The sequence below is a fragment of the Ricinus communis genome, chromosome 2 (genome assembly GCF_019578655.1).
Source record: "Ricinus communis isolate WT05 ecotype wild-type chromosome 2, ASM1957865v1, whole genome shotgun sequence".
Classification (NCBI taxonomy): Eukaryota; Viridiplantae; Streptophyta; class Magnoliopsida; order Malpighiales; family Euphorbiaceae; genus Ricinus; species Ricinus communis.
In genome coordinates, this window is record NC_063257.1 from 25,384,096 (window position 1) to 25,456,184 (window position 72,089).

General features: G+C 36.6%; 2 non-coding genes across 2 annotated transcripts; one reads left to right on the top strand and one right to left on the bottom strand.

Annotated features, from left to right (window-relative positions):
• Positions 1-34,559: 34,559 nt before the first annotated feature.
• On the top strand, positions 34,560-34,665 carry LOC112534533. Its single transcript, XR_007214926.1, has one exon. It is a non-coding gene; the product is annotated as a small nucleolar RNA R71 (small nucleolar RNA).
• Positions 34,666-54,589: 19,924 nt separating this feature from the next.
• LOC112534532 lies at positions 54,590-54,697 on the bottom strand. Its single transcript, XR_003078827.2, has one exon. It is a non-coding gene; the product is annotated as a small nucleolar RNA R71 (small nucleolar RNA).
• Positions 54,698-72,089: the final 17,392 nt, after the last annotated feature.

Consider the following 72,089-nt stretch of genomic DNA (forward strand, 5'->3'; position numbering starts at 1 on the left):
TGCGTAGGCACCACATCACACAACACCTCATCCTTATACCTGCCAATAGAGAAAGACACTAATACTTGCTTAGCAACTCTAATCTCACCACAATCATTCATCTATTGAAGCTTTTATGCCTAGGGTGTAACGAATCAGAACTAGATCACATGAAATATTGTTCACTTTGATCCCCACTCGCCTCACGGTTTTGTCCCTTTAGCGGATTCAAAAACTTCCCAGGAGGTCACCTATCCTGAAAATTCCCCGAACCAAGCACGTTTAACTTTGGAGTTCCTACAACTACACAGCTAAACTACCGAAAAGCACCTCATGTGATTAGTTCAAACTCTTTGTATATATGTTATTAACCATTCCCCGCTCTATTTCGACATGCAATTCGATTTATTCATGTACCTCCGTACCTTAGAGTGTTGCCATCCTAGAAGCCTACATAAAGCTGCTCCTTGTCCAAGAATCCTATCCTTACCCCGATGTCCACTTCGCCCCCTCATGAGACCTCTTCTCTAGGCCCGGCTGTAATATAAGGTGTTTAAAAGTTGGCAAATAAAATTTCTCAACAAGTCTGTACTAGCTACATTGGTACAACTATCCCCATCAATTATCATGCTACATATCTTATCTTTGTCTCAGCATCTACTATGAAAGATATTGTCTCTTTATACCTCTTTCTCTTTTGCTTGGAAACTCAATGCTCGCCTTGCCACTAATATATCACCATGTTCGGCATACTCTTGGTCACTACCATCTGCTAGGGGCGGCATCTCTTCTTCTTCTTCACTTTCGGACTACACTTCCCCATTGTCCCTCATAATCATGGCTCTTTTATTTGGACATTAAGAAGCTATGTGGCCCATTCCCAAACACCAAAAATATTTGATATCTCTAGTTTTGGATGTTTGAGGAGTGGATTTACCTTGGAATTTGTTGCTGCCCTCTACTTTAGGATCCTCTTAGAAACAGCCTTGTCCTCTTATGTGGAAATAGGATACTCTCGATTCCTCCTCCTACTTGTCACAAGTTGATCCCACCAAATAATAGTATAATCAGTAAATTCAACAGTAGCAAGTTTTACCTTTTTCTCTTCTGAATAGTTGTGGCAATTGAACACAAGCTTCACTTTCTTTTCCCACTCATAGTAAGCATCGGGATCGCTTTTTCCTTGAAAAGTTGGGATTTTCATCTTAATGTTTCCCAAGTTCCCATCTACACTGCTTGCTCCTCTTTCATCATTGTCAAATCTGCCCCAGTTTACATTAGACCCACACTCCATTTCTTCAAAGCCATCATCATCATATTATTCATGGTCCAAGTTATAGTGTACCTCGGCCTCCCATTGTGTTGGTTGAGACGCCTAGGCTGCCCCCTTCGGAAACTTGACTACATTCTTTCTAACCTCTCATCCTTGCTCTCGCACCTTAGATTGAGCCGTTCCAAAGTCTTTTATATAACCCTCATGTACAATTTTAGGTCCACATCCTTTGGCTCCTCCGCCGCAATCTCTTTATCTTTACTTTGAGACATTATCTAAATCTACAAAATAAAGAAACTTGTTATTCCTCACACATTCCCTTACGTGTTTTTACTAAAAAAAGGTCACATTCTCCTGTTTCACACAAATTGGCTTTTATCCTCTTTTAGACTTACACAATCTTGCTTTTTTCCACTATAATTCTTTCCTATAGTTCTTGTAAGAACTAAGTGTTTCTTAATCAAAATAGCCTAGAGCTTAATTGACACTAATGACTCAAAATCTTTCTAAAGCTTAAGTAATGCGTTTTTAGAAAAGGGGTTCAAAGGAAAAGGTTAAGGTAAAAGTAAAACTACAACTATAGTATGAAGGTAATGATATATGACATCAATAAATAATAAACAAGATAGCCTCAATAACTTGAATAAAATATCAATACTTACAAATGAAGAAATATAACAGACTTGGATTTTCTTTGATGACCCGAAACTTTCTTTTGCTATTCTTTTCTTTTCTTTTCTTTTCTTTCCTTTGCTTTTGTTTTCTTTTTCTTTTTTTGATATTTTTATCAATAACTGAATTGAAATAACTAAACTTGAATCAAAGAAACAAAGAACATGAAATTGAAGGCTGAAATTTTCGGACTTGGTGAATGGATGATAGATGGCAGCTAGGTTTTCAAAGGAATGGGTGAAAGGAAAAAAAATTAAGGTTGTAGGATAAAAATTTTAACACACAAATAAAGAAGATATCAAGAGATAAATGGAACCTGATTTAGAGCCTAAGCTCTGATACTAAATGATGTGATTCTCGATGGATTTTGCAAGAAACACGTTGTGGAATTGTTGTCAACAATGTCTAAAGTCAGATGCACGAACAAAGACCTTGACCCAACACTTTACTAGAAGTTTGAACCTTGGTGGTTTTGGACATCGCATTCAAGATTAGAAAGAAGGTGAATGATAAGTCTCAAAGAACGCCATAAGAACAAGTCTTGATAAGTTCACAAGTTCTTAGAAGAACCAAGAATTGAATTCCCTCAATGGAATCAATTAAAAAATATTCATTAACCTGAAACATTCGGCTATATTGTGTTTAAATAGCTAAAGATACAACATTAACTTTGATATGGAACCTCCACAAATAAGCTTGAGAACCCCTTTTGAATTGCAGACCCCCAATACAATAACATGAAAATCCTAAGAACCAATTCGGTTCAACCCCTAAAAAAGGTTAGAAGACAAACTTCTTAAAACAATGATCAAGATTTAGAACCTAAAGAAAACTAAGTCCCTTAAACCCCAATTCCAAGTACGCCACAAGGATAGATCAACACCTTGATAAATTAGATTCGTATTCAAACAAGAACACAAAGACAACGCAAACAAGCTTTAAGGTAAAAATACCAACTATCATTGAACTTCAACTTCAACTTAATTTTACATTAAAATTCATAATAGCCTCATTAGGCCTTAGAAAATCTTAAATCTTAACTAATAAGGATTTACATCTTATCTAGGATAAAGATGACCTTCCTAACTAAAAGGAATAACTTAAATATAGTCCTAATTAGGTTAAAAGACATGTGTGGCCATCGATAATAAACCATAAAACCCTAATTTATGTAAGTCATATATATGGGTCTCATAACATAAGCCAAGTTAGGCCCAAAGTCTTCATATGCTCCAATTCAGCTTATTTGGTCTTTTTAAGTCCAATTAGATTCATTCAAGCCTAATAAATTGAATTAGATTAATGAGCCTTGAACATAAATCCAATTCTTCAAGCCTTGATGTGTCGTTATCCCAAATATCTTGAATAAGCTCATTGACTTGTAATTTGAATCGAACTAAGACTCCTAGTTGAATTAGGGTTCCTTTTGTTGCTTGAACTCCTAATATCATCAGGACTTCTTGTGGGATTAGGATTCCTACTTCAATAAAAACTCCTTATTGGATTAGGATTCCTTAAGCTAGTAGGATTTGCATCATCAAGACTCCTTATTGGAGTAGGATTCATTATGCTAGTTTGGTTCGTATCAAACTTCCTTTACACATTTAGAAAGAAACTAGAATAGGAAAATAAAAATCAAAGACTAAATTAGAAGTTTCCTAAATAACAAAATAAGTAACTAGAGTGATTTAGGAAATCTTTGATACACGAAGAATGAACTAAATCAACATCTAATATTCCTAAATAACTAAAAGGGACAGTTGCGCTCGTTTCCTAAACAAAATAGGTGCATAGATCAAGCTCACAAGCATGCACCTCCTTGTTTCTTCTTTAAGCTTCTTTCCTTGCTTCCTCTTTCCCTTGTTCCCTTGAGTAAAATTTCATCCTAAACTTAAGGATTCATCACCCGCCATGCTAAATTAGGTTAATAATAAGATTGGGCTTGATTAACTCTTACTTTTCATATGGCTTCGAAGGCTTGGCCCAAATATCTTGAATAAGGAATATTCCTAAATAACTAAAAGGGGCGGCTGCCCTTGTTTCCTAAACAAAATTAGGTGCCTAGGTCAAGCTCATAAGCATGCACCTCCTTGTTTCTTCTTTAAGCTTCTTTCCTTGCTTCCTCTTTCCCTTGTTCCCTTGATTAAATTTTCGTCCAAAACTTAAGGACTCATGACCCAACATGCTAAATTAGGTTAATAATAAGATTGGGCTTGATTAACTCTTACTTTTCATATGGCTTTGAAGGCTTGGCCCAAATATCTTAAATAAGGCCATTTAAGGCCCCCTTCATTCTTTTGGCTCTAGCTCTTGTAATTGGACTTCCCTTGATGAATAATGGATCACTTGGGTTTAGAACTTGATCTCCTTGATTTAGTTGGCTACTTGGTTCTTTGGGCTTTGGGGTTGCATCAATTCGGTTGCATATAGTTTTTATAGAGCGAAAGAGCTCGTTCTATAAGAAGAAGAATATAAATAAAGAAATATGAATAAACTAAAGTCAAACTAAGAACCAAAGAGGAGTTGACTGGGAAACAATGCTCGTAGTCTTAAATTTTATGAGCCAGCTTAACAAAGATAAGGGTAAATTCACGTTAGCCGACCTAAATCACTTCATTATATGCATTTTATAGATCAAACAGCTTGAATTCCAACTTGTATTATGCTTGGATTAATTAAAAACAACATGATTTCTCCCTCACGCACATGGATTTACGCCTCGTTCTGCTTGATCAAGAAGTTAAGGCCTAATACCATCAGGTAAGCTTGTCAATTGCGTTCCTAAGATTCTTTATGTGAAACCTTGCCGGATCAGAAGTCCTCGTGCCTAGAGGAACAATGAAGGATTAAGATCCAATGGTGTGAATCCTAAATCGAATTCTTTGGGTGTGCCTTAATTCTTGTCGTTCCCTCTTTCCTCCAAAAGATTTGTTTGTGATCATTCGGAGAATGATATCAATACACGATCAACTAATTTTCTTTCTTCACATTCGTCGAAGCATTGGATCGATGCCTATGATTGCTGCTTCCATGCTCTCTCACTCAACACTCGTGTTTATGCTCCCCAAATTAAACTAAACCATCATTCTAGATAGAGATTAGAAAGAGGGACACAATAGAAACAAATAAAATGTGAATATCACAAGTTCTTTGTTCACTTCCATACATCTAGGCGTAGGATCAAATTGAATTAATTTAAAGACAAGGGTAGACAAAGAACACAAGAGAAAGGAAGGATACGAGCGATAAGTCTATGCTTTGTAGTGTGAGTGTTGATAAGTCCATAAAGTTTTTGAAAGAACCCATAACTTAATTTTTCACAAGGTGGAAAACTGAAATAATATTCTAATTGTAGTCAAGTATTTGGTTGGATGCAGTTTTTATAGTGCGAAAGCCCAAATTTAATATGAAGAAGAAATTTAGAAGCTAAATATGAATAAATAAATAAATAAAGATGACTAAACTAAAGTCAAATCAACAACTGGGGAGGAGTTGACTTGTCAACAGCTCTCACAATCCTAAATTTTATGGGCCAGCTTAACGAAAATAAGGGAGAATGTGCGAAGGCATACCTAATAGCACCTCGACTCAAATTACTTCCTTATATGTGTCCCAGACATCAAAATGCTCGATTCCCACTTGTATTACACTTGGATTAATCAAAACCAATATGATATCTCTCTAATGCATGTGGATTTATGTCTCATCCTGCTTGATCATCAAGCTAAGCCCTAATGCCACTGGTCAAGCTTGTTAATTACATTCCTATGATTCCTTACATCAATCCTAGTGTCATTAGGAGTCCTCATGCCTAAAGGAATAAGGAATGATTGAGGTCCCAAAGATGTAAATCTTGAATCAGAATATTTGGGTGTTCCTCGATTCTCGTTGTTCCCTCTTTCCACCAATAGATTCTTCCATGATCATTGGAAGAATGATATCAACACTCGACTTATTCCTTAGCTTTCCTTGCGTGCTCCCCTTCAAGCCCATTATCTTCAAGCTTTTCTTGTGCTACCACATTCGTATCATGAACCTAGACTTATTGCTCATATCCTTCCTTTCTTTTGTGTTCTTTATGTATCCTTATGTTTAAATCAATTTGATTTGATCCTTACACTTGGCCATGGAAGAGAATAAAGAACTTACGATTTCTTTCCTTATCGGATTTGAAATCCTACCTATGTTCTCATTTGTTCGTTTCTTTTGTTCGTCTCTTTCTAATAAATAACTCGTATGATGTGGTTTTATTTGGCGAGCATAAATATGAGTGTTGAGTTAAAGCACGTGGAAGTGACAATCAAGAAGAAGAAACTAGAAGTTAAAAATGAATATATGAATAAACTAAAGTCAAATCAAGAACTAAAGAGGAATTGAGTGGCCAACAAATCTCGTAGTCCTAAATTTTATGAGCTAGCTTAATGAATACAAAGGAAAATTCATGTGGGCCTACCTAATCACACTCCGACCCAAATTGCATCATTATATGTATCCTAAAGATCAAGATATTTGCATTCCCACTTTTATTAACCGACAACAATATGGTTTCTCCCTTATGCTTGTTGATTTGCATCTCATGCTGCTTGATCATCAACTCATGCTCCAATGCCACCGGTCAAGACTGTTAATTGCTTTCCTATGATTCCTTAATAAAAACAAGGGCAAAATTCATGTGCACGTACCTAATAATACTTCGGCCGAAGATACTTTATTACATACCTTCCAAACATCAAAACATGCTCATTCACACTTGGATTAATCAAAAGCAACATGATTTCTCCTTTACACGCATGGATTTATGTCTCGTCCTGCTTAATCATAGAGCTAAGCCCCAATGCCACTGGATAAGCTTATCATTTGTGTTCCAATGATCCCTTACGCCAATCCTCGTGTCATCATGGAGTTCTCGTGCCTAGAGGAATAAAGAATGATGAAGATCCCAATGATGCAAATCCCACATCAGAATATTTAAGCATGCCTCAATTCATGTTGTTCCTTCTCTTATTCAAAAGATTCATCCACGATCATTCTGATATCCATACTCTTTCAACTAATTTTATTTCTTCACATTCATCGAAGTATATGATCAATGCTTATGATTGTCGCTTCCATGGGCTTTCTCTCAACATTTATGTTTATGCTCCTGAAATAAAACCAAACCATCGTACAAGATAAAGAGGAGTTGACTGGTCAATAACTCTCATCATCCTAAATTTTTTGAGCTAGAATAATGAAAATAATGGAGAATTCATGTGGGCATACCTAATAATACTTCGGTCTAAATTACATAGTTATATGCATCCCAAACATCAAAATGCTTGCATTCTTGCTTGGATTAATAAAAAGCAACATGATTTCTCCCTTACACAAGTGGATTTTGCATTTTGTCCTGCAAGATCATTAAGTCACACCACAATGCCACCGGTCAAGCTTGTCCATTGCGTTGCCATAATTCCTTATGCCAATCCTTGTGTCATTAGGAGTCCTCATGCTAGACGAACATGGAATAATGGAGATCCTAATGGTACAAATCCTGAATCAACATATTGGGGCATGCCTCAATTCTCGTCGCTCCTTCTTTCCTCCAAAAGATTCATCCATGACCATTCTGAGAATGATATCCATACTCGATCAATTAATTTTCTTTTTTCGCATTCGTCCAAGTATAGGATCCATGCCTATGATTGCCGCTTCCAGCGCTTTTAATCAACACTCAATTTTATGCTCACTTAATAAAACCAAACAGAGATTAGAAAGAGTGGCACAAAAGAAAAAAAAATAAGATGAGAACATAAGTAGGATTTCAGATCTAAGAAGAAAAGAAATTATAAGTTCTTCATTCTCTTCGATACAGTCAAGCGAAAGGATTAAATCGAATTGTTTTAAACACAAGGGTATATAAGGAACACAAAAGAAAGGCAGGATATGAGCGATAAGTCTATGTTTGCTAGCACGAGTCTTGATAATTCCACAAATTTCTTCGAAGAAACCATAACTTGATTTCTTGCAAGGTACAAATTTGAAATAATATACTTACTAGCCTTAGGTATTCAATTGCATGCGGTTTTTATAGTGCACAAGCCCTCATTCCAGTGCCACTAGTCAAGCATGTCAATTATGTTCCCATGATTTCTTATGCCAATCCTTGTGTCATGAGGAGTCCTCGTGCCTATAAGAGAAAAGAATGATGGGGATCCTAATGCTACAAATCTTGAATTGGAATAATTGAGCATGCCTCAATTCTCGACATTTCCTCTTTTCTCCAAAAGAATAGTATGTGATCATTCAAAGATTGATATCAATACTTGGTCAACTAATTTTCTTTCTTTACATTTGTCTAAGTATTGGATCAATGCTTATGATGCTGCTTTCACGTGCTTTTTCTCAACACTCATGTTTATGCTTGCCAAATTAAACCAAACCATCGTACCAGACAGAGATTAGAAAGAGATGAATAAAAGAAAAGGTAAAAAATGATAACATAGGAAGGATTTTGGATCCGATAAGGAAAGAAATTGCAAGTTATTTGTTCTCTTCCATACAGGTAAGCGTAAGGAACAAATCCAAATGATTTAAACCTAAGGGTAGACAAAGAACGGAAAAGGAAGGAAGGGCGTGAGCGATAAGTCTATGTTCGGTAGCAGGAGTCTAGATAAATCCCTAAAGTTCTTAAAAGACCCCTTAACTTGATTTCTCACAATATAGAAAAGAAAAATAACATGCTCACTACCCCAAGTATTCAGTTGCATGCGGTACTTATAATGTGAAAGCCATCATTCTATAAGAAGAAGAAAATATAAGCTAAATATGAATAAATAAATTAAGAATGATGAATAAATAAATAAATTGGAGAGAAGTTAATAGGGCAACAAGTCTCGTAGTCCCAAATTTTATGAGCTAGCTTATCTAAATAAGGGGAAATTTGCATGGGCATACCTAATAACACTTCGACCTAAATCACTTTATTATATGCATCCCAAACATCAAAACACTCGAATTCCCGATTGTATTACCCTTAAATTAATCGAAAACTACATGATTTCTTCCTTACGCGCATGGATTTACATCTCGTCCTACTTGACCATCAAGTTAAGCCGTAATCCATCGGTCAAGCTTATCAATTGCATTCCCATGACTGCTTACACCAATCCTTGTGTCACCAGGAATCCTTGTGCCTAGAGAAACAAGGAATTATGGAGCTCCTAATGATGCAATTCTTAAATCAAAATATTTAGGCATGCCTTAATTCTCATTGTTCCCTCTTTCCTCTAGAAGATTCATTCACAATCATTTGGAGAATTGTATCAATACTAGATCAACTAATTTTCTTCCTTCGCATTTCTTCAAGCGTTAGATCCATGCCTATAATTTTCAGTTTCACTCGCTTTAACTTAGCACTCGTGTTTATGCACCCTAAATAAAACCAAACCATCAAGATAGACAGAGATTAAAAAGAGAGGCATAAAAGAAATGAACAAAATAAGAACATAGGTAGGATTTTGGATCCGGTAAGGAAAGAATTCAGAAGTTCTTTATTGTTTTCTATATGGCTAAACTTAAGGATCAAATCAAATTGATTTATACACAAGGGTGGATGAGAAACATAAAAGAAACGAAAGATATGAGAGATAAGTCTTTGGCTGGAGTGTTATTAGGTACGACCACATGAATTTCCCCTTGTTATCATTAAAGAATTATGATAAAGAAATTGACAAATTTGATCGATGGCATTGAGGCATGACTTGATGATTAAGCATCACGAGATGTAGATACACACACATAAGGGAGAAATTATGTTGCTTTTGATTAATACATGCACACGCATTTTAATGTTTAGGCGACACAAAATGAAGTTTATTAGGTACACCTAAAGGAACTTTCTCTTATTTTTGTTAAGTTGGCTCATAAAAGTTGAGGCTACAAGAGTTGTTGGCCAATCAACTCTTCTCTAGTTCTTGATTTGACTTTAGTTTATTCAACTTTATTTATTTACTTATTCATATTTAGCTTCTAGTTTCTTCCTCTTGTGGAATGATGGATTTTGCACTATGAATACCGCATGTAGCCGAATATTTTAGGCTAGTGAGCATATTATTTCAGTTTTCTACCTTGTGGAGAAATAAGTTATAGGTTCTTCCAAGACCTTTACGGACTTATGAAGACTTACACTAGTGAACCTATACTTATCATTCACGTCCTTCCTTTCTTTTGTGTTCTTTATCTACCCTTTTGTTTAAATCAATTCAATTTGACCCTTACGCTTAGCCATGAAGAGAATAAAGAACTTGGGATTTTTTTCTTATCGGATACGAAATCCTACCTATATTCTCATTTATTAGTTTCTTTTGTTTGTCTCTTTTTAATCTATGTCTAGTATGATGGTTTGGTTTTATTTGACAGTATAAATGCGAGTGTTGAGTTAAAGCACGTGGAAGCAGTAATCATACGCACTGATCCAATACTTAGACAAATGTGAAGATAGAAAATTAGTTGATCGAGTATGATAGCATTTTCTAGATGATCACAGATGAATCTTTTAGAGGAAAGAGGGAACACCGAGAATCAAGGTACGCCCGAATATTATGATTTAGGATTTGCACCATTAGGATCTCCATCATTCCTTGTTCCTCTAAGCACAAGGATACCTGATGACACAAGGATTGGTGTAAGGAATCATGGAAACGCAATTGACAAGCTTGACTTATGGCATTGGGCCTGACTTGAAGCAAGCCGAGACCCAAATCCACGAGCGTAAGGGAGAAACTATGTTGCTTTCGATTAATCCAAGCGAGAATGTAAACGTTTTGATTTTTGGGACACATATAATGAAGTAGTTTGGGCCAACATGTTATTAGTAGGCCCATGTGAATTTGTTCTTATTTTCGTTAACTTGGCTCATATAATCTAGGACTATGATGTGCGTAAAATACACACATCTAAATGGGGTGTTTAAGATTGATTTTATGGACATTTGGATGTGAATTGATCCCAACACTCACCCTATGCGTTCTGTTTGTGTGCATTAGGTTCAAAAGAAGTCAAAGAATGATAAAGGGAAGAATTGGAGCATAATTGGACGTCAAAGCTACCGAAACAAGCTAAGTATGCGCATGAGGAAGCTGAACATGGCCGTGTTGGTTTCTACACCGGCCGTGTTCCCAACACGGTCACCAACACGGCCGTGTTAAGTGCATCAAACATCAAAGAAAAAGAAGTTCATAGGGAGCACGACCATAGAGAGTTTTCTGAGCTGGAACCAAGGGAAAAGGAGACTTGGATCAAGGTTTCAATCGGATTCCCTTCAAAGATTCAAGATTGGGCGAGGTTCGTTGATTGGTTTTCAAATCGAGCAAGAGGAACAAGAATCGATTCAATTCGAGCAAGAGGAATTGGGGCTGTTTACTCTCATCCAAGGGTGTAATCGGGTTTCTCTACCTTTACTCTTTATTGTAATTGTGTTCTTGTGGATTTTGATAATGAACATGATTAGCTAGATTGATTAAATCCATTGGGATTTCTTTACTATGTTAGCTTAGTATTATATTGTTGGATTGTTTGGGTTAGTTTTGTATTCTTCTTGTTTTTAGTATTAATAAGATAATGCATTATTCATGAGACGTTGTGAATTGTGTGTTTAGATTGCTTTGTGTGATTGAGAAGTCCATTTGGCAATTGGAATTTTGAATAGCAAGAACTGGTTAATAATCACTTAGAGATAAGGATAATTAACTAGTCGGATTAAGAATTAACAAAGCTTAATAGAGGCGGATTAAAGCTTAATGCTAATTTAAGAATCAATCGTTAGGAAGAGATTCCAATTTTAGGTTATTAGGTTTAGGAATTCGGTTATCTCAAGAGAGAAACCGAATTCGGTTAAGAATTCATCCATGGGTAGCATAATTAGACTCACTAATCCTTTATCTTTTGTTTGATTTCCAACTAGTTTAGGTTCCCTTTGGGTTTGCTTTCTTGTCTTGGTTATTTTAGTTATCAATTACTCCTGCATCTCCCTTAGAACTTAGCTTGTAGCTATTAGTTAGTTTAGAAATTATCCATCACTCATTTTAGGTTAATATAACAAAGAACAAAGGAGTAACTCTAGGCTTTCACTTTCCCGAGGAATACGACCTTGATACTCGCCATTAGTGCTAGACTACATCGATAGGTACACTGCCTTAGATTGTAGCTAACACAAGTAGCACACATCAGACTACGAGAGTTATTGACTAGTTAACTCCTCTCCGGTTCTTGATTTAGCTTTGCTTTATTCATCTTTATTTATTTATTTATTCATATTTAGCTTGTAGATTCTTCTTATGGAACAATCCGACCCAATTTACTTCATTATATGCCTCCCAAACAGAAAAAAAAATGTGCTCATTCTTGCTTGGATTAATCAAAGTCAGCATGATTTCTTCCTTACGTGGGTGGATTTATGATATAAACCAAACTAGTACAACGAATCTTATTCCAACAAGGTGTCTTGATGATGCAAATCCTACTAGCTTAAGGAAGCCTAATCCAATAAGGAGTCCTAAATCAACTAGCAATCCTAATCTAGCAAGGAGTCCTAATGATATTAGGAGATCAAGCAAAGAAAGGAATCTTAATTCAACTAGGAATCCTAATTCAACTAAGAGTCTTTCTCTAATTCGAATTCCAAGTTAATGAGCTTATCCAAGACATTTAGGCTTTAGGACAAGTAATTGGATTTAAGGTCAAGGTTCATTAATCTAATTCAGTTTGTTGGGCTTGAAGAATCTAATTTGGCTTAAAAAGACCAAAGAAGCTGAATTAGAGCATATGAAGACTTTAGGTCTATCTTGGCTTATATTATGAGGCCCATCTACATGACTTACATAAATTAGGGTTTGATGGCTTATTTTGGGCGGGCACATATGTACTTTAGCCTAATTAGAACTTTCTTTTAGTTATCTCTTTTAATTAGTGATATGGGAGAGCAGCTTGATGGGAGGACATAAATAATCAAGGAGGTGTTAAAGATCCATTAGGCTTACCTTTAGGTCCAATTACAAGGAGTAGAGCTAAGAAGCTTCAAGGGGCCTTGATCACTTATGTTCAAGAGTGGGCCAACATTAATTCATCATAATTAGGCCTATTATAAGAAAACTTGTTGCCTAAGCCAAGGAGTATGTGGCTAGACAATGATCCATGTGATTGGGCTTTGTTTAATATTATGGAAGCCCAAATCTCCTTTTTTTTTTGAATTTTAAAACAACCTGAAGCTAAAGATGAAGATGTGCAATCATAAAACATAAAACTAGGCAATTCGGCTTGCAAAGGACAACAAATTCTTTTATTAAAAATATAATTTTGAATTTCAACAAGAAGAAATCAAATAAGACTTAAAAATAAAGATGTGTAACCTGATTTAAAGAGCATTGCTCTGATACCAAATGATGAGAACCTCTAACCATATGAACCCGTGTATTACTTGAGTGCAAACCCAACATCAATTAGGAATGTTATCTTTATTCTAAATGGAATGTAAATCCTTATTAGTTAAGATTTAGGGTTTTCAAGGGCCTATATAAAGCTAGTACAGATTTTAATGTGTAGAATTAAGTTGAATTTGAATGATAATTGGTTGTTAAACCTAAAAGCTGTTTTGCTTTTGTCTTTGTGTTTTTGTGTAGAATGCATGCTTTAGAAACATTCAAGTTGATTGATCATCTTCTTGTAGAGTGTGTATGTGTGATTTACGTCTCATCCTGCTTGATCATCAAGCTAAGCTCCAATGTCACCGGTCAATCCTGTCAATTGCATTTTGATGATTCGTTACGCCAATCCTTGTATCATTAGGAGTTATTTGGCCTAGATAATAAGAAATGATAGAGATCCTAATGGTGCAAATCTTGAATCAGAATATTTGGTTGTTTCTCAATTCTCATTGGTCCTTCTTTCTTCTAAAAGATTTGTCTACGATCATCAGGATAATGATACTAATACTCGATTAATTCATTTCTTTCTATGCATTTGTGCAGGCATTAGATCAGTGATTATGATTGTCGCTTCCATGCGCTTTCACTCAAAACTCATGTTCATGTTCATCGAATAAAACCAAACCATCATATTAGACAAAGATTAGATAAACACGCAAAAAAGAAATGAACAAAATGAGAACATAGTTAGGAACAAGGAATAATGGTGATCCTTATGCTAATCCTTATGTCATCAGGAGTCCTCATGCCTAGAGGAACAAGGAATGATAGAGATTCCAATCTGCAAATTCTGAATCACAATATTTGTATGTGCCTCGACTCTCACTTTCCTCCAAAATATTTATTCGCGTTCATTCTAAGAATTATATCAATACTCAATCAATTTATTTTCTTTCTTCGCATATGTCCAAGCATTGGATCGATGATGGGCTACTGATGCAACCTACGACTAAGGCAGTGAACCTATCGATGCGGCCTAGCACTAGTGAGTATCAAGGTCGTATCCTTGGAGATCGGGTGAACCTAGAGTTACTATTGTTCGCTATGTTATCTAGTCTGAAATAGGGTGTAAGAAGTCTAAATTAACTAACTAATGACTATGAATGCAAATAAATAAATGAACAGCAACTAACAATCGAAAGACAACCGCAACAAGAGAAACAAACCCAAAAGGGACCTAAGTAATGGAATTCTGAAGGTTAATTTTATAAATTACCAGTCTTGCTTACTCGTGCCTAAATCCTGAATCGAACTCGGTTCCTCTCTCGAGCTCACCGAGTCCCTAAACCTGCACTAACCTAATGGAATCTCTTCCTATCAAATTATTACAGATTAGCATTAAGCGTGATTTAGAACTATTAAGAGTTGTTAATTCTTAATCCAGCGAGTAAATTAACCTTATCTCTAAGTGTTAACTACCAGTTCTTAATATTCAAATTCCAGTTGTAACAAGCATTTCTCAATGTCAAGAAACAACCTAAAAGACAATTAATTCAACGTCTTAAATTAACTGAATCAAACTTTATTAATGAATAGCAAGGAGATTACAAGAATGGCAAATACAAATCTAACAACTAAGCACAATCCATCAACAACGGTGAACCCCAATGTGTTCAGCAGCCCTAGCTACTCATAATGAAAGAATCAAATACAAAAGGAAATAAACAACAGAAAAGGATAAGGAACATGTAACCCCTCTTCTCTCAAATCAGAGTGTAAATGTTGCAAGCACCAACTCTAGAACCAGCCTTAAGTATGGATCTCGAATGTCTCGATCAATCATTTAGAACCTTCAATCTTTGCTTGAATCTCCCAAATCAATCCTTTGAAATGATGTTGGTCTCCCAAAATGTCAAGAATAGAGGTGTAGAAGTGGATGGTCACAGGCGCCATTTATCTAGAAAGTTATAGCCCGCTACCGCAACTGCACAAACATCCAAAAATGCAAAATCTTCAAGAACATCCAAGAGAGGCCGTGCAAAGCCTCAAAATGCACTCCAATAAGGAGTCTGCCCGAAAATAGCTTGGTTTCTGCCCGAAAATCAATCAATTTCCCATTAAGGAGTCTGAAAACCTGAAAAACTCATAAACATACCAATGTGCGATCAAACAGGAATAAATATGACTCAAATACACAAATAAACGACTGATAAACCATCAATAAACATGCATAGAATCATCTATATCAAACTACCCCACACTTGAGCGTTTGCTTATCCTCAAGCAATCAATAACTCAATCCTCAAACAGATACCAAATAACTCAATCAAATACATTGCAGGAAGTTAGCTCAAAACAAATGTCAAAACTCCATAATGAATTTCTTTAAAATCCCGAAATCACTAAATCCTTGAGAAAGAGAACAAAGTTAATAAAGCTGCTAAAATTAAAATGATAAACCATCCAAACTGAGAATTTGAGAACCATGCCTCACAAGATGTCACTCAAAACACACAAGTGTATATACGTGAAAGAAGATCGCCAAGCTCTCACCGCAAAAATACATAAAAAAGTGCTTACTATAAGCTCGCTTATAGATCCAATCTCCATTATTGTGAAATAATCAATAATCATGATGAAAGGGTCTTGAGCCAGGTTGTAATGGGGTTAAGGTAGGGTATGGAGAAATATGGAAAGTAGGCTAAAAGTTGCTAGAAAATTATGCAGGTAATGCAAGAAAATATCCAAGGATCAAATGCTGTACCAAAAATGAACGCTAAGTTGCTCCACCAATAAGATGATGCTCGAAATGAACTAAAAGAACTTTTTTTTTCCAAATCAACTACTCCTACAACAACAAATAACGCAGGATGAAGTAATACAATGCTTAATCAAAAGTAGTAAAATGATTTGTACCATTTGGATTGAAGGGAGCATCTACAAAAAATCTAGCAACTTAGTGAATATATACAAAAGAATGCAAATTGATCCAAAATGAAATGCAGCATAAACTTACATAATTTCCAGCAACAATGGTAGAAAGAATGGTAAAATGAGTGTCAAAGGTGAATTACAACGAAAGAAAAGGCTGAGGCTCAAAATTGGTTCACTAAAGGAAAAACAGGGTTAGGCTTTTGGCCAAATTGTGTAAATCCTAAATGCCCAAATCATCTCATGACTATAAAAAATTCATGTAATCTCAAAAGGCATCACAAAGCAACTTCTAGAAACAAAAATTCTGTACAATGCTCACTAAAAAAAAAAACAAAAGGAGCATAAAATAAAAAAAAATAATAATGATGCTCAAATTGGCTCAAAACCTCACCATTTGAGTGGGTTAAAATTGCATGAATTCTCAAACCAAAGTTTAAACAATCAATCATAATAATAAGCAGCAATATTAATAGTGTTCTATATCCAAGATAAAGTAAAATGGAAAAATTAAGGAAAGACACTAGTTTTACCTGGCTCGATTGAAATTAAGAGATTCGTTCATTGCCTTCTTCTAACAAGAATCGATAAAAGCTATAAGGGTATCCATTCAAAAGAGAAAAATCATCAACTACTCGATTAAAACAAAACTCAAGATAAGGATAGTAAGAATGAACGGACTCAATCAATAAGGAAAATGAAAGCAAAATAAAAATAACAGAATACCATCCTTATAGAGGTTCGAGACAACAAAATTGGTACCTGCACAAAACTAAGGTACCTACCCCACACTTGAGAAAAACACTGTCCTCAGTGTGAAATAGGTATAGTACCCCACATGATCCAAAATAAAGTTCAATAACTAAAACTAAAACAGAAATAATAGCATCCATAACAAAAACAGAAAGAAAATAAACTGTCCAATAATATAAAGAACTAAATAAAGAAAAGAAACGTCCAATAATAGAAGAGGATCCTTAATCTTCAACACGATCAACCTAGCCACCCTAGTCCTGCTAAGTGAAATCCGGAGTAAACAAAGGATCATCAAGCTGAAGAGACATCGGGGCATCAGCGGCTCGTAGAAGTACTCGCGGCTGGGGTTGGAGCAGGTAGCAGTGGAAGAGAAGTAACGGACAAGTGGGGGTCACCAAAACTATCAAAGAAACCCTCAAGGTCAAAGGGTGATACCAGCACAGACGGTAGTCGAGGCGTAGGAGCATGTGGTGGCACATGAGAACTGGATGTTCGCATTCGAGCCAACTACTGAGAGATATCCTGCAAGGAAAGAGGAAAACTGTTATGGTCTTCTCTCATCTCAGTGCGCAAGGCCACAAGGTCATCCCGAAGATGTTGGGTCGTATGTGACTGTGTCTGAAGCATCTCACGCAAGGCTCTCACTGAATCCTTAGCCTCGATATGGAAGGTCGGTGTAAGATCCCACTGCTGGGTCATCCGGGCCTCCATCCTATCCAATCTAGACGCTATTGATGTGCCTGGTGTAAAAGAAGAAGAGGCACCGGCTGCTGATGAACTAAAGAATACAGATGGGTCAGGAATATCTATGGGCCTAAATAAGGGACGTGGCGGTGGTGGTACAGGTACAAACTGCTCCTCAGTGATATCAACATCATCATCATCATCACCGTCATCAGCACCGTCGCACCCGTCTAGCTAGCTGAAGTGGACCCTGTCAAGTGGTACTTGAAACTACCTAAGGTAGACTCAGTCCGAGTAACCATCCACATGTTGTACATCTGCTGTGTCCCAACAGCCAGCATAGAACCCAACTCTGTCATACTCTGAACAGCGGCTGGAGGCAATACCCCCATATTCCTAGCTAGCCTAGTCACATAGGGTCCAAAACTAATAACTACCTTCCTAGCCGATCTCTGAATCCCATCCATCTGTGTAGCTATCAGAAACCCTAAATCTAAATAGCTCCTCTGCCGAATATGCCAAAGTAAAGCAACATCAAGCTTGTTGAAAGCTCCCCAACTCTCACCCTTACCAGCCAATGTGTGCGCCAATATATTATGGAGGTATCTCAAACTGTCTGAAACACATGAAGCCTTGGTCCGGCTCGAAGAGAAAGAGCACCGGACCACCCTAATATCCTCCCAATATGAGTCTATATCCGTCCGCAAATGCCTAAGTGCCTGCTCAAACAAATTGGAGTCCACCTTCGCTCTAGTCCATATCCCTAAAGCTATGCCAAACTTAGCTAGGGACATCCTGTAAGTCCTGCTAGTCAGCTTGAAGGAAACCGTGTTTGGCGAAGTAAAATCCCTAACAACTGGCTGAAGCCAAAAGGTGCTGAAGAACTCCAAAGTCAGCTCTCTGTAAGTAGGCTCTATAATGTCAAAGAACCTATTCCATGGTACTGTCTCCAGCAAACTAGAAATCTCCTCAAACCACCCTACATCCCTCAGGGCCTGCCAATCGATGCACCTCCCAGTCAGAAGCGTCTTCATCCTCACCACTCGAAATCGATCAATATGCTCCTCGTTGGTGAAAATCATGTAAGGATGCCTACCAGCTGCAGGTGTAGGGACAGGTCGAGCTCGGGCTCTCGGGTGATCGGCTACCCGAGGGTAAACCTGTCGTCTAGGAGGTACTGGAGCAGTAGTCTGACCTGAGGTTTGGTGACTAGAAGAACCATCCTCAACTCTAGCTCGCTTCCCAGCGACTCGTTGCTGATCGTCGGTCATACTACCTAATAAAATGCAATGTCAGATGATAAAATAAATAGCAAAACACTGTAATAAATCATGCATGTTCAATTTGCATAAAATTTGATAGAAATTCAGTAGTATAAAAGGTTGGTTATTAACTTAGGAAGCTAAGGGTAAGGTACCCTAACCGCCGAAATCCTGCAAGGCTGAAAATTTAGAGTGGATGGGGAGAAGACAAAACAAATAATAACAGATATAATGCCCAATGGCATTTCAGCGCATAACATCACAATGTACCCAATGGTACAGCCAGCACATCCAAGATTCAATGCATGAAAAGGAAAATCAGTAATCAAGGGATAGACCATTACACATTGTAGTTTCAAAGCACACAGAAATGGCATAATCACATTAAATTTTGTGTCTAATGACACAGCCAGCAATGGAGAATGTAAAAATAACATAACAGAAATGGAAAACAATAAAAACACACATAAAAACTAGTGAAAGAAAAAGAGTAGAAAAAGAAGTGAAAAACAGAGTTGAAACAATTAACAGAGAATAGAAAAGCACAATAAAAACAGAATGAAGACAAAATTAATAAAAAGGAACAACAATTGAAAAAAATGGAATAAACTCAAAATATGAAAATGAAACAGGGATACGAAAATGAAGTAAAAATTGAACATACAAAAACAAAGAAGTAAAGACAAGCATAACAGAATCGAAATAAAGCAAATGAACCAAAATAAACAATAGAATAGCTACTAAAGTCGGAAATTGCAACGGAAAATAAATAAAGAGTGGAATGAGATGACATACCTGAGGTGAGGAATCAAAAGAAAATGTAATTTGCAGGAAAGTAAGCTAGAACAAGAGAGAAATAATCCAAAAATTAACAAAAGTACAAGAAGAACGGAATGAAAATCATGCAAGAATAGAACAAAAACAAGCAAAATTAAGTGAAAAACATGAAATTACTTACTTGGATTGCCTCTCACAAGAAGTAGAAGAGTAAAGAAAGAGTTAGGAAGAAGAGAAAATCGGCCAAAAGAGTGAAAAGATGTGAAAAACCTCGTTTAAATAGGGTTCGATGTGCGCTGCCCTCTTCCTGGAATGCCACGTGTCAACCCGTGCAATGGCCCATGCACGATCCCAACATGCAGATGGGCCTGAAATTGCACGGAATGCGATCTAAATCACCCGTAACACATAAAAATATTCTTCCCAACACCAAATATCCTCAAAAACTTCGAAACAGAGGAATCAAAACAAGTTAAAAGAATAACACTAAACATAAACAATCAAGCAAACTAAGATGAATAAAGTCAAAAGAAAATAATGAAGTAACAAAAACTAAGAAAAACATGAAAGCAAAACCAAAGTCAAATATACAAAAGTGCTTATTTTTGCTGAGTCCTAAGCTTGACTCATCAGGATCAAGCCTCATGTGCATACAAAGCCAGGTCAACTTGTTGCTCACCATCCAACGAGTTACCATGGTAAAGCTTCAACCGATAGCCATTCACCTTTAAATCTCCCTTCTTGGGATGATGCAACTCTACCACTCCATACGGAAAGACCTGTCTGACCTGAAATGGTCCAGACCAATGACTCTGCAGCTTTCCAGGAAACAGACGAAGGCGACAATTGTAAAGCAACACTCAGTCCTCGACCTGAAACTCCTTAGGCCCATGAATCCTTTGATCATGCCATTTCTTCGCCCTTGCTTTGTAAGTCAATGAGTTTTCATACGCCTGCTGGCACCACTCATCTAACTCACTCAGCTGCCACTATCCCTCCTTACCTGCAGAATCAATATCAAAGTTACAAGTCCAAAGGCCCCAAAGTGCCCTATGCTCTAACTCAACAAGCAAATGACACGACTTTCCATAAACAAGACGATAGGGCGTAAAACCTATAGATGTCCTAAAAGCGGGCCTAAATGCCCATAATGCATCATCCAACTTTAGAGCCCAATCCTTCCTACTGGTACTAACGGTTCTCTGTAAAATACGCTTAAAACCCCTATTAGTTACCTCAACCTGCCCACTAGTCTGGGGGTGATAGGAAGTAGAGAACCGTTGAGTAACCTCGTACCGCTTAAGTACCTTTTCTAATTAGGCATTGTAAAAATGTGTTCCTCTATCACTAATAAGCACCCTAGGTGTGCCAAACCTAGCAAACAATCGCTTAAGGAACCTGCAAACAACCCTGGCATCATCAGTGGTCACAGCCTGAGCTTCAGGCCACTTAGAAAAGTACTCAACAACAACCAGAATATACTTATTACTATATGAAGAGGGAAAGGGTCCCACGTAGTCGATGCCCCAAACATCAAAAATCTCAACAACTTGAACACTAGTTTGGAGCATCTCATCATGAGAAGAGATATTACCTGCGCGCTGACAAGCATCACAAACCTGAACGAATTTTCGTGCATCTTGGAAGAGCGTAGGCCAATAGAATTCTGCCTCTAGCACCTTCCTCGCTGTATGGTTTGCCGCTTGATGACCTCCAGTGGGTCCTTCATGGCAGCGCCTCAATATTTGGAGAGTCTATTTGCTATAGACACAATGGCGATTCACCTGATCTGCACACTCTAAATAGAAAGGGATCTTCCCAAATGTAGTATTTCAAATCAGTAAAGAATTTCTTCTTTTGCTGATAAGTCATACCCTTTGGTAGAACCCTAGCAACCAAATAGTTAGCATAATCTGAAAACCAGGGAGTATCAGTGTATACCTGAGTGACATATAAATGCTTCTCTGGAAATCGATCGTCTATGGTCGTCTCATCAAATGCATCCAAGTGAGGATTCTCTAATATCGATAAATGGTCTGCTGCCAGATTCTCCGCGGCCTTCTCCAATCTCGATAATCTCGACATCAAATTCGTGCAAAAAAAGAATCCACCGAATCAATCTCAATTTTGCATCATTTTTCAGGAATAAGTACCTCAATGCCGAGTGGTCCGTGAAGACAATGGTCTTGGAGAGAACAAGGTACGATATAAACTTGTCGAAGGCATAAACAATAGCCAACAACTCCTTCTCTATGGTGGTGTAGTGCTCCTAGGCTCCTGTCAAAGTCTTGTTAGCATAATAAATGTGTTGGAACTTCTTTTCAATCCTGTGTCCAAGCACAGCTCTAACTGCATAATCACTAGCATCGCACATCAACTCAAAAGGCAGCCCCTAATCAGGCGAAACCATAATCGGGGCTGTAGTCAAAAGTTTCTTAAGTAACTCAAAAGCAACAAAGCATGCATCATTAAAAACAAAAGGTACATCCTTAACTAACAACTGAGTAAGAGGCCTAGCAATCTTAGAGAAATCTCTAATAAATCTCCTATAAAACCCTGCATGGCCTAGAAAACTCCTAACTGCCTTAATAGAACTAGGAGTAGGTAGCTTAGATATAACCTCTATCTTAGCTCTATCCACCTCCATTCTAGCCTGAGAGATCTTATGCCCTAACAAAATCCCCTCTCTCACCATGAAATGGCATTTTTCCCAATTCAATACCAAGTTAGCCTCAATACACCTAGCTAACATGCGCTCAAGATTTTCCAAACAAAGAGAGGAAGAGTCACCAAAAACAGAGAAGTCATCCATAAATACCTCCATAGACTACTCAATCATGTCCTCGAAGATAGCCATCATGCATTGCTGAAATGTAGCTGGTGCATTGCAAGTACGAATGGCATCTGTCTGTAAGCGAACGTCCCATAGGGGCAGGTGAAAGTAGTCTTCTCTTGGTCCTCAGGTGCAATAGGAATGTGGAAATAACCAGAAAAACCATCAAGAAAACAATAGAACATGTGACCTGCAAAATGCTCAATCATTTGATCAATGAAAGGAAGAGGGAAATGATCCTTCCAAGTTGCATCATTAAGCCTCCTCTAATCAATGCAAACTCAGAAGCCTGTTACCGTCCGAGTCGGGGATCAACTCAACATTCTCATTCCTTACCACCTTCATGACTCCTTTCTTGGGCACAACCTGCACAGGACTCACCCTCAAACTGTCAGAAATAGGATAAACCAAACCTGCATGAAGAAGTTTAATTACCTCCTTCTTCACCACTTCTTTCATGTTCGGGTTCAGCCGTCTCTGAGGATGAACAATCAGCTTTTTTGGGGTTGTTTTCTCATGTTGAAAGATATACTCCTCTTACGGGGTTGCTTTCAAATATACCCCTCTTACGGGGTTGTTTTCTCATATTGACAAATACACCATTTTTTTGGGGTTGTTTTCTCATGTTGAAAGATATACCCGTCTTACGGGGTTATTTTTTAATATTAACAAATATACCACTCTTACGGGATTGTTTTCTAATATTGGCAAATATACCACTTTTCTGGGGTTGTTTTCTCATGTTGAAAGATATACCCCACTTACGGGGTTGTTTTCTAATATTGGCAAATATACCCCTCTTACGGCGTTGTTTTCTAATATTGAAAACTATACCCCTCTTCCGGGGTTGTTTTCTCTTATTAAAAAATATACCGCTTTTTTGGGGCTGTTTTCTCATGTCGAAAGATATACCCCTCTTATGGGGTTGTTTTCAAATATTGGCAAATATACCCCTCTTACGGGGTTATTTTCTAATATTGTGAAATATACCCCTCTTACGGGGTTGTTTTCTCATATTGACAAATACCCCTCTTACAGGGTTGTTTTCTTATATTGACAAATATGCCACATTTTTGGGTTGTTTTCTAAGGTTGAAAGATATAACCCTCTGACGGGGTTGTTTTCTAATACTGATAAATATACCCCTCTTACAGGGTTGTTATCTAATATTGGAAAATATGCCCCTCTTACAGGGTTGTTTTCTAATATTAACAAATATATCCCTCTTACGGGGTTGTTTTCTCATATTGACAAATATACCACTTTTTGGGGTTGTTTTCTCATGTTGAAAGATATACCCCTCTTACGGGGTTGTTTTCTAATATTGGCAAATATACCCCTCTTCAGGGGTTGTTTTCTAATATTGACAAATATACCCCTCTTACGGGGTTGTTTTCTCGTATTAGAAGGTATCACTTTTTTGGGGTTCCTTTCTCATGTTGAAAGATATACCCCTTTACGGGGTTGTCTTCTAATAATGACAAATATACCCTTCTTACAATGTTTCTTTCTCATATTGTCAAATATACCAATTTTTTGTGATTGTTTTCTCATGTTGAAAGATATACCCCCTCACACAGGGTTGTTTTCTATTATTTGCAAATATACCCTTCTTATAAGGTTATTTTCTAATATTGCCAAATATACCCCTCTTACGGGCTAGTTTTCTCGTATTTACCACTTTTTTTTGGTTGTTTTTTCATGTTGAAAGATATACCCCTCATACGGGGTTGTTTTCCAATAATGGCAAATATACCCTTCTTACTAGGCTATTTTCTAATATTGCCAAATATACCCCTCTTACGGGGTGGTTTTCTCGTATTAAGAAATATACCACTTTTTTGGGGTTCTTTTCTCATTTTAAAATATACCCCTCTTACGGGGTTGTTTTCTAATATTGACAAATATATTCCTCTTACGGGGTGGTTTTCTCGTATTAAAAAATATACCACTTTTTTGTGGTAGTTTTCTCATGTTGAAAGATATACCCGCTTACGGTGTTGTTTTCTAAAATTGACAAATATATCCCTCTTACGGTGTTGTTTTCTCATATTGACAAATATACCGCTTTTTTGGGGTTGTTTTCTCATGTTAAAAGAAATACCCCTCATACGGGGTTGTTTTCTAATATTGACAAATATACCCCTCACACGGGGTTATTTCCTAATATTGGCAAATATACCCTTCTTACGGGGCTGTTTTCTAATATTGCCAAATATACCCCTCTTATGGGGTGGTTTTCTCATATTAAGAAATATACCACTTTTTTAGGTTTTTTTTCTCATGTTGAAGGATATACCACTCTTACAGGGTTGTTTTCTAATAATGACAAATATATTCCTCTTACGGGGTGGTTTTCTCGTATTAAAAAATATACCACTTTTTGTGGTAGTTTTCTCATGTTGAAAGATATACCCCTCTTTCGGTGTTGTTTTCTAAAATTGACAAATATATCCCTCTCACGGGGTTGTTTTCTCATATTGAAAAATATACCGCTTTTTTGGGGTTGTTTTCTCATGTTGAAAGATATACCCCTCATAGAGTGTTGTTTTCTAATATTGGTAAATATACCCATCTTACGGGGTTGTTTTCTCATATTGATAAATATACCGCTGTTTTGATGTTATTTTTCAAGTTGAAAGATATACCCCTCATACGGGGTTATTTTCTAATATTGGCAAATATACCCTTCTTACGGGGTTGTTTTCTAATGTTGCCAAATATACCCCTCTCACGAGGTGGTTTTCTCGTATTAAGAAATATACCACTTTTTTGTGGTAGTTTTATCATGTTGAAAGATATACCCCTCTTACGGTGTTGTTTTCTAAAATTGACAAATATATCCCACTTACGGGCTTGCTTTCTCATATTGACAAACATACCGCTTTTTGGGGTTGTTTTCTCATGTTAAAAGATATACCCCTCATACGGGGTTATTTTCTAATATTGACAAATATACCCCACTTACGGGGTTGTTTTCTAATATTGCCAAATATACCCCTCTTACGGGGTTGTTTTCTTGTATTAGAAAATATACCACTTTTTTGGGGTTGTTTTCTCATGTTGAAAGATATACCCCTCTAACGGGGTTTGTTTTCTCATATTGACAAATGCACCATTTTTTTGGGGTTATTTTCTCATGTTGAAAGATATATCCGTCTTACGGGGTTGTTTTTTAATATTAACAAATATAGCACTCGTACGAGATTGTTTTCTAATATAGGCAAATATACCACTTTTTTGGGGTTGTTTTCTCATGTTGAAAGATATACCCCTTTACGGGGTCGTCTTCTAATATTGACAAATACCCCTCTTACAGGGTTGTTTTCTCATATTGACAAATATACCACATTTTTTGGTTGTTTTCTCAGGTTGAAAGATATAACCCTCTGACGGGGTTGTTTTCTAATACTGATAAATATACCCCTCTTATAGGGTTGTTATCTAATATTGGAAAATATGCCCCTCTTACAGGGTTGTTTTCTAATATTGCCAAATATACCCCTCTTACGGGGTGGTTTTCTCATATTGACAAATATACTACTTCTTTAGGTTTGTTTTCTCATGTTGAAAGATATACCCCCTCATACGGGGTTGTTTTCTAATATTGGCAAATATACCCTTCTTACGGGGCTGTTTTCTAATATTGCCAAATATACCCCTCTTATGGGGTGGTTTTTTCATATTAAGAAATATACCACTTTTTTAGGTTTGTTTTCTCATGTTGAAGGATATACCACTCTTACAGGGTTGTTTTCTAATATTGACAAATATATTCCTCTTACGGGGTGGTTTTCTCGTATTAAAAAATATACCACTTTTTGTGGTAGTTTTCTCATGTTGAAAGATATACCCCTCTTTCGGTGTTGTTTTCTAAAATTGACAAATATATCCCTCTCACGGGGTTGTTTTCTCATATTAGAAAGTATCACTTTTTTGGGGTTGTCTTCTCATGTTGAAAGATATACCCCTTTACGGGGTTGTCTTCTAATAATGACAAATATACACTTCTTACAGTGTTTTTTTCTCATATTGTCAAATATACCAATTTTCTGTAATTGTTTTCTCATGTTGAAAGATATACCCCCTCACACAGGGTTGTTTTCTATTATTTGCAAATATACCCTTCTTACGGGGCTGTTTTCTAATATTGCCAAGTATACCCCTCATATGGGGTGGTTTTCTCGTATTAAGAAATATACCACTTTTTTAGGTTTGTTTTCTCATGTTGAAAGATATACCCCTCTTATGGGGTTGTTTTCTAATATTGACAAATATATTCCTCTTACGGGGTGGTTTTCTCGTATTTAAAAATATACCACTTTTTTTGGTAGTTTTCTCATATTGAAAGATATACCCCTCTTTCGGTGTTGTTTTCTAAAATTGAAAAATATATCCCTCTTACGGGGTTGTTTTCTCATATTGACAAATATACCGCTTTTTTGGGGTTGTTTTCTCATATTGAAAGATATACCCCTCACACAGTGTTGTTTTCTAATATTGGTAAATATACCCATCTTACGGGGTTGTTTTCTCATATTGACAAATATACCGCTGTTTTGATGTTCTTTTCCAAGTTGAAAGATATACCCCTTATACGGGGTTATTTTCTAATATTGGCAAATGTACCCTTCTTACGGGGTTGTTTTTTAATGTTGCCAAATATACCCCTCTCACGAGGTGGTTTTCTCGTATTAAGAAATATACCACTTTTTGGTGGTAGTTTTCTCATGTAGAAAGATATACCCCTCTTACGGTGTTGTTTTCTAGAATTGACAAATATATCCCACTTACGGGCTTGCTTTCTCATATTGACAAACATACCGCTTTTTGGGGTTGTTTTCTCATGTTAAAAGATATACCCCTCATACGGGGTTGTTTTCTAATTTTGACAAATATACCCCACTTACGGGGTTGTTTTCTAATATTGCCAAATATACCCCTCTTACGGGGTTGTCTTCTTGTATTAGAAAATATGCCACTTTTTTGGGGTTTTTTTCTCATGTTGAAAGATATACCCCTCTTACGGGGTTGTTTTCTCATATTGACAAATACACCATTTTTTTGGGGTTGTTTTCTCATATTGAAAGATATACCCGTCTTACGGGGTTGTTTTTTAATATTAACAAATATACTACTCCTACGAGGTTGTTTTCTAGTATGGGCAAATATACCACTTTTTTGGGGTTGTTTTCTCATGTTGAAAGATATACCCCTTTACGGGGTCGTCTTCTAATATTGACAAATACCCCTCTTACAGGGTTGTTTTCTCATATTGACAAATATACCACATTTTTTGGTTGTTTTCTCAGGTTGAGAGATATAACCCTCTGACGGGGTTATTTTCTAATACTGATAAATATACCCCTCTTACAGGGTTGTTATCTAATATTGGAAAATATGCCCCTCTTACCGGGTTGTTTTCTAATATTGCCAAATATACCCCTCTTACGGGGTGGTTTTCTCATATTGACAAATATACCACTTTTTTGGGGTTGTTTTCTCATGTTGAAAGATATACCCCCTCACACGGGGTTGTTTTCTAATATTGGCAAATATACCCCTCTTACAGGGTTGTTTTCTAACATTTCCAAATATACCGCTTTTTTGGGGTTGTTTTCTCATGTTGAAAGAGAGACCCCTCTTACGGGGTTGTTTTCTAATATTGCCAAACATACCCCTCTTACGGAGTGGTCTTCTCGTATTATAAAATATACCACTTTTCTGTGGTTGTTTTCTCATGTCGAAAGATATGCCCCTCTTACAGGGTTGTTTTCTAATATTGATAAATATATCCCTCTTTCGGGGTTGTTTTCTCATATTTACAAATACACCACTTTTTTGTGGTTATTTTCTCATGTTGAAAGATATAACCATCTTACGGGGTTATTTTCTAATATTGATAAATATACCCCTCTTACTGGGTTGTTTTCTCGTATTAGAAAATATACCACTTTTACAGATCACAAACTGGCATCAGCCTGATGCGGTTTACTTCAGACTTGGAGGAAGGGAGTTCTCAATGTCAGTTCCACAATTCGGCATGCATTTGGGTTTATGGACTGAGCAGAGGACCTCAAGCGAGGAGTATTAGGTATGCATCTACATCAACCGAATCTCATACGACACCATGTGGGATTCATTAGTACTCAGGCCAGAATCACACTACCCCAGCAAGTCTAAGGTGTCTAGTCTTCCGGATTATCTCTGCTATCTCTATACACTATTAGCTTACACGATTACAGGCCGAGGAGATAGTTTTGGAGCGGTCACACAGACCGATGTATTCATTCTCTAGGCTATGCAACATTGTAAGAAGGTTGACATGGGATATTTGTTGGCTCGTCAAGTCCATTCCTTCATAGTCGACGCCCAAGAAGATGAACTGCTGTTTTGGCCCGTATGTGACTAGGTTGGCCAAGACATTAGATCTATTGGACGATGTCTGTCCAAGCTTTCTCAGATTGGTGACATGACACCATTAGGGATCAGACAGATGATCAACATACAGATGATCACGACCATTCATCACCCATATGGCATTAGGTAGAGGCTCGTCAATGCAATAGTTAGGGAGGCTAGAGAGGCAACAACTCGAGGAGCCCAAGACTCTATGGCTGAGATTCCAGATGTTAGGATTCCTAACCCAGCCAAAGTGTTTATGCCTACATCTGGAGCTTCCTTTCCTTATTCTGCAGGGACATCGAGTGCTCAGATTAGTGCTTTGGCTGACCGACTAGATCAAGTTTGTGATTTACAGTAGCAACACTATACTGAGTTTGTGCAATACAAAAAGGAGTTTGGGCAGTTTCAAGATGAGACTAGGGCACAGTTTCAGGGGTTAAATGATATGCTCCAGCAGCTTATGCATGGGCTGGATAGGCAGGCCACCCATATGGACCTAATGGCGGAGCAAAACAAAAGATGGCGGAGTCCGGAGCACAAAATCAGTGATTCATCGATGATATGGAGTTTGATTTAGCAGGTTGCTTCACGAATCCTGTGCCACCACCACCGCCCCCTTCTTTAGTGCCTTCCCCTACTCCTCACCCTCTACCGATCCAAGCCAGTGAGGATGCGCCTTTGGCAGACTACTAGCAGTGATAAAACTTTGTGCTCTGTTTCTTTTCCTTTTCCTTATTTTCTTTCTTTCTTTATTTTTATTTTATTTTCGTTTCTTTTTGCATTTTCATTTTATTTTATTTTCTTTCATTTTTCTTTCATCTTATGTTATTTTCGTGGAACACTTTGCTTTGCCTTTATGCTATGTACATTTAATATGATCTTCACTCTTCTAATGTGCTAGCTATGTTATATACCCGATTTTATTTTTCTAACACTGAGGGCAGTGTTATACTCGAGTGTGGGGTGGGTATCTGTGGTTTTATTATCCTTTGATTATTTAGGCAATGATAATGGACTATTCTTAAGATGTTAGGACCTAGGTTCTTCATGAAATTTAAGCTTAGTTTATTCTTTCGTAATTAATGACTTAATTCATACACTAGCAATTTCACTATATTCAATATGTCAATTTGGCCGGGTTAAACCGGTGTTGCTTGAGTTCCTTGCAAATTTACAACCTGCATCTTTGAACTTTGATTATGTCAATCTCTTATACAATTTATGTGATGATTCAATTGATTAGTCTCAGAACTAATTGCAAATTTTAGCCATTTCAAACGTGAGTTTTTGAACCAAAATTTGAGCATCCATTGCAAATTGTGCTCATGACTTTTCTTGATTGAGTGTGCTTTGTACTTAATGTTGTTTCTAGAACTTGTTCTCTAATACTTGTTGAGGTTACATGAACTTTTGAATACCATTAGATGATTTAGGCAACTTAGGAATTCACCACATCTAGCCAAAAGCCTACCCTTTGTTTCCATTAGTCACCTCTTCTTCATGATCTGCACCTATACACTACACATACACCATTCTATAAATTTATCTTTTCTTTCACTCTGTATACAGAATAATTATATGTTATGCTTCTTCTTTTATGAAATCATAGTGCCTAATTTTGTTATAAATTCACCTAATCTATTTAATCATTCTTTGATGCTCCCTTCAATCCAAATTGGATAATTATTCTCGTTGTTTATGTCACTAATCATGCAGCCCCTGTGTAAGCTGCTGTGGCATATATGATGGTTGCTATTTGTGTTAGCTACAATCTAAGGCAGTGTACCTATCGATGCAGTCTAGCAATAATGGCGAGTATCAAGGTCGTATTCCTCGGGAAAGTGAAAGCCCAGAGTTACTTCTTTGTTATTTGTTATATTAACCTAAAATGAATGATGAATAATTTCTAAACTAACTATTAACTACAAGCTAAGTTCTAAGGGAGATGCAGGAATGAATGGATAAATGAAATAACCAAGAAAAGAAAGCAAACCCAAAGGGAGCCTAAACTAGTTGGCAATCAAACAAAAGATAAAGGATTGATGAGTCCAATTTTTGCTACCCGTGGATGAATTCTTAACCGAATTCAGTTTCTCTCTCGAGATAACTGAATTCCTAAACCTAATAACCTAAAGTTGGAATCTCTTCCTAATGATTGATTCTTAAATTAGCATTAAGCTTTAATCTGCCTCTATTAAGCTTTGTTAATTCTTAATCCGGCTAGTTAATTATCCTTATCTCTAATTGAATATTAACTAGTTCTTGCTATTCAAAATTCCAATTGCCAAATGGACTTCTCAATCACACAAAGCAATCTAAACACTACAATTCACAATGTCTCATGAATAATGCATTATCTTATTAATATTGAAAGCAAGAAGAATACAAAACCAACTCAAACAATCCAATAATATAATATTAAGCCAACATAGTAAAGAAATCCCAATGGATTTAATCAATCTAGCTAAACATGTTCAGGTTTAAAACAACTAGGAAATCAATTACAATGGAAGAATAATGAAAATGAAACATGTACACTATTTTCTCTCAAATTGGATGAACAGCTCCAAATCTGGATCTGCACTACGATTGATCTCCCAAATTGCCTCTTGAATTGCTCCACTACTGTTTTGCACTCGGAACCTTGCGATTCCGGGGTTCTTCCTCCCTACAACTCTCTTCCGCACTCAACACTATACAAAAATCGAACCAGCCGCCAGGGCTCTCTCTCACACCTTCCTCCTCTTCTTAACCCTAAAAAAATTTGTTTTCCTTATATATTTATTTCAGTGCGGCTGTGGTAAAGGCCGTGCTGGTCAGCACGGCCTGGACTCACCAAGTAGGTTTTCACCACGGTCGTGTTGCTCCCCGTGTTGGCTACCATAGACCGTGTTGCTCCCCATGTTGGCCACCATGGGCTGTGGTGGCTACAGAAACCGTGCCCAAAGTGCCAATTTCAAGGATCAAAAGCCAATGGTTGAGCACGGCCAGAGTCCAGGCCGTGGTGATCAGCACGGCCTTAACCTAAGCCGTGCTCAATGTATGCACTGCGGGCTCTTGTCCGATCTTGATGAATTCTCGTCCGTTTCCACACGTATTGATCTATAATTGCTTAAACACCGATGATGGTCCTATTAATGTTCCTGAAATGCAAACGAACACAAAACACGAGTGATCTGGGAATAAAAGTACAATAATTGCTAAGAACATATGCAATAATATGCAAGCAAATATGTGTAAAACTATGCACATCAATATATATATGCTAAAAAAAAGAAAAATAAAAATAAAGAAGAAAAAGAAAAAGAACAAAAGTTTCTAACTTATTTCTTAGCTCTTAGCTCTTTTAGATTTAATTCTTGTGAGCATTCTTTACTTCAAATAAGGCTTAATAAGTATTTTTGTTGTTTTGACATTTAGCTCCTGAAGCATTCATTCTAAATAATTATATGATTTTTCAGTATACTAACTTCTATCCAAATATTCTTACCTTTACTTTAGCCACATTTCAACCCTTATAAAGACCCTTTGATTTTGGTATTCATTTATTCGCAGTAGCGAATATGAGATTTATGAGCGAGCTTATGGTAAACAGGTTTTGTGCAGCTGCATTGAGGGAATTTTCTTGTTTACCTGTAAACACTATGAGTGATTTGAGAGATTCCTGTAAGGCAATGGTTCTTGGACTTTAATGCTGAGTTGTTATAAAAGTTGTATTTCGAGATGATATTACTATAGTTCTTCTTTGAAAGTTTATGATTTATTTAGCTACTCGAGTTTCATTCTTTATATGTTGAATAAGGTTAAGTTGTGAACTTTAGCATGGATTTTGAGGGGTGATTGTTACTTGTATATGTATTGAGTTATTGATTGCTTGAGGACAAGCAAAAGCTTAAGTGTGGGGTGATTTGATGTGCATCATTTTATACATGTTTATATGCCCAATTACTTCCACTTTTATGCATAGTTATCTTATTTTATTCCACAATTAACTTTGTTTTGGTTCCTTTCATGTTTTAGGTTATTATCGATGGATATTATCAATAGTTGAGGGAAATATGTGCGAATACAGACCATAACCCATCAAAATTGAGCAACGGCTACCATTTCAAGGTTGAGCACGGCCTGGACTCTAGCCGTGCTGAACCATCAACACTTGACACTCAAGAATGCCATTTTAGCACGATTTCTGAGGCCACCATGGCCTCCATCACCGCCCGTGGTGGCTTAGCACCGGTGAGGGCACGGCCAAGAAGAAGCCCTAATTTACGGGATTCGGAGGTCCAGCACGACTTGGACTCCACTCGTGCTGATCAGCACGGGCTTGACCACGGTCGTGGTGATCAACAAGGGCTTGACCATGGCCGTGCTGAGACATTTATATAGGCAAATGTGAATTATTTGCTAGGGGTCGATTTTCTGACTTGATTTCACACATACATGCACGAACCATCCTTTCCAAACTTCAATATTCGACTTTAGGAGACTATTTCGCCTATTGAAGGAAGGATTAAATTGGTTTAAACATCACACTGAAGATCAAGAGTGGATTTGGAGGCATTTAAGAGGCAATCTAGGATTCATCATTCAGATTTGAGAATTTAGGGCTTTTCATCTGACTTGAAGAAGAAGGGTGTACATGCTTTCAAATCGCTTTTCTGTATTTGTTCCTTACTTTGTGTTGCTTATTAGCATGAGTAGCTGGAATTATTGAACCCATTGGGGTTCCTATTTGTTGGATTGCTTTTAATGTTTATGAGGCTTTAGTAATCAATGCTTGTTTCTTCTTGCTTTCATTATTAATGAGAAATCATATTATTCATGAGATGTTGTGAGTTGTGGTGTTTAGATTGCTTTATGTAATTGAGAAGTTCATTTGGCAATTGGAAATTTGAATAGCAAGAACTAGTTAATGGTCACTTATAGATAAGGGTAATTGACTAGCCGGATTAAGAATTAACAACTCTTGATAGTGGTGGATTTAATCTTAAGGCTAACCTAAAATCAATCGTTACGAAGAGATTCCATCATTTAGGTTCTTAGGTTTAGGGATTCGATATTCTCGAGAGGGAAATCAAATTCAATTTGGAATCCGCTCACGGGTAATCGCAATTGTTAATCAATATAATCTTTACCTTCGCTAAAATCCAACTAGCATAGGTCCCCTTAGGTTTGCCTTTTCCTTTGATTGTTTCATGAAATCCTTTCAGACTGTTTGACACTTAGTTAATCACTTTTCTTGCATCTAATCATAGGATAGTAACTTCATCGATCTTATTAGGGTTAGATATCATAAGACGCTGTAGTAGTTCTAGGATCACCCTTTTCTGAGAATACGACCTTGATACTCGCCGTTAATGTTAGTCTGCATCGATAGGTTCACTGCCTTAGATTGTAGCTATAGAAATAGCCTATCACTGGCCTACTCCTATAAGATTGCGATTAATATGTGTTCATGGTCATCTTCTCAATTAAATTCTACCGCTCGGCTGCCCATCGCTGATGGCCCCACCGCATGATCTACCATTTGCCTCGTGGCTGAGTTCAAGCCACTATGAAAAGTCTGCACCTGCATCCATAATGGCAAACCGTGGTGTGGGCAACATCTGAGGAGGTCCTTGTACCTCTCCCACGCATCATACATGCTCTCATCATCAAACTATACAAAAGAAGAAATATTATTACGCATCTTTGTAGTCTTAGCAGGAAAAAAGTACTTATAAAGAAATTTCTCAGCCAAAGAACTCCAAGTGATGATAGTGTTAGTTGGTAGGGACTGTACCTATCTCTTTGCTCTATCCCTCAAGGAAAATGGGCACAGTCTAAGCCGAATGGCATCATCGCTAGTCCCATTTATCTTGAAGGTATCACAAATCTCCAAGATATTCGTGATGTGGGTATTAGGATCTTCACTGGACAAGCCCCCAAACAGTACACTCTCCAGCACCATCTGAATGACATTTGGCTTAATTTTAAAATTGTTCGCTGCAACAGGTGGCCTCAATATACTAGTGTGCGTGCTCTCCAATCAAGGTCTAGCAAACTCGTACATCGTCCTATTTGCTTCAGCAACGTTTTTGTTACCATCTCCCATGTCTACTGGTGTATGGACAGGAATCTCAATCTGCTCCTCCTCCACGTCTAATCGCTTCCTCAGCTGTCTGAGGGATTTCTTTGGTTCGAGCAGAGGGTCTATTGGTGCAAGACTAGAACTTCTGATCATAAACTACTTGAAATGAACAAGGCCGCAACAAACCAAACAAATAAATGCATGAATAAATGAATAAAAAGTAAATGACAAAAATAGAAAAGAAATATGGCTAAAGTAACAAATAGAGAATTTCACTCTAATTTTCAAATAAAGATTCCTCGGCAATGGCGCCAAAAACTTTATGCGCATATGATTATGCAATTACAACTAAGGCAGTCAACCTATTGATGCAGCATCCCTCGAAAAAGTGGAATCCTAGAGTTACTACTTCGTTCCTTGTTATCTAGTCTAAAATTAATAACAGAGGTTTCTAGATTTACTAAAAACTAAATTCTAAGTGTAATGTGAGAATGAATGAGCAATGAGAATAAGCAAGACAAGAAAGCAGACCCAAAGAGGACCTAGACTAGCTGGATATCAAACAAAAGATAATAGATTATTGAGTCCGATTATGCTACCCGTGGATGGATTTTAAACTGAATTCATTTCCCTCTTGAGACAACCGAATTCCTAAACCTAAGAACCTAAAGTTAGAATCTCTTCCTAACGATTGATTAATAAGTAAGCCCTAAGTTTTGATCCACCTCTATTAAGCTTTGTTAATTCTTAATCCGGCAAATTAATTAACCTTACCTCTAAGTGAAAATTAACCTGTTTTTGCAATTAAATTTCTGAACTCGATTACAATTTCTCAATTGCTAAAAGAATTCTATGAATAGTAATCAATACAATCAATGTTATGAAAACTAGATTTATATTATTAATTGCAAAAAGAATACAAGAAAGGAAACTCAAACAATCTCAATAATTTAGTACAAAGCCAACATAGCAAGGAACCCTAATGGGTTCAACCAATCTAGCTACACATGTTCATGTCTAAAGTAAATAGGAATTTAATTACAACGAAAGAACAAAGAAATTGAAACGTATAATCCCATTTCCTAGAATTGCTTCTTGATTTGCTCCAAAAGCCTTGATCTACGCTATAGTTCATCTTTAGAATTTCTTCTTGATTTGCTCCAAAACTCCTCCTTAATTTTCAATCCAAAATCCAGATCACGAATCTGAAATTCCAAGGTGGAATTAGTTTCCTGGGATCCCCTTAAAATGCCTGGCAACACATCTAGCAAAATTACAACGGAATATCAGAAATCCAAATCATCGATCCGGAACTCTCTTTTCTCTTTTTGGCTCGTTCCTTTTATTCATTGCATAAATACGGGCGTGTTCTAGCCTGTGTTCCCCAACACGGGCCATGTTGGACTCCAATTGATAGAGTGAACTGAATCGAGCATGGTCGTGTTTCAGGTGTGGTACCCTCTAAAACTTGTCGCCCAAAGTGTTTAAGCTACACGGCCTGGAATTTCTGCACAGGTTCCAACACAGGCCGTATTGACTTCCCAGAAGTCAACCCAAGGTCAAAAAGCTTCTGATTCCATTCATTTTTGCCCTTATTGATCTAAAATTGCTAAGGCACTGATGATGGACCTATAAAATCTCCTGAAACACGAAAGGACACAAAACACGGGTGATCTTGGAATAAAAACATAATTAATGTTAAGAAAATTCATATTAATATGTTAGCAAATATGTGTAAAATTATGCATATCAGTTCATTTTCTTGAAATTTTTTATTTTGTTTTCTATTTTTAATGTCTTAGTCAATTCTGTTATGTTGCTCAATTTCTTATTTTTCCTTTAAGGTTGAATTGCTGTTATGATTTATTTTAGTTTATTAGTTACTATTGTGGATATTATGGATTTTTTTTATTGTGGTATGCTATTTTACTCTTTTCCCTAATTTATTCCATTGTTTATGAAATTATTGATTTTGTTCTTATTTTTTTTGACTCTGTTAATTCTGTTATTTTGCTCAAATTCTTATTCTTCTGTTATGCTACTGAATTGGAATTAGCTAATGCAAGTGTGCCAAAAACGTATTAAATTAATGTTGTATTGCTATTAAACTATTACTATTATTAGAATAATTGTTTCTTTAGTGCAAGGAATACAATTTTGGCAATAGTTTCATGAATTTTCATGCAGGTACCATGGCTGAGCGGTGTGAGAGACCCAAGAAGGTGGATATGTGCAAGAGAAGGCATTCAGATCCAATCCGCCCATCTCCACCCACAGCTCCCACACGACATAGACTGGCAGGCATTAAAGACAGTCGGCCTAGCCACTGAGGTTCGAGAGATACTTAAGTCTCCACCCTTTGAGGCCTTCTTCGGCATTGTGGAGCCTACTTACAGGGAGCTCACGCTTGAGTTTGCATCTACCTTCTTCCTTCAAACTCAGATAAGATTGGTTGCAGCCATAAACCATCTCATTTCGGTTGGGAGGGTAGACTTACATGACGAGTATTCCCCAATTTGGTGTTGCACTTGGCCTCTATGATCAGGCGACTAAAGAGCCAGATCATTTCAGAGGCTCCTTATACAATCCAGGAGTTTCTTTTGACAAAGCCTAGAAGACCATCTCTGAGGGGGACAAGCCTTACTACCCGAGCAAATCTAAGGCATTCGGCCTCTCTAATAGCTTACTCTGTCTTCATTGCCTGCTCGCATATACATTGACAAGGTGAGAGGAAAGGTCTGGAGTGGTCGCCCAACCTGATGTATTCTATTTATGGGCGCTGCATCAAAAAAGGAGGGTGGACATAGGATATGTGTTAGCGAAGCATTGCAAGACTGTCACTAGGGACCAAAAGAAGACTTGGATATGTTTCGGACCTTATGTGACTAGGATTGCTAGAAGGATGGAGCTACTAGACAGAGATTTATTGGATGAGTTAACGCTCGTAGGCGAGATGACCCTTGTTGGCCTATCTACTATGCAGCATATGAGGATGATCACCCAATGGACATGGCTCTTGGGGCCAGAATATAGACTTATTCGGTCAATAGCTCGGGAAGCTCGGGAGGAGCAGGGGGAGCACCCCAGACCTACAGATATTCTTGGCTCCTCCTAACCTTCATCCTCATTAGAGCCTCGACCATCTAGTATACAGATTGATGAGTTGATTGCGAGATTTTATCAGATCACTGACATGCAGCAACAGTACACAGATAGGTTCGACAAGTTTGAGTAGGAGGTTCGAGCGTAGTTCCAACATTTTGATGCTATACAGAGGTAGATTCTGGATCTCCTAAATAGGTAGTTGGCCTAGGGAGACAGGATAGAGGCAGCTTTGCAAAAGAGTAGGACAAATGATTTTGACTTTGCTCATTTTGATGAATTCTTCCCAACTCCAGCTGACGATAATTGATAAGCATCATACTACACATGTTTTCATGCCCGATTGTTTACATTTTTATGCATGATTATCCCGTTTTATGCTAGAATCACCTGTCTTTTGTTTTCTTTCTCGTTTCAGGTCATTTTCGAAGGACACCATCAATAATCGAGGGAAATACGTGTGATTACGGACTAAAATCCATCAAATTGGGTGAGAACTAGCACCCCGAGGGTTGAGCACGGCCTAGACTCCTACTGCGTTGAATTACCAAGAGGCTATCCCCAATTGTGCCATTTCAAGTACATCATAGCCACCACGGCCTCCAAAGACGGCCGCAGCACGGCTTGGAAGGAGTCGACACAACAGACTCCACAGATTCAAGATCGCTCGACCCTACCGTCGAATCATCATACTGACTCGCCATGCCGAATTAACTATATAGGCAATTTTGAGTTCTTTTGGAGAGAGACAATTTTTGGACTCAATTCCAAGACACACACTTAATTAATTGTTTTCCTATATCTCAATTGTAGACCTTGAGAGATCAAAAATTCATCAATTGAAGGAGGGATTTCACTGGTTCCAACATCGAATTGAAGATCAAGACAAACTTTGGGAGCATTCAAGAGGCAACTAGGGTTTGAGATTTCGAATTTGCAATTTTAGGGATTCTCATTCAGCTTGAAAGAGAAGGGTGTACATGCCTTTAATTTGTTTTTCCTTATTTTGTTCCCTAATTGCTTTAACCATGAACATGAGTAGCTAGATCTTTTGAATCCATTAGGGTTCACCTTTGTTGATGGATTATGCTTAATTGTTAGTTTTTATAATTGTCATTCTTGCAATCTTCTTGCTATTCAGTAATAAAAGTTTGATTCAGTTAATTTGAGACGTTGGATTAATTGTTTATTAGGTTGTTTCTTGACATTGAGAAATGCTTGTTACAACTGGACATTGAATAGTAAGGACTGGTAGTTAAACTTAGAGATAAGGTTGATTTACTCATTTGGATTAAGAACTAATAACTCTTAATAGTTTTAAATCATACTTAATGCTAATCATAGTAATCCGATAGGAAGAGATTCCATTAGGTTAGTGTAGGTTTAGGAATCAAGTAAGCTCGAGAGAGGAACCGGGATTCAATTCGGGGATTTAGGCACGGGTAAGCAAGATAGGCAATCCATACAATCCATTTTTAGAATTCCATCACTTAGGCTCCCTTTTGGGTTTGTTTCTCTCTTTGCAATTGTCTTTTGATTGTCCGTTGTTCTTCATTTACTTATTTGCACTCATAACCATTACCGCACGTTAGAACTTTCACACCCTATTTCGGACTAGATAACATAGCAAACAGGTAGTAACTCTAGGTTCACCCGATCTCTAGGGATACGACCTTGATACTCACTAGTGCTAGGCTGCACTCCAGAGGTTCACCCGCCTTAGTGTAGGTTGCATAAAGAGCCCATCAATAATACACCCTCCACCAAAGACCACCTCGTACCACCAAAGTAAGATGAGTAGGGCAATATCTCTTTTTCTTTTTTAGTACTTAATTTGTTGCTTCCCAACTCTTTTATACACTATGGACAATGTATCCTACAAGTGTGGGGTGGGTAAGCCGTTGTTTTGGCCTTCCTTTCTTTTTCTTATGTTTTCCAATTGTCATTTATTGTATTATTAATGATGTATATAATTTAGGATACTTAGGATGTTTATTAGCTTTTTGTTTATCTTCGAAAGATTGATAGTTATGATTATGAGCATAAGATTTTTCCTCCTTGTTGTTCGTTGCTTTTGGCATATTATTGAGCAGTTTTTAGTTTATTATAGTGGCTAGGTTAAACCAGTGTTGCTTGCCATTCTTTAAGTTGGTAATTTGAATTTGATTAGTTTTTGTGTTTTGTGTATGAATTGATTAAATGATGATTTGATTAATGGTATTTGGACACCTTGTGCAAATATACACATTTAAATTGTGAGTTTTTGAACCTAATTGAGCATACATCATAAATGCTCCTTTCTTTTTATTTGAGTGTGCATTACATTCTTCTTATTTCTAAAACTTGCTAGATAATACTTGTTGAGGTCATATGAACAATCAAATGTTATGAAATGATAAGGGCACTTAGGATTCACAATGTAGCCAAAATCCAACCTGTAAATATTTTCCATTAGTTAGCCAAGTTTGGATCTATCCATTTTCTTCATTTTACCACTTTGCTTTATCCATTAAGTCTTTCCCTTTTTGATCCCTACCCTATTTCTGAAAATTTTGCAATGTGTTTATTGAGTTGTTAGATGAAATGCCGATTTTATTGAATTTACTAAGTCCCTAAAAAATCTTGTTTAGATGCTCCCTTCAATCCAAAAACAAATATATTATATCTTCTTCAAAAAAGAAAAAAAAAAAAAGAAAAAAGAAACAAACAGAGTAAATAGTACTTTATTGACTATTCATTCATTCTTCACCTTTTGAGCATCTTGTTTTAGAGACTTTGGAACTATAGTGAATTTAATTACTTTTGTTTGGCATTTAGTCCTTTTTGAGCTAAATTGTGGGGGAGGCAGTGCAAGAGTTCAAAAATTATTTACAGACTCCTAAAGTTTCCACACCTAAACCTAAGCCCCATTACAACCCTTGTAAAGACCCTTGAATTATGATATTTGATTGTTTGAAGTAGCGGAGATGGGATTTATGAGCAAGCCTATGGTAAGTAGGTTGAATATAATTGCGTTGAGAGATTGATGACTACCTTTTAAACGCTTAGTGCATAGAGTGATTCCTTGTGAGGCATATGGTTTCTTGAATATTTCATGTTGAATCTACTATTTAACTTCTTCATCAACTAACATGATAATTACTCTTATTTAGATTGCTGATTTAGTTTTTGGTTGAGTTTCAATTTAGGATAGATTGAATGTTGCTTAATTGTAATCCAATTCATGAACTTTAAGAAGGGTTCATTGCAAGCCTATGATCTAAACTGTTGATTGCTTGAGGACAAGCAATAGCTTAAGTATGGGGGTGATTTGATATCCTTGATTTTACACATCTTTGCATGCTTAATCTTGAGTTATTTTTAGAGCAATTTATGTGTTTTTATATTAGAATCACCCTATTTTAGTTTCCTTTGTATCTCAAGTGTTTTTCTAGGCACATCATCTAAGTTAGAGAGAAATCATACAAGAATCGGGAAGAAACGGACGAATTAGGCGCGTTAGAATGTTCAACACACCCTAGCCACACGCATGTGCTGAGGAGCACGGTCAGGGTGAGGAGGCATGTTGAAATGCCTTACCTAGGGCGAAAAGAAGTGATCTGCAATGCGGTTTCCATGAATAACACGACCTAGGATCATGGCCGTGCTGAGGAGCACAGGGAGAATCCAAGCTGTGTTGAAGAAGGGAAAAAGTACACTTTTAGCTTAACGTGACATGGTCAGCACGGCCCAAATCCAGGCCGTGTTGAGTCTTGAAACCTAAATTAAAAGAAAAGAAAAAGAAAGAAAAGAGAGAGCCGCACAAAGAGAAAAAAGAGCATAACTTTGAAGTATCCGAGACAGACTTTAGAGCTAACTTCGAGACGATCAAGAAGAGGAAAATAGAGATGATTTCCACTTCAACATTATGAAGATAGCTGCTTATTAAGGATTGGGTCGAGGATTCAGAGGAAAGAAGAAAGAGATCTGAGCTGTAGAGTGTTGATATAGAGTTATCCAAGAGAGAATAGCATCTCACCATTTGAGAAAAGGGTGTTCATGTTCTTTTCGATTCTTGTCTACTTTGTATTCAATTATTGTTTTAGTTTAATCATGAACATGTGTAACTAATTCTAGCAAACCCACTTGGGGGCGATCTTTAGCCATGTTAGGCTTGCTTTATGCTTAAATGATTGGATTGTTGAGTTAAGATTGTAGTTTTCATTCAAGTATAATAAATTTATTGTTTCTTCTTCAAGGTTGAATTAATTTAAGAACTCCTTTGTAATTAAGAAATTCAATTGAGTTTAAACAACTACTTGTGTGATTAGGTGATTTGCATCCTAGAGATAGGTGTAATAGCTTACTGGAAGAAGAACTAGACACTCTTATTAGCGGTGTTTTAGAGATTAATGTTATTCTAAAATTGTACTCTTTTGGCTCAACACGGCATGGTCAGCACGACCCCAATTCAGGCCGTCTTGAGTCCCAAAACCTAAATTAAAAGAAAAGAAAAAGAAAGAAAAGAGAGAGCCGCATAGAGAGAAAAAGAGCATAACTTTGAAGTATCCGAGACAAACTTTAGGGCTAACTTCGAGACGATCAAGAAGAGGAAAAAAAAGACGATTTCCACTTCAACATTATAAAGATAGCTGCTCATTAAGGATTGGGTCGAAGATTCAAAGGAAAGAAGAAAGAGATCTGAGCTGTAGACTGTTGGTACAGAGTTATCCAAGAGAGGATAGCATCTCACCATTTGAGAAAAGGGTGTTCATGTTCTTTTCAGTTATTGTCTACTTTGTATTCAATTCTTGTTTTAGTTTAATCATGAACATGTGTAACTAATTCTAGCAAACCCACTTGCAATAAGAACTAGACACTCTTATTAGCAGTATTTTAGAGATTAATGTTGTTCTAAAATCGATTGTTAGGAAGAGATTCCAGCTTTAGATCTTTGGGACTAGGTATTTGTTAACTCGAGAGAGAAGCCAATTCATTCAAGAAATTATCCACAGATCGCAATATTTAATCAATCAATTCATAATTTGTTGTTTGTAAGTCAGTTAGCTAAAGTGATCCCTAATTAGATTAACTCATCTTATTGTCTTTCTTCAACTCTCATTCTCTTTGTTAAGATTTAGCTTTCAATTGCATTCTCGATCATTTTTAGTTACTACGTTTCACCACCTTTTGACCAGTTAGATAATAGGAATAGCGTAGTAGCAGTAGTTTCTTAGTTTCCATGGGATATGATATTGATACTTGCCATAGCTAGATTACATTCGATAGGTGCATTTGCCTATAGATTGCTAGTCATGTTTAGCACACATCAAATCCCATCTCCGCTACTACAAACAATCACATATCACAATTAAAGGGTCTTCACAAGGGTTGTAATAAGGCTTAGGTTTAGGTATGTAAATAATTTTTGGACTTTTGCAATGCCTTACCCATAATTTTAGCTCAAAAAGGACTAAATGCCAAACAAAGATAATTAAATTCACTATAGTTCCAAGTCTCTAAAAGAAGATGTTTAAAGAGTGAGAAATGAATTAACACTCAATAAAGGAATGTGTTGTTTGTGTGTTGTGTTCTTTTTATTTTTAGAAGAAACAATATAATAAAATTACTTTAGATTGAAGGGAGCATCTAAACCAAATTTTTTAAAGGACTCAGTGAATTCAAAGTACAAATAAAATTGTCATTTTACTCAACAACTCAATGAACGCATTGCAAAAATTCTAGAAATATGGTAGGGATTGACAAACGAAAGGCTTAACAAAGTGTGATGATTAAGTATAATGGTAAACATGAAGAAAGTGGATATGCTCAACTTGGCTAACTAATGGGAAATATTCACAGGCTGCTTTTGGCTAGAATGGTGAATCCTAAGTGCCCTTATCATTTCATAACATTTGATTGTTCATGTGACCTCAACAGGAATTATCGAACAAGTTCTAGAAATAAGAAGAGCACAATGCATACTAGCACTAATGGCGAGTATCAAGGTCGTATTCTTGGGAAAGTATGATCCTAGAGCTACTGCAACGTCTTATGTTATCTAACTTTAACAAAGTCGATGGAGTTACTATTCTATAACTAGATGCAAGCTAAATGATTAACTAAATGTCAAACAGTCTGTAAAGATTTAGTGAAACAATCAAGGAAGAAAGCAAACCTAAGAGGACCCAAGCTAGTTGGATTTTAGTGAAGGTAGAGATTATATTGATTACTAATTGTTATTACCCGTGAGCGGATTCTAAATTGAATTCGATTTCCCCTAAACCTAAGAACCCAAACGATGGAATCTCTTCCTAATGATTGATTTTAGGTTAGCCTTAAGATTAAATCCACTACTATTAAGAGTTGTTAATTCTTAATCCAGCTAGTCAATTACCCTTATCTCTAAGTGATCATTAACTAGTTCTTGCTATTCAAATTTCCAATACCAAATTAACTTCTCAATTACATAAAGCAATCTGAACATCACAATTCATAATGTCTCATTAATAATGCAATTTCTTATTAATAATGAAAGCAAGAAGAATACAAGCATTGATAATCAAAATCTCATAAACATTAAATGCAATCCAACAATAAAGGAATCCCAAAGGGTTCAACAGTTCTAGCTACTCATGCTAATAAATAACACAAAGTAAGGAACAAATACAGAAAAGCAAATTGGAAACATGTACACCCTTCTTCTTCAAGTCAGATGAACAACCCTAAATCCTCAAATATGAATGATGAACCTCAAATTGCCTCTTGAATGCCTCCAAATACACTCTTGATCTTCAATGTGTTGCTTGATCTTCAATGTTTACACATATTTGCTTGCATATTATTGCGTATTTTCTTAGCAACTATTGTGCTTTTATTCCAAGATCACCCATGTTTTGTGTTCTTTTGCATTTCAGGAGAATTTATAGGACCATCATCAGTATTTGAGAAATTATAGATCAATACATGCGAAAAAGGATGGGAATTCATCAAGATCGGACAAGAGCTCGCAGTGCACACATTGAGCACGGCCTAGGTCAAGGCCATGCTAATCAGCACGGCCTGGACTCTCGCCATGATCAACCATTGGCTTTTGATCCTTGAAAATGGCATTTTGGGCACGGTTTCTGAGGCCACCACCGGCGGGGGCATGGCCATGAAGAAACCTTAATTGGTGAGATCCGAAGCTTCAGCACGGCCATGACCATGGCCATGCTGAGACAAATATATATGGAAAACTATTTCTGGAGCTAGGGAAACAAGGAGAGAGAGAGAGAGACCATGGCCGTGCTGAGACAAATATATATGGAAAACTATTTCTGGAGCTAGGGAAGCAAGGAGCGAGAGAGAGAGCCCCAGCGGCTGGTTCGATTTTGCATAGTGGTGAGTTCGTTAGAGAGTTGCAGAGAGGAAGAATCCAAGAATCGCAATGTTTCGAATGCAAAAGAGTAGTGAAGCAATTCGAGAGGCAATTGGGAAGACCGATCGTAGTGCTGATTTAGATTTGGAGCTATTCATCCGATTCGAGACAAAAGGGTGTAGATGTTCCATTTCTGTTATTCTTTCATTATAATTGATTTTCTAGTTGTTTTAAGGATGAACATGTTTAGCTAGATTGATTAAATCCATTGGGATTTCTTTACTATGTTGGCTTAGTACTAAATTGTTGGATTGTTAAGTTTATTTTTGTATCCTTCTTGCTTTCAGTATTAATAAGATGATGCATTATTCATGAGACGTTGTGAATTGTGATGTTTACATTGCTTTATGTGATTGAGAAATCCATTTGGCAATTGGAATTTTGAATAGCAGGAACTGGTTAATAGTCACTTAGAGATAAGGATAATTAACTAGCCGGATTAAGAATTAACAAAGCTAAATAGAGGCAGATTAAAGCTTAATGCTAATTTAAGAATCAATCGTTAGGAAGAGATTCCAACTTTAGGTTCTTTCAGGGAATCTTGCTATCTCGAGAGGGAAACCGAATTCAATTAAGATTTCGTCCACGGGTAGCATAATCGGACTCATCAATGTGTTATCTTTTGTTTAATTGCCAACTAGTCTAGGTTCCCTTTAGGTTTGCTTTCTTGTCTTGATTGTTTCGTTTATCCATTCATTCCTGCATCTCACTTAGAACTCAGTTGGTAGTTATTAGTTAGTTTAGAAATTACTCATTCATTTTAGGCTAATATAACAGAGAAAAGAGTAGTAACTCTGGGCTTTCACTTTCCCGAGGGATACGACCTTGATACTCGCCATTAGTGCTACACTGCATCGATAGGTTCACTGCCTTAGATTGTAGCTGCATAAATAGCATATCAATGCTTAAACCACCGGAGTCCGTCCTTCAATATGTGAAATAGTCTCCCAAAGTCAAATATCAAAGTTTGAAAAAGGGTGGCTTGTACGTTTATGTAAAAAATCAAATCAGGAAATTGAACCCTAGCAAAATAATTCGATTTTGCCTATAAAATTATCCCAAAGACGGCCAGGCTCTAGCCTCAGGTCAAGACGCAGAGTCCAGTCGTGGCCGGACCTCCGAGTCCCAAAAATTAGGTCTTCTCCCTAACCGTGCCCTTGCCGGTGCTGAGGCACCACAGGCCGTGATGGAGGCCGTGGTGGCCTTGGAAACCATGCCTAAAGGACACTTTTGAGGGTCAAACATTGATAGTTTAGCACGGCTAGAGTGCAGGCCATGCTCAACCTTGAAATGGTAGCCCTTGCTCAATTTTGATGGATTCTGGTTCGTATTTGCACGTATCTCCCTCGATTACTATAATGTCCATCGATGATCACCTGAAACATGAAAGGAACCAAAACACAGGCAATTGTGGCATAAAACAAGACAACTATGTAAAAAAATGGAAGTAATTGGGCATATAAACATGTGGAAAACAATGCATATCAAGCAAGTTCTAGAAATAAGAAGAATACAATTTATGATGTATGCTCAATTAGGTTCAAAAAATCACAATTTAAATGTGTACATTTGCATAAAGTGTCCAAATACCATCAATCAAATCATCATTTAATTAATTCATACACAAAATCCAACAACTAATCAAATTCAAATTAACTGACTTAAAGAATGGTCAAGTAACACTGAGTTAACCTAGCCACTATGATAAACTAAAAATTGCTCAATAATATTCCAAAAGCAACAAGCAACAAAGAAGAAAAATCTCATGCTCATAATCATAACTATCAATCTTTCAAAGATAAACAAAAAGCTAATAAACATCCTAAGTGTCCTAAATCTATACATCATCAATAATACACTATATAAAAATAAAAAATATAAGAAAAAAGAAAAGAAAACAACAATTTTACCCAATTTTACACTTGAAGGACGGAATCGCAGCATAAGAGTCAAATATAATGGGCAATATAAAAGTAGAAAAGAGATAAACACAAAGAGATATCGCCTAATCATCCCTGTTAGCCGGTGGTGGTGGTGGAGGTGGTGCTACCGAGGAGGTGTGCATCATCACCGCTAGAGGTGGAAAATACTCCCCAAAATAAGCAAAGTCAAAATCGCCCATCATATTCTACCGCAAGGTTGCCTTTATCCCTGGCCTCCCTAGGCCCACCGCCTATATAGTATATCTAGAATCACTGCATAGCATCAAAGTGCCGAATCAAGGCCTAACCTCTTGCTCAAACCTCGTTGAACTCTGCCTTGTGTTGTTGCTGCATGTCAATGATCTTATCAAATCTTGTAGTAAGCTCATCAATTTGCACACTAGATGGTCGAGGAGCGATGAGGATGAAGGTCGGGAGGAGCCAGGAGTGTCCGCAGTTTACAGTGCTCCCCGCCCTCCCGAGCCCCCATCGATCAAGAAGCCACTCCCAATGGCCCCGCTCTTCTGGGTGATCATCCTCATACGCCAGATAGTAGAGAGGCGAGCAGGGTCATCTCACCCACAAGCATCAACTCCATCCAGTAGAGCTCTGCCTCCAAGAGCTCCATCCTCCTAACAATCCCTAGTCACATAAGGTCCGAAACAGATAGAAGTCTTCTTCTGTCCCTCAATGGGGCCTTGCACCGCTTGGCTAACACATACCCCATGTCCACCCTCCACCTTTAATGTAGGGCCCATAAACAAAATACATCAGGCCGGGTGACCACTCTAAAATTGTCCCCTCGCCTATCAATGTATACGAAAGGTAGTGAAGATAGCGCAGCTATTAGGAGAGGCCGGAAGGCTTGGACTTGCTCGGTAAGTAAGGTCGTCCCCTCTCGAGATGGTCTCCCAAACTGGGAATACTCATCATGCAAGTCCGCCCCCCTAGCCCAAATGAAATGGCCTCTAGTCATGACAAGTCCCGATCTCGCATCAAGGAAGAAAGTGGAGGCGAACTCAAGTGTGAGCTCCTTATAAGTGGGCTCCATAATCCCAAGAAGGCCTCAAAAGGTAGAGTCCGAAGTAACTCTCGAACCTTAGTAGCTAAGCCAAGCTGTGCTCTAATGCTCGCCATCGATGCATCTCCTACAACCTAGCTTGCTGCATCATTGCTGGTAACGAGCCTCGAGTGGTAGGGCTCGAAACTATAAAAGTCTATGTCATGCGAGAGTTGGAGTTGGAGCCGACCGACTATAAAGTGGGGGCAGGTGCAAGTCGAGGTGCAGCAGTGGGTCAATCGGAATTCGAGAATGCCTTCTCTTGAGATACCTACCTTTGGGGTCTCTCACGGCCACCTATAGTACACCGTATGGAAATTGATCAAAACTCTTGCCAAAAGAGTAATCCTTACAAGAAGAGACCCTTGCCTTAGTTAAATTCCAATTCAAGTAGTATAATGACTAATTCACCAAACTAGCTCACAATCCAAAGCAAGTTTAAATATATTAAGCAAATGCAACAATCTAGCAATTCAAATGCGGGATAGAAGAAATAAAAAATATAAACAATAGTAACGAATAAAGAAAAATAAACAATAATAGCAAATCAACATTAAAAGAAGAATAAGAAATTCAATAAAACAACGAATAAAATGCAACAAAAGTGATGAACTTAACAATTTAATAAAATTAACAAGGAGATTAATGAAAATAAGAAACAATACCAAAAATTTCAAAAATAATTAAAGAAAATAGAGAAAAGAGTAAAATCACAAACCAAAATGGAGAGCACTTGAAAATTGAAGGAATAGGGGGAGAGGATATCGGCCTATACGCACGAAGAGAAAATTTTGCTACTTGCGATATGGCATGGCTTACATAGATGATGAACTAACACGCCCGTGTTACAGGCCGTGCTGACCAGCATGCCTACAGCACGTGTTAGTCAACGAAAACGTGTTAAAGTCCATTTTTCCTATCAACACGGTTTGGGTGCCCTCAACACAGGAATGTTACATGACACGGTCATGTCCATAGCACGTCTTACTCTCAAAAGATGTTTGAATTCCCATTTCAGCACAACACGGTTTGGGTGCCATCAACACGGGCATGTTACGTGACACGAACGTGTTCATAACACGTGTTACTCTTGGGAAACATGCCGAAATCACATGTTTCTATCAACACGGCTTGGTTGCCCACAACACGCCCATGTTGACAAGCACGGGTGTGCATAGATATGGAGCATTCGAACCAAATTTCTTCAAAACTCGACTATTTTCTGCTTTTCACGCGCAATTTTCTATAATTTTCAACAGTCAAACGTTCAAGTTACCTTCCACATATCTCTAAACACTCACATGGCATATAAAACTAAAAAATTAAATGAAAATGAAGACTAAACAAGAAAATTAATGTTCCAAAACCAGTGATAAAAATATCCAAAAACACAAAATAAAAGTTGGGATGCCTCCTAAAAGCGCTTCTTTATTTCCTGAGTCATTTAGGTGAACTCATAATGCTTGAGCTATTGTTGTTGATGCAATACAAGATTGACTCTCCTCAAGCTCCAATGAATCACCATAATAATGCTTCAACCTATGCCCATTGACCTTGAAGTTTTCCTACTTTGGGTGGTGCAACTCCATTGTGCCCGTTGCAATGCTTATGCAACTACAACTAAGGCAGTGAACCTATCGATGCAGCCTAGCACAATAGCAAGTATTAAAAATATCGTATCTCTCGGGTAAGTGAAATCCTAGAGTTACTACTCGATCCTTGTTATCTAGCCAAAAACTAATAACGAAGGTTTCTAGATTTACTAATGACTAAAAGCTAAATTCTAAATGTAATGCAAGAATGAATGAGAAAAGGGAATAATTAAGACAAGAAAGCAAATCCAAAGAGGACATAGACTAGTTGACAACCAAACAAAGGAAAACAGATTGTTGAGTCCGATTATGCAACCCGTGGATGGATTTTAAACTAAATTCGGTTTCCCTCTCGAGAAACTGAATTCCTAAACCTAAGAACCTAAAGTTAGAATCTCTTCCTAGCGATTAATTATTAAGTTAGCCTTAAGCTTTAATCCACCTCTATTAAGCTTTGTTAATTCTTAATCCGGCAAATTAATTGACCTTATCTCTAACTGAAAATTAACTTGTTTTTACAATTAAATTTCCAAATTCAATTAGAATTTCTCAATTACTAAAAGAATTCTATGAACAGTAATCAACAAATTCAATGTAAAGAAAACTAGATTTTTATTATTAATTGCAAAATGAATACAAGAAAAGAAAGCTCAAACAATCTTAATAGTTCAGTACAAAAGCCAACATAGTAAGGAACCCTAATGGGTTCAATCAATCTAGCTACACATGTTCATGTCTAAAACAAATAAAAATTCAATTACAATGAAAGAATAAAGAAATCGAAACATGTACACTCTTTTCTCTAGGAGTGGATGAACAACTCAAAGCCTTGATCTACATAGCAAATGATCTCTCCAAAATGCTTCTTGAATTGCTCCAAAACTCCTATTCAATTAAATCCAAAGAGTCATGAATATGATGTCAAAAGGTGGAATCAGTCTCCTGGAAGCTGCTTTGGAATGTCTGAAATGCATCTAGAGAAATTACAGAGAAAGATGAAAAGTCAAAATCGCATAAACTTTTCTCTTTACTGGCTCATTCAATTTTATACTGTGTGCTAACATGGGCGTGTCCATAGCCCGTGCTCCGCAACACGGGCCTTGTCCAGGCCGTATTGGTCTCTAAATGATGAAATGAACTGAATCTAGCAAGGGCGTGTAACACGGGTCGTGCTCTAGAGCGTGTTATTCTTGAAAATCGTGTTGCTTCAAAGTGCTTAAGCTACATGGCGTGGAAATTTGTACACGGGCTATGCTGGCACGACCTGAGCACGGGCCATGTTGACTTTCCAAAAGTCAACCTAAGGTCAAATGCTTCTGATTGCATATGTTTTCGCCTATAATTGATCTAAAATTGCTTGAACACTGATGATAGACCTATAAAAACCCCTGGAATATAAAAGGACACAAAACACGTTTGATCTTGGAATAGAAACACAATAAATACTCAAAAAATGCATAATAATATGCAAACAAACATGTATAGAACTATGCACATCAAATCACCTCACACTTAAGCTTTTGCTTTTCCTTAAGCAATTAATAACTCAACTCACAAAAATGCAGTCAGCAAGTCCTCAAAGTTCATGCCCCTAGGCCACAATAAATAGCATTCAACACATCTCAAAAGACACTCAATTGTAAGTTAAGTTGGAGATTATTAACAAAGAATGGAGATAATATTAATGCATGAATAACTTAAACAACAACTCAATAACAAACATCAAAAGCCAATGCCTCATTGGGATCATTCAAATCACTCAAAGTGTGTATAAGGTGAAAAATAAATCCCTTAAAGCAAATGCACAAAACCTGCTTATCATAAGCTTGCTCATAAAACCTATCTCTGCTACTATGAATAAATGAATATCAAAATTAAAGGGTCTTTACAAGGGTTGTAATGGGGCTAAGGTAAAGGTATGGAAATTTGGGAAAGAAGTGTGAAAATGCTGGAAATCCTTACAATAAACAACAATGTATGCTTAAAGGATTAAATGCCCAAAAATAGAAAAATTATTCACTAAATCCTCAATTTGTAGAATAATGCTAAAAAATACTATAAATCCAATAAAGAGATAAAGAAATAAAGAATTTTGTTATTTTTATTTTTATTTTTATTTCTTTAAGAAAAATGAACTAGCAGCTTATAAGAGAACTGTTGCATACAACTGAATAAAGTAAAGAGCAAAAATATAGTTTGAATTGAAGAGAGCATCTAAAATATCAAAAGGACTTAGTTAATTTATCAACATAGCAAATAGCATTTTAATCCCAAATAAGAATGAGTAAATCATAAAAATGCTAGCATAAAGGTAAATGAAAGATGAAATGAAAAGGCTAAAATGTAAAGTGTGAAATGGTGTAAAATGAAGAAAGGGGTAAAGGCTCAAACATGGCTAACTAATGGAAACATAAAGGGTAGGCTTTTGGCCAAGTGTGGTGAATCCTAAGTTATCAAATCATCTCATATGGTATTCACAAATTCATATAACCTCAACAAACATTACAAAGCAAGTTCTAGAAGCAAAATAAGTACAATGCACACTCCAGAAAGGAAATATAAGGCATATCTTCTGAATGCTAAAGAGTGACTAAAGATCTCAGACATGGGTTTTTGCTTGATGGATGGACCTATAAAATCTCCTAGAATACAAAAGGACACAAAACACAGGTGATCTTGAAATAAAAACACAATAAATGCTAAGAAAATGCATAATAATATGCAAGCAAACATGTGTAAACCTTTGCACATCACTGCCATATGGAAAACTTGCTGGACAGTCAACGGTCCTGACCAACAGCTCTTTAGCTTCGCAAGAAAGAGTCAGAGTTGTGAGTTATAAAATAACATACTATCCCCAACTTGGAACTCCTTGGTGCTCCTTAGCCTCTTGTCATGGCACTTCTTGGTATGCTCCTTGTAGATTAAGGAGTTGACATATGCTTAGTTACGCCACTCATCCAACTCGTTAAGCTGCCACTGTCTATGTTTTCCTACATTAACAACATCAAAATTTCAAGTTTTTAAAGCTCAAGATGCTTTATGCTCAAGTTCAACAGGCAAATGGCATGCTTTCCTATAAACTAGCCTATATGGTGTAAAACCATTTTAAGTATATTATGCCTACCTAAATGCCCATAAGGCATCATCTAGCTTCTCCGCCCAATCCTTCTTACTCATATAGTTTTCTTTAAAATTCGTTTCAAACCCCTATTAGTAACCTCCATTGCTCACTGGTTTTTGGGTAATAGGGTGTAGAAAACCTGTGTGATACACTATAGTGTTTAAGCACCTTTTCTAACTAGGCATTACAGAAATGAGTCTCCCTGTCACTAATAAGAGCTCTAGGTGTCCCGAACCTAGCAAAAAGTGTTTTGAGGAATAGACTCCAACTTTAGGTTCTTAGGTTTAGGAATTTGGTTCTCTCGAAAGGAAAACCGAATTCAGTTTAGAATCTGTCAATGGGTAGCATAATCGGACTCAACAATCTGTTATCCTTTGTTTGATTGCCAACTAGTCTAGGTCCTCTTTGGATCTGCTTTCTTGTCTTCATTATTCTCTTTGCTGATTCATTCTAGCACTATACTTAGAATTTAGTTTTTAGTCATTAGTAAATTTAGAAACCTCCATTATTAATTTTAGGCTAGATAAGAAGGAATGAAGTAGTAACTCTAAGATTTCACTTTCCTGAGGGATACAATATTTTAATACTTGTCGTTGTGCTAGGCTGCATCGATAGGTTCACTACCTTAGTTGTAGTTGCACAAGCATCGCATCAAGTTTTTGGCACCGTTGTTGGGGACTTTGTTTGAAAACTAGAGTGAACTTTTCTATTTGTTACTTTAGTTATTTTTCTTTTCTGTTTTTCTCATTACTTTGCATTTAGTTATTCATTCATTTATTTGTTTGGGTTTTTGCTGCCTTGTTCATTTCAGGTAGTTTATGACCAAGAGTTCTAATCCTGCACCAGTAGACCCTCTGCTCGAACCAGAGCAATCCCTCAGGCAGCTGAGGAAGCGATTAGACATGGAGGAGGAGCAGATTGAGATTCCTGTCTATACACTAGTAAATATGGGAGAGGGCAACAACAACATCGTGAAAGCACAAAGTAGGATGTACGAGTTTGCTAGACCTTCCCTAGAGGGGACACACACCAGTATATTGAGGCCACCTGTTGCAGCAAATAATTTTGAAATTAAACCAAATGTCATTCAGATGGTGCAGCAGAGTGTACAGTTTGGGGGCTTGCCCAGTGAAGATCCTAATGCCCACATCACCAACTTTTTAGAGATTTATGATACCTTCAAGATAAATGGAACTACCGATAATACCATTTAGCTTGGGCTGTTTCCATTTTCCTTGAGGGATAGAGCAAAGAGATGGCTACAGTCCCTACCAGCCAACACCATCACCACCTGGAGTTCTTTGGCTGAGAAATTTCTATAAGTACTTTCCTCCTACTAAGACTGCAAACATGTGTACTGATATTTCTTCTTTTGTGCACTTTGATGATGAGAGCATGTATGATGCGTGGGAGAGGTACAAGGACTTGTTGAGATATCGCCCACACCATGGTTTGCCATTATGGATACATGTGCAGATTTTTTACAGTAGGTTGAACTCAGCTACGAGGCAGATGGTAGATGCAGCTGCAGGTGGGGCATCAATAGTAAGATGCCAGAGCAAGCCCAAAACTTAATTGAGAAGATGGCCATGAACACATATCAATGGCAGTCTTTTAAGAGTAGGCCAAGACGGCAAGGAGTGGTGAACCAGGTAGATTTTACATCAGCCTTGGCAACTCAGGTGGAGCTTTTGGCCAAGAAGATCGACCAGCTCGAGAAGCCAGTCAATGCAGCATAGCTTGGCTCCGAGTTTTGTGGTGGCTCGCACTACAATGCAAACTATAATATGAGAGGTATGTTTGCTTCTTCTTCATCTTCTTCTGCTGACCTCGAACAAGTTGATTTTATTGGAAATGCGCCCAGGTAGCAGAATAACCCGTACAGTAATACATAGAACCTAGGGTGGAGAAACCGTCCCAACTTCGGGTGGCGAAATAACAACTCCTAGGGTCCACTAGGATTTTAGCGGTTATGCCAGCAGCAATCCTAACAGTAGACTGTTCTCCCTCAACTACCTCAGAACTAGGAGAAGAAGCCCAATTTAGAGGAGTTGATGATGAAGTTCGTGTCCACTTCAAAGAACAGGTTTCAGCAGAGGGACACAGCTCTTAGAACTCAGCAGGCCTCCATATAGAATTTGGAGAATCAAACAGGCTAGATTTCTAAGATGCTGGCTAAGAGACAGCCGGGGACGCTTCCTAGTACCACAGAGTCAAACTCGAGGGAGCATGTCAAGGCTATCACCTTGAGATCAGGTAAGCAGTTAGCTAGTTCTTTACCTATGGCTGATGATGATGTTATTCTGCAGGATGAGCCAGCCAGGAAAGACTAAAGCTTGAGGTGACAGAGCCTGTGTGACCAAAGGACAAGAAGATTCTTGTGAGGGAATACCATCCTCCAATTCCATATCCTGCCATGTTGAAGCAAGAAAATATTGATCAGCAGTTTGGTAAGTTTTTAGATTTATTTAAGCAACTGAGGATTAATCTATCTTTTGTTGAGGCTATATCGCAGATGCCCAGGTATGTGAGGTTCCTAAAAGAGATTCTAAGCAACAAGAGGAAGATGGAGGACTTGGGACTTGTGACACTAAATGAGGAGTGAGTATATTTGAGTCTAGTGAGTATATTATTTTAGTTTTCTACCTTGTGGAGAAATAAATTATGGGTTCTTTCAAGACCTTTGCGGACTTATGAAGATCTGCACTAGTGAACCTAGTCTTATTGGTCACGTCCTTCCTTTCTTTTGTATTGTTTCTCTACCCCTGAGTTTAAATCAATTTGATTTGATCCTCACGGTTAGCCATGAAAGAGAATAAAGAACTTGTGATTTCTTTTTCTATCGAATATAAAATCCTACCTATGTTCTTGTTTCCTTCCTTAGAGGAACAAGGAAGGATGGAGATGTCAATGGTGCAAATTCTGAATTAGAATATTTAGGAGTGCCTCGATTCTCATCGTTCTTTCCACTAAAAAATTTGTCTGTGATCATTTCGGGAATGATATCTGTCACAACCAAATTTTTTTAATTAATAATTAATATTCATTAGCATGTCATTAAAAATGTCATTTGCATTAAAATTATGTATGACCTATTTTATTATATTATGTGGTAGATAAATCAATTATTTAGTTATATATTGATTTAATTGAAAAGTAATGATTTTGGACTAAATTAGAAAGTTAGAAAGAAAGAGGATTAAATTGTAAAATTTCCTACTTTTACACCAATTTACCACCTCTTCATTTCTTCATTTCTACATATACTTTCTATTGCCTTTTCTTCTTTGTCTCTCTCATTCTTCTCCTTTTCTTCTTCAAACCTTGATTTCCTAATCAAACTCTACAAACTTTTAGTAAGTGAGAATTTATTTCTTCTTATAAGTTTGAAGGATTTAGGCTTTCATAATCAAGGGAAACAAAGGTGAGTAATCTTAATTTCTTTGTTTTGCTGTAAATTAGGATTAATGATATGAAATTATTGATGATTATATGTTTTGGAATTATTTTAATCAAGAGCGAACATGCTATTACTTGTAGGTATATGTCTCAGGATTATTTCTGTAAAATGGTTTTGCAGAACGTTGAGTGAGTAAGAACTTATAAGGTGACAAATTGCTGCTGCTCTGTTTGTGGTTCAGCAGGTGACCTGGTTTTTGTGCTGACATTTTGAGGCATTTAGACGCTGAACCAAACAAAGAGTTAAACATAAAAGTTGTTCATTTATATATCTAGTACATTCCTGTGAAACTTCATAATTTTTAGTTGAGTATAACGTGAGATATATTGAACTTAATATGGCCTGCTCGAAACTGTTTTAAGTAGAAATCGGACTTAGGATTCATAAATTTGTTACTAATTGTGTGTTTAACAACTTGAGCTAGAAGTCCAAATTGAGTAAAATTAGTGTCTATAGAAACTTTAAGATGTTAACATTATATCTGAAGAGTTTCATCATAAAATTTATTCTTTTAGCTGGTCATTTAATAGGAAACGTTTTACTGTTCTGTTTAAATGGAAATTGGAGCAGCTGTATTGAAAATGCCATAACTATTTTTATACAAATGATTTTGAAGTGATTCTTTCTGCTATGGTTTCTATAAAAATGGAAGTGTAATTCTGGGAAAATGAGATTTGTATTAATTGTACATAACTTTTGGTGTAATTTCTACCTACAAGCTGCCTACATCAACAAATATGTTGATTTAATGTCATTCATCTCGTGCATCATATTAACATCAAGAATATATGTTGAAATGTGATGTTTTATGGATATTAAAGATATGTATATTTATGCCTTGTGATTGAATTGTATTTGTATTGAACATGTGAATAGGTTCGTCCAAAGGCAAGGAAGTGGTAAGAGAAAAAGAATAGGATTACTTTGTTATCCTATAAATTTTGGTAAGTATTTAATAGACTAAACTTCATGTATATTGAGTAGGAACTGCTACATTTGATTACTTGATAACCTCTTGGTTGACTGAGTTGGTATTGGTTATGTTCTTGGCTGACTGAGTTGGTATTGGTTATGTTCTTGGCCGGTTGTAAAGTGAATTGATTGTGATGTGTTGTAAAGTGAATTGATTGTGATTACGGATTGATGACTCTTGAATTGATATTGTGTGATCGGGAAAGCTGAGCCGGGTGGATAGCTACCCGAGTATGTGAGATGACAAGACTGAGCCAGGCGGATAGTCTTGTCAAGTGGTCATTAAAATATGAAAAATGTGAGGAAATGTGAGGATGAGTCATCTGATCCTAATTTGATGGAAATAATATGGAATTGAATTATTTGACTCGGATGAGTTTGAGATTATTTGCATTATGTGAGATGAAATTATTTGTTTATGTGAATAATTGAAATGATTGATTTTTGTGATTGTCAGTTAAGTGTTGGTATAATTTTCTGTATTTGATAAGGACTTGATAATTCTAGCCTAATATACTATAGTTTAGTAAATTAAATCCTTATTGAATCGCTAGCTCATTCCTTAGCAATTCTTTTCCAGGTTAGTGCAGTTATAGATAGCCTTAGCTGTGCATTGCTCTCTTTGCATCAGTCAACATTATCAGGTGGGCCAGAGGAGTTATCTCAAGCATTGGGGCGTTTTGGGTACTTGTGTGAATTAAACTAATGTATAAATATTCCTTGTGTATATTAAGTATGTTATGCCACTTAAATTGTATGAATGTATATTGTAACTAAGTAATAAATTATGTTTATAAAGTTAATTATATATATATTGCTATACAATTGGATGTTTGAGTTTGAGTGCTACAGTTTTTAGTATCAGAGCAGGGATTAGACCGTTGGGGCATAAGTATGAGTGTTTATATTTGTGTTTATGTTATGTTATATGAAGGTGTGTATGTGTTGTGATATGTTAAAGTGAGTTGGAATTTTTAACATATTCCAATGTGTTAAATGCTTGTGTGATTGAATTGATGGGCATAGAGGGGATTAAGAGCATAACATGGAAGCATATAGTAATTATGCACAAACCATTTATTGTTGTAAAGTTTGTTAATGATATAGGCATGAATGAGCACTCCACTGGCCTAGTAGGTTCACATGAGTCAGTTCATGCACATCATATTGAACAAGAACAGATGTATGAAAATGAACAGTCATAAGGAAAAGCTAAAGGGTATGCTCAGTAAATAGCTGAAGAGTTAAGAAGATTAGCTTAACAATAATAACCACCACCTCCACTAAACATACTTGCATTGGATGCAAACTTTGGAAAGTTAAGAAAGCATAGGGGGAAAGAGTTTGAGGGGACAACTTATGCAATTGTAGTAGAGGAATGGCTAAAGTCTGTTAAAGGTGTGTTTACACAATTTAATATACAGCCGATGACCTAAATGAAAGTGAGGTATGCAACCTCATTATTTATTAAGGATGCTAGAAACTGGTGGGAGACAGTCCCAAGTAGCCAGACACAACCATTGACCATGACATGGGAAGAATTCTTAAAGGAGTTCAAGGTGAAGTATATGCCACCAATATATCAAGAGAGGAAGAAACTTGAATTCCTTGAATTGAAACAAAATGAGATGTCTGTTGCTGACTATGAATTACAATTTACAAGGTTATCCAGGTATGCACCAAAGGAAGTGGCAACCTAGTCCCACTGAAGAGATTCGTCCACGGGTAGCATAATTAGACTCACCGATCCTTTATCTTTTGTTTGATTGCCAACTAGTTTAGATTTCCTTTGGGTTTGTCTTCTTGTCTTGATTATTTCATTCATCAATTACTCTTGCATCTTCCTTAGAACTTAGTTTGTAGCTATTAGTTAGTTTAGAAATTATTTATCGCTAATTTTAGGTTAATATAACAAAGAACAAAGGAGTAACTCTGGGCTTTCACTTTCCTGAGGAATACGACCTTGATACTCGCCATTAGTGCTAGACTGCATCGATAGGTACACTGCCTTAGATTGTAGCTAACACGAGTAGCACACATCATGGGTTAATGTCAAATGGAGAATAATATGTAGTGCTATGAACAACCCTATTGTATGCAAACTCCACATATGGTAAAAGATCCTCCCAAGATTTAAAATCCCAAGAAATTAAAGAATGAAGCAATTGAACCATAGCTCTATTAATAACTTCGGTTTGTTCATCCATTTGTGGATGGCAAGTTGATATGCATACTCCTACACATATTTGCTGACATATTATTGTGAATTTTCTTAGCATTTTTTGTATTTTTATTCTAAGATCACCCGTGTTTTGTGTCCTTTCGTGTTTCAGAAGATTTTATAGGTCCATCATTAATGCTTTAGCAATTTTAGATCAATTTCAGGCGAAAATGGACGAAATCAGAAGCTGTTTGACCTGGGGTTGACTTTTGGGAAGTCAACACGGCCTGTGTTGAAGCCTTAATAGAAATTCCAGGCCGTGTAGAGCATGTTTCTCGAGGGCACCACGCCCTAGCCCGTGTTGGTTAACAGGGCCAGAACACGGCCCATGTTTGCTAACATGGGTAAGAACACGGTCATGCTCGATTCAGTTTATTTTAGCAATTGGAGTCCAACACGGCCCGTGTTGGGGCGTGTTGGGGGACACGGGCTGGAGCATGCCCGTATTTACACAATGAATAAAAGAAACGAGCCAAAAAGAGAAAAGAGAGTTCCGGATCGGCGATTTTGATTTTTGATCTTCCGTTGAAATTTTGCTAGACGTGTCGTCAGGCATTTCAGGGGGCTTCCAGGAAACTGATTCCACCTTAGAATGTCAGATTCGTGATCTGGATTTTGGATTGAAGATTAAGGAGGAGGTTTGAATGAAATTCTACTTAAGGGAACAAGGGAAGGACAAATTCTTAAAGAGGAAACAAGGAGGCGCATGCTTGTGAGCATACAGCCCTTGTAGTTATTTATGAATATTAGATGTTGATTTAGTCCATTCTTCCTATATCAAAGATTGTCTAAATTACTCTAGTTACTTATTTTGTTATTTAGGAAACTTCTAATTTAGCCTTTGATTTTTGTTTTCCTGATCTAGTTTCTGCCTAAACGTGTAAAGGAAGCTAAGGTTGTATCTTTGGCTATTGAAACACACTATAGCCAAATGGCTCAAGGTTAATGAAGATTTTTATTATTGATTCCATTGAGAGAATTCAATTATTGGTTCTTCTAAAACTTATGAACTTATCAAGACGTGTTCTTGTGGCGTTCCTTGAGACTTATCACTCACCTTCTTTGTAATCTTGAATGTGGCGTCCAAAACCTTTTCTATACCAAGGTTCACACTTCTAGTAAAATGTTGGGTCGAGGCGTTTGTTTGTGAATATGACTTTAAGCGTTCTTGGGAATAATTCCATAATGTGTTTCTTGTAATAAGCACATCACCTATGTTCTTTTATTGTTCATTTCTTGTGCCTCTCTTTCTAAGCACGTGAAAGCGGCAAGCATAGGCACTGATCAATGCTTGAACAAAGGCGAAGGAAGAAAACTAGTTGATTGAGTATTGATATCATTCTACAAATAATCACAGACGAATCTTCTAGATAAAAGAGAAAACAACGAGAATCAACGCATCCACAAATATTTTGATTCAAGATTTGCACCATTAGGATCTCCATCATTCTTTATTCCTTTAGGCACAAGGACTCCTGATGATATAAGGATTGGCATAAGGAATCATGGGGATGCAATTGATAAGCTTGACAGATGGCATTGGGGCTTAGCTAAACAATCAAGTAGGACGAGATGTAAATCCATGCACGTAAGGGAGAAATCATGTTATTTTCAATTAATTTAAGTGTAGGTAGGCCTATGCAAATATTCTCTTATTTTTACTAAGCTGGCTCATGAAATTTGGGATTGTGAGAGAGTTGTTGACTAGTTAACTACTCCCTAGTTCTTGATTTGACTATATTTTATTCTTTTTCTTTATTTATTTATTCAATTTATCTTGATTTGACTATATTTTATCTTATGAAATGAGGGCTTCAAATTATAAAAGCTGCATGCAACTGAATACTTGAGGTAAATTAGCATATTATTTCGGTGTTCTACCTTGTAGGAAATCAAGGTATGGGTTCTTTCAAGAACTTTGGGAACTTATCAACACTTGCACTAGTGAACATAGACTTATCGCTCACGTCCTTTCATTATTTTTTATTCTTTATTTGCCCTTGTGTTTAAATGAATTCGATTTGATCTTTACGCTTAGCTGTATAAAAGAGAACAAAGAACTTGTGATTTCTTTCCTTATCGGATCTGAAATCTTGCCTATTTTCTCATTTTTGCTAATATCATCAGAACTCCTTGCTGGATTAGGATTCCTAGTGGAATTAGGACTCCTTGTTGAAGTAGGATTCCTTGAGCGAGTAGGATTTGCATCATTAGGTTTTCTTGTTAGAGTAGAATTCTTAGTGCTACATGGGTTCTCATCATAAATATTCTTATTCATGATTTGCACCATTGGGATCTCCGTCATTCCTTGCTCCTCTAAGGACGAGAACTCCTGATGGCACAAGCATTGGTATAAGGAAACATGGGAGCACAATTGACAACCTTGACCAGTGGCATTAGGGATTACCTTGATGATCAAGTAGGATGAGACATAAATCCACGCATGTAAGGCAGAACTCATGTTGCTTTCTATTAATCCAAGCATAATACTAGCCGGAATTCGAGCGCTCTAATGTTTGAAATGCATATAATGAAGTAATTTAGTGTTGGAGTATTTTTAGGTAGGCCCATGCTAATTTACCGTTGTTTTTGTTAAGCTGGCTCATAAAATTTAGGACTACGAGAGTTGTTGCCTAATCAACTCCTCTCTCATTCTTGATTTGACTTTAGTTTATCTATCTTTCTATATTTATTTATTCATATTTAGTATCTAATTTCTTCTTCTTATGGAATAAGGGCTTTCGCATTATAAAAACCACATGCAACTGAATACTTGAGGTTAATGAGCATATTAATTTAGTGTTCTACCTTTTGGGAAATCAAGTTATGGGTTCTTTGAAGAACTTTTTGGACCTAATCAACGCTCGTGCTAGCAAGCATAGACCTATCCTCACGTCCATCCTTTCTCATGTGTTCTTTGTCTACCCTTGTGTTTAAATCAATTTCATTTGATCCTTATGATTAGCTATATGGAAAAGAACAAAGAACTTGTGATTGCTTTCCTTATCGGATATGAAATCCTACCGATATTCTCATTTCTTTTGTTTATTTTATGTCTTTCTTTCTAATCTCTATCTAGTATGATGGTTTGGTTTTATTTGGGAGCATGAACAAGAATGTTGAATGAAAGCTCGTGAAAGCAGCAATCATAAGCATCAATCTAATGCTTCGACAAAAGCAGAGAAAGAAAATTAGTTGATTGTGTATTGATATCATTCTTCAAATGATCATGGATGAATCTTTTAAAGGAAAGAGGGAACGACAAGAATCAAGGCATGCCCACATTTATACGAATATGGCTAATTTATGCCAAACCCGTATTCAATGTTCATGTCTTCACCACGGATCATTTACCTAATCAACCAAAGAAATCTAACTCCCAACAGGACCCTTAAATAACTTATACTTAAGAACCTTAATTATAAATAATTAAAGACTGTTTAACATAAACATAAGTTTAAGGTAAGTAAGTTTGTAAAATGCCAAGCCTTCACTTGATAAATTCACTAAGTTCATAAAGAACAAAAGAAGAGAATTAACTCCAAAATAATCAATATTCAACAACTCCCATTAACTTATATAGGCCTTAAAAATACCTAATTATATAATAATAAGGAAGCAAATAACAATAAGACCAGTAATAGAACTCCTAAACTAAAAGGATAAATTAAAATAGGACTCCTAACAATTAAAAGACTTCTTTAAATGAACAAATGCTTCTAAAATTCATCCAATCGTGGTCCATATAATAAACATGACAATTGGGCTTAAGTAACATGTGATATGCAGCTCATTCTTGAGTATTAGACTCCAAACAGCTTGACTTGATTATCTTGGGCTTATCTTGTCTTGATCATACGTCCATATTATTTCAGTTTCCTACCTTGCGGGAAATCAAGTTATGGGTTCTTGGGGTTTTCATGTTAATATGTTAGGGGTCCGTAATTCAAAAGGGGTTCTCAAGCTTATTTATGGAAGTTCCATATCACAACTTAAAGAAAACAGGGGAAATCTGCGAGGTCCTACCTAATAACACTTCGACTCAAATTACTTCTTTATATGCATCCCAAACATCAAAACGCGCACATTCCCACTTGTGTTACACTTGGATTAATCAAAACCAACATGATATCTCTCTAATGCGCGTGGATTTATGTCTCGTCCTGCTTGATCATCAAGCTATCCCAATGCCACAGGTCAAGCTTATCAATTTTATTTCCATGATTCCTTATGTCAATCCTTGTGTCATTGGGAGTCCTCGTGCTTAGAGGAACAAGGAATGATGGAGATCCTAATGGTGCAAATGCTAAATTAGAATATTTGGGCGTGTCTTAATTCTTAGTGTTCTCTCTTTCTTCCAAAAGATTTTTTTCCACAATCATTCAAAGAATGATATCAATACTCGATCAACTAATTTTGTTTCTTCGCATTAGTCCAAGCATTGGATCAGTGCCTATGATTGTTGCTCCCACACACTTTTACTTAACACTCTTGTTTATGCTCGCCAAATAAAACCAAACCATAAAAGAAGACATAGATTTGAAAAACGAACAAAAGAAATGAAGAAATGAACAAATGAGAACATAGTTTGGATTTTAGATCCGATAAGGAAAGAAATAACAAGTTCTTTCTTCTCTTCTATGTCTAAGCATAAGGATTAAATCGAATTGATTTAAATAAAAGGGTAGAGAAAGAACACAAAAGAAAGAAAGGACGTGAGCAATAAGTCTAGGTTCGTGATACGGATGGGCTAGCAAAAGAAAAGCTTAAAGATGATGAGCTTGATGGGGAGCATGTAAGGAAAGCTAAGAATGCTAAAGATGGGCTAAGCATGCCACAAGGCCCAATAACAAGGTCTAGAGCCAAGAAGTTGCAACAAGCCTTAGATAGCTAAATACAAGATTGGGCTAGCAAGAAGAGTCAATTTGAAGGCCCAAGATTCATAACTATTAAGGAGCATCAAAATTGGGGTTTACTCAATCTATTGAAGGTTCAAGCCCATGAAGAACCAATTAAGGCTAAAATATGCTTGTAGGCCTTAGTTTAATTTTATTAAGTTTATTTAGGGCAGAATAGTCTTTTTCCTATTAGTCTTATTTTAGGGTTTGTTTCAAGTCTATTTAACTTGAAGAAAGCCGTATGTTACTTTAAGTTCTGATTATTAATGATATTTCATTGTTCTAGCACCCTTTGCTTGAATTCTTGTATTCTTGTTGAATGTTTTTCACACTTATTAAAGACTTGATCTATCTTTATGGCGTGCTAGGGTTAGGGTTTAAAGGAATCAGTTTTCTTTAGGTTCTAATTCTATTGATCAACTTTATAATCTGATCTAGAGTGATTCTATGATTTGATTCAATTTATTAGTAGGTCTAGGTTAGTCATATACAGGTTCATAACTGTTAGAGTTCGTATATTCTATTCTTAAAGGTTCTTAACATTTGGTATCAAAGCTTTGGCTCTTAGAAATTAGATTGCATATCTTTGTCCTTTCAAGTTATTTAGTTGTTTCTTTAAATTTTTGTAAAGGTATTTCGGCTTCTTGGAGATCTTAGAGTGGAGGCATGGTTGTGTTCTTGATTTACATTATTGTTCTTATTTTGTGTAATTTCATATTCGGATCTAGTAAAAGAAAGAAAATAAAAAAAGAAAGAAGATAAGTATTAAAAGAAATTAAATCTTGAAGAAGAATCCGCAATCTTCAAAACTTACTTGAATATCTTGATTTGCTTGAACTATCTTATGTGTTTTCTTGAAAATCTTAATTGTTGATTTGGTTTTTAAGTGTTTGTAGGGGATGATCTTGTTTATCACATTTTATTCTTAGTGTTTAGGGTTAAAAAAAGTCCTAATCTAGGCAAAGACAAGTTTTCTATATTTTAGGAAGAGGTGTAGCTATAAAGTAGCTAATCCATTCAGTTTAGAGAGATAAAAGGATTTGGGCAGTAGATATGATTATATTGAAACGAACCAACTTGAGAAGAGATTGAACTGTAAAAGTACAATCTCATATCCTAATTGCTTGCTGATTCCATGAATTTTCTCCTTCTTTTCTTTTATTACTTGTTCTTGAGCATTTGGGCAAAATTAAGAGAATTGGTGGGCAAGCATTGTTCAAGCAATTCTAGTCGATATTCTTTTGGAGAGTTTTGTTTCTTATCTAATCCCTTATTGATTATAACAATATTATTTAAGGTTTTAGATTGATCTTGAAGCTTAAAATTAGATTTTGGTTGCTCTTTGGTTAGAGAAAGGATACAAGAACTCGAATTGCAATCTTGCTTTCTTGGAGGTTCTTCTTCATTTCTTTTCTTATAATTATGTTTCCTTAGTGTTTTCTTATTGTTTTTCATCATTCTTGATTGATTCAATTACGTTATAACATCAAAATTCAAAAATAGCTGAATTGGATATTTTGGATTCTTGATTGTTTTTCTTATTTCTTGTATCTTAATTTGTATTTCTTTCATATTTCCATTGCATCTTGAATGTTTTTCATTGAGTTTGATCATATCAAAGTTATTTAGGGTGTATTTTCTTGATTATGTCGAATTAGAGTCTTGATATTCTTGCATGCTTTGACTCTTTAATTCATATGTCCTTTATTTCTTTAGTTGTTTTCTAGTGTGCTTGAGTCATCAAAAGTGAGAGAGAGTATTTCTTTAAAACTTGCTAGTTTGCTTCTTGCCTTTTTCTTGTTTCCATTTTACATATTATTGCTTCTAGATAACTTCTTTATATGTCATTTCCTTTTTTGAGTTTCTTTAATCTTTGATTCCTAATTTCTTGATCCAAATACAACCTTGATACTTTCTTGAATTTTAACGTTTGCTTCAACTAAGTGTTTTAATCATTTATTCTTGTGTACTACAAAGAGAGTGATAGAATTTTTAGTGATTCTTGATTCACACAAGAATATTTGAAAACAAGTTTCAGCGATGTGAAGTTTAACCTTGTGAGAACATAATTATTAGTGTGAAACACAAGTGGACATCCCCATTATTTGAGAGCAGACACGTCAAGGAGTTTATGAGGACTTTAATTCTTATTTATTTTTGTTTTATTTTTTTCTAACCTTTTATTGCAGCCATGTCAAGTGGCTCAAATGGTAGTAATGGTGGCAATGATAATAAGGCTAGGATACAACAACCTGGTATTTCTTTGCCATAAATGCATGAGAATGAGAGAATACAATGAAACATAACTACTTTGAATGATAGGTTGGAAAGATTTGAGTTAGATATAAGGGAGATGACTAGAACTATCAAGGCTAACCAAAGAACCCTTATAGATTAAGTTGTCACACTTGGAGGGAATAATGGTAATAGGCACAATGTTGGAGTGGATGTAGGGCAAGGTGATCGTAGACAAGAACCTATTGGAAATGATAGATATTATGATCAACTTTGTGAGGATCATGATAACCCTGCATTCATAGGGTAGGAGGATTTAGTGTGGGGTATAATTATGGTGTGGGTATATTGACTAGATGAAACCCTAACTTGGGTACAGGTGGCAATTATGGTAGTAATGGGGATTGGTAACGATGATGTTGACCGAAATCTGGGTAGTATCTAACTTAGGATACCGACTTTGCAGGTAAATCTATCCTTAAAGCCTATTTAGAGTAGGAAGAAGGGGTTGATATATATCTTTGATTGTCATAATTTTTTGGATGAGAAGCACATGAGATTGGCAGTTAGTCATTTTAGTGATTATGCTATTATATGGTATGAGTAGATGGTATTGAATAGGAGAAGAAACATGGAAGAGCCAATTAATAGTTGGGTGGCTCTTAAGAATATTATGAAGAAGAGATTTGTACCTTTGCATCACTAAAGGGAGTTGCATCAAAGACTTCAATACTTAAGGCAAGGTACAAAGAGTGTTGAAGATTACTTTAAGGAAATGGAGATGTTGATGACTAGGCTAGGCTTAGTGGAGGATAAAGAAGCCATAATGGGACATTTCCTTAGGGGGTTAAACAAAGAACTTGTTAATAGGAATGAATTACAACATTATGTGGATATTAATGAGATGGTGCACATTGCCATTAAAGTGGAAAAACAACTCAAACCGAGATGGCCAATAAAGAATGACTTTAAAGGGTGGTTCTAGTTCCAAACCGAATTGGATTAGCTCTTGGAAAAGAGGTAAATAAGATGATAACAAATCTTTTTTGCAGGATAACAAAGCAGAAGAGAGTTGAGACACCAAAGTACAAACTAAACCCGAATGGAACAAAAGTAGAAACAGAGACATTAAGTGCTTGGGAAATGGACACATTGCTTCCTAATGTCCAAATAGGCTAATTATGGTGGTTAGAGAGTATGGAAAGATTGAATTCAAAAGTCAGGATAGTGACAATGAAGAGGAAAAAATTCCATAATTAGCAGATTGCAGTGATAATGATATTGAAGAGCTAATGGGAGGTGATCTTTTGGTTGTTAGGTGTACACACAGTGCACAAATGAAGGATGATGATGATATGCAGCAGTAAAGAGATAATATTTTCACACCAGGTGCCATGTACAAGGTAAGACTCATATCCTTATCATTGATAGTGGAAGTTGTACTAATGTTGCTAGTGTTATAATGGTTGAAAAACTAGAATTGAACTTGATACCTCATCCTAGACCATATAAATTGCTATGGCTTAACAATGGTGGTGAGGTTAAAGTGAATAAGAAGGTTATTGTACCCTTCACAATAGGTAGATACACATAAGAGGTGCTATGTGATGTAGTGCCAATGCATGTAGGCCATATCTTGTTAGTTAGAGCATGGCAATTTGATAAAATAGCTCACCACAATGGCTTTCTTAATAGGTACAGTTTTGTGAAGGAAAGGAGAAAAGTTACATTGACACCTCTTTCTCCTAAGGAAGTATATAATGATGAAATTAAATTAGAGAAACAAAGCGTTCACACTGAAAATGCCAAGCGTGTTATTAAACCACCCAAGAATAGTAAAGATAGTGGTAATCAAGCAAGTGAGCAACCTAAACTGAAAAAAGGTACTTTATCAGCTTGGGAATGTGAGATTAGGCATCCATTGCATATTGATAGGCTAGTGTTTTTTGTTACTCATACAGATTATATTTGAACACTGCTGACCTTGATCTTTCCTTGCTGAGTATGTTTGCTAACCTTTTACAGGAGTTTGATGATGTTTTTCCTCAAGAAATGCCAATCGGTTTACCACCAAAAAGGGGTATAGAACATCAAATCGACTCCGTGCCAGGGGTTGCCATATCAAATAAACCAGCATATCGAAGCAATCTCGAGGAAACAAAGGAGCTTCAACGGTAAGTGGATGAGCTAATGGCAAAAGGGTATGTGCATGAGAGCTTAAGTCCTTGTACGGTTCTAGTAATTTTGGTTTTAAAGAAGGATGGAACATGGAGAATGTATGTAGACTGTCATGCAATTAACAAAAAATAATGGTAAAGTATCGTCATCCTATCTTAAGTTAAATGACATGCTTGATAAGCTACATGGTGCATGTCTTTTTACTAAAATAGATTCACAAAGTAGGTACTATTAATCAACCATGTATTGTGTGAATTTCTTAGTAAATTTGCAATTGTGTATTTTGATGACATCTTGATTTATTCTATGAATTTTTATGATCATGCTCTTCATGTTAGATGTGTCTTAGAAGTTCTTAGGAAGGAGAGGTTGTTTGCCAATCTTAAAAAGTGTAGTTTTTGTTTAGATCAAGTAATTTTTCTTAGCTTTGTAGTCATTCCTTGCTCCTCTAAGGACGAGGACTCCTGATGACACAAGGATTGACCTAAGGAAGAATGGGAGCGCAATTGACAAGCTTGACCGGTAGCATTAGGGATTACCTTGATGTTCAAGCAGGATTAGACATAAATCCATGCATGTAAGGCAGAACTGATGTTATTCTCAATTAATCCAAGCATAATACTAGCCGGAATTCGAGCGTTCTGATGTCTGAAATGCATACAACAAAGTAATTTGAGTTGTAGTGTTTTTAGGTAGGCCCATGCGAATTTATCCTTGTTTTGGTTAAGCTGGCTAATAAAATTTAGGACTACGAGAGTTGTTGCCCAGTTAACTCCTCTCTCGTTCTTGATTTGGCTTTAGTTTATTTATCTTTTTGTATTTATTTATTCATATTTAGCATCTAGTTTCTTCTTCTAATGGAATGAGGGTTTCACACTATAAAAACCACATGCAACTGAATACTTGAGGCTAATGGGCATTTTATTTCATTTTCCTACCTTGCGAGAAATCAAGTTATGGGTTCTTTAAAGGACATTTTGGACTTAATCAACACTCGCGCTAGTGAGCATAGACTTATCCTCACGTCCATCCGTTCTCTTGTGTCCTATGTCTACTCTTGTATTTAAATCAATTCCATTTGATCTTTACAATTAGCCATATGAAAAAGAACAAAGAACTTATGATTGCTTTCCTTATCGGATCTGAAATCCTACGGATATTCTCTTTTTTTTTTTGTTTATTTTGAGTCTCTCTTTTTTATCTTTATCTAGTATGATAGTTTGGTTTTATTTAGGAGCATAAACACGAGTGTTGAATGAAAGCGCGTGGAAGTGGCAATCATAGGCACCGATCTAATGCTTCGACGAATGCGAAGAAAGAAAATTAGTTGATCATGTATTGATATCATTCTCCGAATGATCACGGATGAATCTTTTGGAGGAAAGAGAAAATGACAAAAATCAAGGCACGCCCAAATGGAACGAACGTGGCTAACTTGTGCCAAACTCGTATTCAATGTTGATGTCTTCACCAAGGATCATTCACCTAATCAAGCATACAAACTCTAACTCCCAACAGGACCCTTAAATAACTTGTACTTAAGAACCTTAATTATAAAGAATTAACGGTTGTTTAACATAAATATAAGAGTAAATTAAACTAAGTTCGTAAAATACCAAGCTTTCACTAGATAAATTCACCAAGTTCATAAAGAAGAAAAGAAGATAATTAACTCCAAAATAATCAATATTCAACTACTCCCTTTACATAGAAATTTGTACTAGCTTATATAGGTCTTAAAGAAACCTAATTCTATAATGATAAGGAAGCAAATAACAATAACAGTAGGAATAGAACTCCTTGACTAAAAGAATAACTTAAAACAAGATTCCTAACAATTAAAAGACTTCTTTAAATGAACAAATACTTCTAAAATTCATCCAACCCTAGTCCATATAATAAACATGATAACTGGATCTTGTCTTGATCATGCCTCCATATGTTGTATTGAGTTGATAAGACTATCTTGAGGCCCATTATCTTGATTAAGGCTAGTCTCACTTAGACTTTGAATCGGACTAGGATTGCTAGTGGAAAATAGGATTTCTTTCATCCCTTGAACTCCTAATATCATCATAAGTCCTTGTTGGATTAGGATTTCTAGTGGAATTAGGACTCCTTGTTGAAGTAGGATTCCTTGAGTAAGTAGGATATGCATCATTAGGTTTTTTTGTTTGAGTAGAATTCCTTGTGCTAAATGGGTTCTCATCATAGATATTCTTATTCACGATTTGCACTATTGGGATCTCCATCATTCCTTGCTCTTCTAAGGACGAGGACTCCGGATGATACAAGGATTGGCATAAGGAAACATGGGAGTACAATTGACAAGCTTGACCGATGGCATTAAGTATTACCTTGATAATCAAGCAGGATGAGACATAAATCCACGCATGTAAGGTAGAATTCATGTTGTTTTCAATTAATCAAAGCGTAATACTAGTTGGAATTCCAGCGCTCTGATGTCTGAACTGTATACAACGAAGTAATTTGGATCAGAGTGTTTTTAGGTAGGTCCACGTGAATTTACCCTTGTTTTTATTAAGTTGGCTCATAAAGTTTAGGACTACGAGAGTTGTTGCCCAGTCAATTCCTCTCTCGTTCTTGATTTGACTATAGTTTATTTATCTTTTTGTATTTATTTATTCATATTTAGCATCTAGTTTCTTCTTCTTATGGAATGAGGGCTTTCGCACTATAAAACTCACGTGCAACTGAATACTTGAGCCTAATGAGCATATTACTTCAGTTTTATACCTTGCGAGAAATCAAGTTATGATTTTCCGCAATTCAAAAGGGGTTCTCAAGTTTATTCATGGAGGTTCCATATCAACTTATTTCTCTATAAGGTAGGAAACTAAAATAATATGCTCACTAGCCTC